At 43.5% G+C, this 67,680-nt stretch overlaps 4 protein-coding genes and 1 pseudogene across 4 annotated transcripts; 4 read left to right on the top strand and 1 right to left on the bottom strand.

Annotated features, from left to right (window-relative positions):
* The first annotated feature begins 18,078 nt into the window (after positions 1–18,078).
* On the top strand, positions 18,079–24,183 carry LOC133916653 (ATP synthase subunit gamma, mitochondrial-like; annotated as a pseudogene).
* A 721-nt stretch (positions 24,184–24,904) lies between these two features.
* On the top strand, positions 24,905–30,070 carry LOC133916652 (protein RIK). Its single transcript, XM_062360424.1, has 12 exons — positions 24,905–25,197; positions 25,381–25,585; positions 25,732–25,830; positions 25,953–25,987; positions 26,086–26,161; positions 26,303–26,425; positions 26,579–26,665; positions 26,865–26,958; positions 27,037–27,151; positions 27,544–28,039; positions 29,291–29,669; positions 29,756–30,070. The coding sequence occupies exons 1-12, from the start codon at positions 25,130–25,132 to the stop codon at positions 29,803–29,805; spliced, it is 1,827 nt and encodes a 608-aa protein (XP_062216408.1). The 5' UTR covers positions 24,905–25,129; the 3' UTR covers positions 29,806–30,070.
* Positions 30,071–30,647: 577 nt separating this feature from the next.
* LOC133916651 (probable inactive purple acid phosphatase 1) lies at positions 30,648–35,949 on the top strand. The gene is made up of 12 exons (XM_062360423.1): positions 30,648–31,066; positions 31,307–31,398; positions 31,500–31,566; positions 31,658–31,780; positions 32,484–32,576; positions 32,960–33,089; positions 33,311–33,392; positions 33,502–33,634; positions 34,104–34,309; positions 34,408–34,533; positions 35,085–35,394; positions 35,485–35,949. Exons 1-12 carry the CDS (start codon positions 30,872–30,874, stop codon positions 35,788–35,790), a joined length of 1,863 nt encoding a protein of 620 aa, XP_062216407.1. The 5' UTR covers positions 30,648–30,871; the 3' UTR covers positions 35,791–35,949.
* Positions 35,950–36,918: 969 nt separating this feature from the next.
* LOC133916649 (replication protein A 70 kDa DNA-binding subunit B-like) lies at positions 36,919–40,372 on the top strand. The gene is made up of 12 exons (XM_062360421.1): positions 36,919–37,200; positions 37,406–37,552; positions 37,662–37,874; positions 37,964–38,141; positions 38,250–38,517; positions 38,610–38,712; positions 38,813–38,937; positions 39,050–39,128; positions 39,208–39,352; positions 39,454–39,614; positions 39,699–39,819; positions 39,954–40,372. Exons 1-12 carry the CDS (start codon positions 37,067–37,069, stop codon positions 40,146–40,148), a joined length of 1,869 nt encoding a protein of 622 aa, XP_062216405.1. The 5' UTR covers positions 36,919–37,066; the 3' UTR covers positions 40,149–40,372.
* A 423-nt stretch (positions 40,373–40,795) lies between these two features.
* Positions 40,796–44,396, bottom strand: LOC133916650 (ninja-family protein MODD-like). Its single transcript, XM_062360422.1, has 4 exons — positions 44,246–44,396; positions 43,686–44,134; positions 42,020–42,358; positions 40,796–41,404 (listed from the first exon to the last, which is right to left on the bottom strand). The coding sequence occupies exons 2-4, from the start codon at positions 44,086–44,088 to the stop codon at positions 40,980–40,982; spliced, it is 1,167 nt and encodes a 388-aa protein (XP_062216406.1). The 5' UTR covers positions 44,089–44,134; positions 44,246–44,396; the 3' UTR covers positions 40,796–40,979.
* Between the last annotated feature and the right edge of the window lie 23,284 nt (positions 44,397–67,680).

Genomic DNA, 67,680 nt, shown 5'->3' with positions numbered 1-67,680 from the left:
AATGTTGTGCCGGGGAAACCACTAGACACATAATTGAAGAACTTAGTGATGACTACTATGCAATTCTAGCTGATGAGTCTAGTGATATATCACATAAAGAACAACTAGCTCTTTGTTTGTGTTATGTTGATAAATTTGGAAGGGTGTGTGAGAGGTTTCTTGGAGTAGTTCATGTAGCCAATACCAGTTCTTTGTCACTTAAGACAGCAATTCAGTCTTTACTTGTTGGTCACCATTTGACTCTTACTCAAATTCATGGGCAAGGATATGATGGGCTAGTAACATGAAAGGATAGATTAATGGGATAAAAACATTGATCATGAAAGAGTCTCCTTCTGCTTATTACATTCAATGTTTTGCACATCAACTCCAATTAGTTCTTGTTGCTGTTGCCAAGGGAAATGTTGGTTGTGCTACTCTCTTTGGACAAGTTTCTCGCTTGCTGAATATTATTGGAGTTTCTTGTAAGCGCCATGACATGCTTCGAGATGTTAGAGCTCAAAAACTTAAGACTACACTTGAGTTGGGTGAAATAGACAGTGGGAGTGGATTAAATCAAGATATGGTGATAACTAGGCCCGGTGACACTCGGTGGGGCTCTCATTACAAAACTATTTTGCACATTATTGATATGTATTCTACAATTCGAGAAGTACTTATAACTCTTGGAAAAGATCCTAAACAAAGGGATAATTGGCCGAACATACATGCTATGGTTGATGTTTTGGAGTCATTTGAATTTGTTTTCAATGCACACTTGATGCTTATTATTCTTGGATACACAAATGAATTGTCTCAATCTTTGCAAAAGAGGGACCAAGATATTGTTAATGCAATGTCACTTGTTACTTTGGCAAAGGGAAGACTGAAACAAATAAGGTCTCATGGGTGGAAAGAATTCTTTGAAGGAAACGTTACACCATTTTGCATTAAACATGGCATTGATTTTCCTGCATTGGATGGTAGATATGTGCCTCATGCAAGATCCCCACGATTTTATCCGGTTCAAACAATTGATGATCATTATAGAAGAGAAGTGTATATTGGTGTTATTGATCAAATTCGGCAAGAACTTGACAATCGGTTTGATGAGGTAAATATGGAGTTACTTATTTGTATGTCGGCCTTGAATCCCTTCAATTCTTTTGATTCTTATGATGCACATAAAGTCCTTAGGCTTGCTAAGTTTTATCCGAAGGACTTTTCAAGTGTGGAATTGATAAGACTTGAACTTCAACTTGATAACTTCATTGATGACATGAGGAAAGATGATAGATTCAAAGGCCTAAACAATCTTGGTGAGCTCTCTATTAGGCTTGTTGAAACAAATAAGCATGTTGTTTATGACTCGGTATACTTGCTTCTTAAATTGGTATTGATCCTACCGGTGGCGACGGCAAGTATTGAAAGAGTATTTTCGGCATTGAGTTTAGTGAAAGATAAGTTGAGAAATAGAATGGGTGATGAGTTGTTGAATGATTGTTTAGTCACATATATCGAGCGAGATATCTTCTCCAAAGTAAGTGAGGATGACATAATTGAGTCTTTCATGACCATGAGAAAAGCGCAAAGTGAAGAATCTAGAATAGTATCGTAACGGTGTAATCTTCCACTTATGTAAGACCTTATGTCATGTTTGGACTATTTATATTGCGGTTTTACAAATTTGGGATTTGTTGTTGAATTTACGATATTATACCGAATTACCGAATTTGCATTGTCTTTTGTCAAATTTTATAGTCTTTTACCAAATTTGTGATCTTAAAAATTTGGATGCCTACCCTACGAAAAAATCCTAGGTCCACCAATGATTCGTTCCATCAGTCGACAACCACTTGAGTAATCACCTCATGGGACGAGAGGTAAGGGGGAGCTCCTTCGTTCCACTTCCAGGTGGGGTTGGCTGGTTGCTTGGTTGCTAAGCTCCTAAGTGAACAATTTAACTCGCTAAATGCCCGTGTTGTAATGCAAACATAAATATTAGATGCGTGTTGGTACAAAGAATAATGAGGTTCTTATTAAGAGGGGCCATATCGGTAGATGTCATCTTGTAGTTGATATTTTTTAAAGTATGACCCCACTGTCTTACCAGGCGAGGCTTCAAGTGACTAGTCCCCTGATCGTAGATGAAAACCTCACGACTAGTTTTTGCTGGTGGTGGGGCAGGTACACACATAATCAGTCTAATCGTATTTAATAACATCCACTCATACGTTTTCCTTTCCCATACACTTTTTCGACGGGCAAAGTCGTGGGTCAGCCTAGAGACGGTGTGACCCGTCTCGTAGCATTTAAGGCTACGGGATGGTCTGATAGGCGAGTGTAATGGTCTAGCAGGCGAGCGGGATGGGCTTACAAGTGGGCATAATAGCGTTTTACGGATGGGATAGGGTGTGCAGGGCGACCGGAGTAGGTTGAGCGTGTGCACCTCCTATAATGATGACCTAGGTAATGGTTTTCGTCAGGTGTAGGGTGGCCATCTTTTTTTGCACGATTTGCTTATATGTGTATCTCGCCTCCTGCTATATAAAGGAGGAAGGACCGGGCTTGTAAGGACATTCTCACTTTGGATAAGTTTATCCAATTTATAAGAAAATACACATGATGTAGGACTATTATTCTATGGGAGGCTTGAACCTGGATAAATCTTGGTGTTTTTGAGTTCCTTCGACACACACTCGCATACATCCACCGGACAATCGACCCGACACTAAACAAAGAGGCACTCCAATACATCCCCGTCAACTACAACGCCACCTAGAGGAGCTCCCGCATAGGGCGTGGTACTTGGTGGCATCGTCATCGAGGTTGTCACACCGCACGAACGTCAGGGGCTCCCCCTTCAAGATATGACACCGCTCCATGCCCAACAGCTCGACTACGAGGCTATGACGCCTGTACAAAATCTACAGACCACGCGAATGCTTCTTAGCCACCCGCAGGTAGTAATACCAGAAGATTCACCAGTAGCGCTATGACTACATGACCTCGCCCTCTAAGTTGAGACCGTTCAATACCAAATCATGGCGGCAAACTCCGAGTCCGTCACTAGGACTGGTGAAGGTTACGATCTCTAGGAATTGTAGCAGGCCCTGCGATGGGAGAGATCGCGTGCCCCCTTCGTGGCGGAGTGTGCTCGGAGACCCCTACCGCGTTGGGATAGCCAACATACCAATCTGCGCGACTCTCTTCGCCAACGCGAGCTCCATGGTGTGATCCAAAGCTACAGGGTCAGCCGAGAATAGGAAGGTCGCGTCCGACGAGAGCAGGACAATGGCAAACAGTACTACCACTCGCCTCCTAGGGAGGCGTCGGACTCCTTCATCCCATCATCAGGACCACGAGATCGTCGTCTCTCTCCCCATGCACATGCAGTGGCTCATAAACGAGCAGTTCCCCGTTACGAGACGGGGTGCAACGCCTTATCAACCCAGCTAAGAAAGGAGCGTTTGTTGAATAAGTTTCGACCGATCCTAGCCAAAAAAATATGATGACTCGACCAACCCTGCGGAGTTCCTGCAGATTTATACTACCATGGTGCAGGTCGCAAGAGGCCACAGGAAATTCATGGCTAGCTATTTCCTAACCGCCTTGGCTGGTTCAACCCGATCCTAGTTTATGAACCTCCCCGCGGGTCGGTTCACTCCTTGGAGGATTCATGCGACTAGTTTATCGCCAACTTATAGGGGACCTACGCTTGACCAGGTCGAAGAGAACCTGCACCAGGTCAGATAGCGACAGGACGAGTCACTGTGAGACTACATCTGGCGTTTCACCCAACGTCGGAATACAATTAGAACCATATCGTCACAGTGAGGCAGCTGAAGTGCGAGTCACAACATTTATCTTTTGGATGAATTTTCGAAAGACTTTGTTCGGGATCCGTATCACGGGCAGTTCTAAGTGGTGGAGTTAAGACTCGTGTGATGGGGCATAGTTTTCTTTTGTGAACCTTATGACGCCAAAAATTATCTATATTATGCTCTATGTATGAGACTTATATTGTGTACCTTTATGTTTTGTATGAGTATTATGATTGTCTCGCGTGTTTTTCATTCTGTCGATTGCTTTTTATTATGCTATTTTTATTATATATGATGCATCGACGCAATCAACAAAAAAGGTAAGAAGGTAAGAGACATATTTCGATAGCGGTCAATATCGGGGGCTCAACTAGTGCGAGATAGGGGCCTGGTGTGTTCCGTACCGTAATGGTACGAAAAGTGAATACGTTAGTAATAACGTGTGCACATCCACCATATGATAGTAGTTATAGTCGTCTACCCATGTGACGGTTACATGGGGTGTTCCATAAGGTGAAGGTACAAGAAGTGAATACGTTGGCATTAACGTATGAAACATCGCTTGTGAGATGAGTTGCACAAGCACCGTTCGTGTGAGAACTTTTTTTCTCGTGCGAAGGGTGATGATTGTGATTTGATGTTTATTTGGGGAGTGATGCACTCGAGAAAGAAACATATAGATAAGGATCGAGCATACCTTCTTTTTTCATTGCTCATTTTACACACATTACATATCATGGGCTTTAAGGAGTCCGACTGTATTCATGTTGAATTATCTTTTCCTTGTCATCTTATTTCCTACTCGTATCTCCCTTGTCAATATCTTGTCATCACTAATCTTGGAAAAATGATGACAAGATGAGTACTCGCGATAATTTGGGTGATCTTCCTGAAGGGTCCAATGAGAACAATCTCGTGCCACCTCCGCCACCGAGCATGACAGATGTGCTCTTGCAAATCGAGCAAAATCGCCAAGCGCATACCACTTTGCTCTAGGCACTCGTGCGCAAAACGGGACCTCAAGGAGGAGGAGCTAGGCATTGTGACGACTACTCAAATTTTCTCTGCACTAGTCCTCTCACCTTCACGCGCGCTGTCACGTCCCAAATTCCATAATCACATCATTAAGCATAATTATGCTTCTTAAGTATTATGTTTAATTTTGTGTAATTCGTTCGGTGACACTAGTGCAATTCGTTCCTAATCATTTGGATGAGAGAAAGAAATGTGGAGTTTTCTTGGACTTGCGGGATACTACCGTCGGTTTATTAAGAACTTTTCAAGAATTGGCAAGCACATGACTGAGCTCTTGCAGAAGGGCATGAAGTTTATATGGTCTAATGCTTGTGAGCAAGCCTTCCAAACCTTGAAGAATATTCTCACCACCGCACTCATCCTTGCTCGACAAGATGTGGATAAGAGTTTCGATGTTTATTGTGACGCTTCTCATATAGGCCTCGGTTGTGTTCTCATGCAAGAGGGTCGGGTCGTCACCTATGCTTCTCGCCAGTTAAAACGCCATGAGGAAAACTATCCTACTCATAATTTAGATCTTGCAACCGTTGTGCATGCTCTAAAAATCTAGCACCACTATCTCCTTAGAAATCTTTGCAATATCTATACCGATCACAAGAGTCTCAAGTATATCTTCACTCAATCCGACCTCAACATCAGACAGAGGAGATGACTTGAGTTGATCAAGGACTATAAATTGGAGGTTCATTATCATCCCGGCAAAATGAACATCGTTTCCGATGCCCTGAGCTGAAAGTCTCGGTGCAATTGTCTTGTGGTCAAGCCCGAAAATACCACACTTTGTGATGATTTTTGGAGACTTAGATTCAATATGGTCTCGGAGAGATTTCTTGCAAATATAGAGGTCCAACCCACACTCCTTCATCAAATTAAGGAAACACAGAACAATGATAAGGGTATGGCCCAAATTCGTGGCAAGATGAAGGAGGGCAAGGTTGTGGACTTTTCGGAGGATAGTCAAGGCATCTTGTGATTTAGGAAGCAACTTGTGGTCCCTAAGGTCCATGAGTTGAGAAAGAAGATCTTGGGTGAAGCTCATGACTCGTTGTCTATTTATCCCGAGAGCACCAAAATGTATCAAGATCTCAAGCAAAGATTTTGGTGGACCTGCACGAAGCGTGAAATCACTCGATATGTCACCGAGTGTGATGTTTGTAGGAGAGTGAAAGCCGAACATCTCAAGCAGGCTAATACACTCCAACCCTTGACTATTCCCTCTTGGAAGTGGGAGAAAATCGGTATGTATTTTATTACTAGACTACCTAAGTCCTCTCGTTATGACTCAACTCATTGTGGGCCGAGTCGGTTGACCAAAGCTACTTATTTTCTTTTCGTCAAAATCACGTTGTCGGTGGATGAACACCGCAAGCGGGGATCCTGAGAGACCCCCTTTGAGATTCGACCGGGGGGCTGGTCCTGGATCTATCTCGTACGTGGGGTTAATGCGTGTGGGACTTAGACGGGATGAATCGTCGTTGGCTAGTAGTAATAAATGCACCAAGGATTTAGACAGATTCGGACCGCACGGAGGCGTAATACCCTACTCCTGTGTGTCTAGTATATTATCAATGATCTTCGAATGCCTTTCTCTGGATCTCAAGCATCTCATTTTTCTCTGTGTTACAAGGAGCTGTTGTTCTATCGGCTGTGTGAAGTCTTGAGCTTCCTCTTTCTCCGTCCTCTTCTACGAAGTGCCCCCCCCCGTTTATCTACCGGGGGGAGGCCCTCCAGGGAGTGCCCAGAACGAAGGCACAAGTTTCCGTAAACAATAAATGGAAAACAACCATCATGGGTCTACAATTGATGTTACAGAGGGTTGAAAATGCATCCTTCGGACGGTCCCATCGGTCTTCACGTCCCAACTTTAGCAGGCGCAGGGGCACCCACCGGCCAGCCTCTGAGTACTCTCTAGTGCCCGTCTGATCAGAGTAGGTCTAACACGGTCTGATGCAACAGGGCGATAGGCGATAAGCCTCCAGCCCATCGAAAGATATCTTCAAGCCGTCTTTCTTTATGGGCCTTGCGAGGGGACATGCGATGGGACCTGCCGCATTAATTGTGCCCACGCCTTCCTGCCAGGCTATGGCAGGGACTGATGTATTCAGTACGACAGGTGTGGGGGAGAGTGGTTGGATGTGACCATCCACGCTCCCCATTAAATGCAGCATCGGGTCTCCCACCAACTGACACCTCATTGTGGGTCCCTGCGGGGTCCACTGGCATGGGGCTTGCTAGGTGCTCGGGGCTCTCTGAGTGCTCAGGGACCAACTACACTTGGCCCCGAGCGCCCACTCCCAGATCTGGCTCTTTTTGGGTCCTCGGGGTACTTTGGGTACTCGGGGGCCAACTGTTCCTGGCCCCGAGCACCCCCTCTCGGACCTGGCCTCCCCTGGGCCCTCGGGGAGGTGGTCCCCGAGGGAAGGCGCCATGTGGCACTGCGCTGTTCTGGCCTCGGGACTCAGGGACCCCCGGATCCCATATCACCGACAGTAGCCCCCGGGCCCATCCGCAGGCGACGGTCCAGAGACTGCGGGTGAGGCCCTATTTCTTCGAGACCGATCACAGCATTGGTGCCACGTGGCTCTCTATCGTCTGGTGCCGAAACGTACTCTGCTTTGTACTTCTCCTTCCTCGATCTTGTTTGTACTGACGTCCTGGGAGGCACTGACCAGGCCAAGCACCGGCAGTTCACCCCCGAAAACATAGGTTGCCCCGGCCACTCACACTCGAGCAGCAGGACCACTCGAGAATCCAGCCCCCGAGCCTGCGCATAGGATCCCGTGCTCAGGGCGCGCAGCCCCCGGGCGCTTGCGAGTACGCGGCTGCTGAGTCAAATAGACACAAATGGACATAAAATTCTTTTGCTCGGGAAGTGAGTCCACCTGGCATGGTACCCGCCGCGACATGTAAATGCTTTTTGCCTTGCGACCTCTGAGTACTCTCTCGTGCCCGTCTGGTCAGAGTAGGTCTGACACAGTTTGATGCAACAGTGCAATAGGCGATAAGCCTCCAGCCCATCGAAGATATCTTCAAGCCGCCTTTCTTTATGGGCCCCGTGAGGGGACATGCGATGGGACCCGCCGTATTAATTGTGCCCACGCCTTCCTACCAGGCAGTGGCAGGGACTGACGTATTCAGTACGACAGGCGTGGGGGAGAGTGGTTGGATGTGACCATCCACGCTCCCCATTAAATGCAGTATCGGGCCTCCCACCGATCGACACCTCTTCATAGAGTCCCTGCGAGGTCCACCGGCATGGGGCTTGTTGGGTGCTCGGGGCTCTCTGAGTGCTCGGGGACCAACTGCACTTGGCCCCAAGTGCTCACTTTCGGACCTAGCTCTTCTCGGGTTCTCGGGGCACTCTGAGTACTTGGGGACCAACCGCTCTTGGCCCCGAGCGCCCACTCCTGGATCTGGCTCGTCTCGGGTTCTCAGGGTACTCTGGGTACTAGGGGGCCAACTGTTCCTGGCCCTGAGCACCCCCTCCCGGACCTGACCTCCCTCGGGCCCTCGGGGAGGTGGTCCCCAAGGGAAGGCGCCATGTGGCACTGCACTGTCCTAGCCTCGGGACTCGGAGACCCCCGGATCCCATATCACCGACACACGTATTCTTCCAAGCAATACACGAAGATATACATCGCTAGAATATTTTGTCTCCATGGTATTCCTATGAAGATAGTCTCCGACCGTGGATCCATCTTTGTCTCTCATTTCTGGAAGAGCCTTCACAAAGCTATGAGAACTGAACTGTTCCATAGCACTGCCTACCATCCTTAGACCGATAGTCAAACGGAGAGAGTGAATCAAATACTTGAAGATATGTTGCAAGCTTGTGCTCTCACATATGGAAAGCCGTGATAGATTTGCTTGCCATTTGCCCAATTCTCCTACAATAATGGTTTCCAATAAAGCATCGAGATGTCCTCGTTCAAAGCGCTTTGTGGAAGGTGTCAAACGCCTCTAAATTGGTTCGAGTCCAGCAAAAGGGCGTTTCTAGGTCCAGATTTGGTCAAAGAGTCAGAAGAATATGTCCTGACCATTTGCAAGTATCTTCTCACAGCTCAATCTAGTCAGAAGAGTTATGTGGATCATCGTCGACGTGAGCTTGTGTATAAGATTAGAGACTTCGTTTATCTCAAGGTCTCTCCCCTTAGAGGAGCGCGATATTTCCAAATAAAAGGAAAGTTGGCTCCATGATATGTTGGCTCTTTCCAAATTGTTGTCCGACGTGGTGAGGTGGCCTATCAGCTGGAGCTACCTACATCCCTCTCCGTCGTGCACTATATATTCTATGTCTCGCAATTGAAGAAATATCTCCACATCCCAATCGAAGTTGTGACAGTGAGACTAAGAACTTCAACCCGATCTTTCTTATTGTGAGCATCCCGTTCGCATTCTTGATTAAGCCGAACAGAAGACACGGCGCAAATCAACTAAGTTCCTCAAGGTTCAATGGAGCAATCATACCGAAGATGAAGCGACATGGGAGCGTGGAGATCGACTTCGTGCTGATTATTTCGAGTTTTTCTCCAACCTGTGAGTGATGCATTTGTTTCCATTCTCACAGCATGGTATTTTTCCTTTACCACAAAAGACTTGAAGCTCTTAGTTTCCCCTTACTCTCCCTTAAACTCACCTGAATCTCGGGACAAGATTCTTTTAGGGGGGAGGTATGTCACATCTCAATTCTTTAATCATGTCAAATATCTCTCCAATGCGTGGGACCCATCTGGCCGGCCTCACCATCTTTTCCCTCTCTTGGGAAGCTGCAGCCCACCCCTACCTCTCTCTCTCACCCCCACTCTCTCCCTCACTCACCCAACCAAGCAGCAAGAGCAGAACTGCTCTCTCCTCTCCCTCTCTTAACACTCTCTCATTCTCCCTCAAATCTCTCCTTCAAGTATTGATATTTGAGGTACGCATATATTACCATTATATTCCCCACCTCTCTAGCTCTCTATCCATCCAAAAGTTTCTCACATGCATGAAGGTTTGCAGGTTTTGCAAATCAAATTCGTCACCTTGCTTCATTGCATTTTTAGCAGCTCTATTATCCTCTCCGTCGAGCTTTTCATTTGGTGTCTCCTTCCCCAACGGTCACCAACTTGGGCAAGGGACTTTGGGTAAGTATTATAGGATTCTATGGTAGCAATGCACAATTTTATCTCGGTTTTGGATAGGTTTGGAGTTGTGTTGCGAGTGGCAAAGCGCATTTTCGTTCTTGAGGTTATGGAGCTAGAAGAGATATTTGAATGAGTTTGAACTAGTGAATCGAGCTTGTGGAGTGAGTAAGGTAGGTTTAGAACCAATGATTTAGTGCCCTTGCATGTTTATGTGGTTAGATTTCGACATGCAAGATGAATAGATAAAGAAATCATCGCAAAACCCCTTTCTACAGGAACCTAGAGGTTTCGGGTGAAACCCGAAAATTCCAAGTGAGCCCAGTCTTTTCTGCCCCAAGATCCTTGTTGTTTAGCGTGTAATTTAAGTTTAGAACCTTGGTACTAGTGCTTATATATGTTTAGGTGGGTTAGGTTTTGCATCCACATTGAATTGACCGCGAGAATCATCGCGAATTTCATATCTGCCATAACCCGAAAGTTCCGGGTATACCTGGAGGTTTTGGGCAATTCATTTTAGAATTAACCAAGCATCATCGCTCAGAGTAATACTCGGAAAATCCGACCCAACCTGGAAGTTCTGGCCTGGCCCAGAAGATCCAGATTGGTTTGAGTTAGGATTTGATCGAGAACCCCCACTCGGAACCCCACCTGGAGGTTCCAGCCTGACTTGAAACTTCCGGATGCCTGTCAGTTTTTCCAATGAAGTTTAGTTCATGAACTTTCTTTATTCCTTCGCGTGTCTTGTACTCTTAGCTTGTTCTATGATGCATCATTTATGGTTATGCATCATGTAGCATATTTCATGGCATCTCGTTTATGCTCAACATTATACGCGTTCTTTTTAGTGAACGAAGGACCAGAGGGTAACGCAACGTGATCGAGGGCGAACCAGATTTTGTTGCTGTTGATTGTGATTAAGCTGAGCACAAAGGCAAGTATCTAAGCATACTTTACCCATTACTTTGGATCATATATTATCTTTAATTTGATAAAATATGCTATATGTATGTTATGCATGATAGTTAGTCGAAGTCAGGTTTTTGGGAGTAGATCCTAATTGTTGTATTACTCTTCCTTGGTCTTGTTGTCCTTTGATCCACCGTAACCTGGGTATAGCACTCAATGGCCTAACTTAAGAATGAATACGTTATGGTTAGCAAAGTTTAGGTCATCGGTAGAAGTCGAGTAGCAGACACAATACCCAGTATTACAACATTACTTTATTACATCAATGACCCAAGGTTATAAAAGAAGATTACGAAGCAGCGAAAATAAACTTAGCACGACGCCTAACCTCACAGGCAAATGACCGAAAAGTCGCATGCCTAGAACTCAGCTCCATCTTTTGGGAAATCCTCGTAGTCTTCGCCTTCTGAGAAGCAATAAGATTACAGGAGAGAGAGAGAGAGAGAGAGAGAGAGAGAGAGAGAGAGAGAGAGAGAGAGCAGGCGTAAGTATATGGAATACTCAGCAAGTGTGGGAAAAATATGACATGTGGGCCAAAAGTCAAGATAGGCTCAACTCAATGGTTTATTTGCATAAATATTATTTTAGTAGTAAAATAGTTATAAAAGCAATCTATTTTCTATGTGAATGATTCTTTAAGACATGAGCCAAGGTTCCAACCATCTTGCTCCCCAACCGAGGTTCCAACCACATTTAAATAAAGCTAACTTGAATCACAGTTCCCGCCACTGTGATCTACCAGATCCAACTCAAAACCAACTCAGGAACCACCCGACTAATCATATGAGGAGTACATGCTGCTCATGACCGTGATCATGACTGATATATTAGTTTTCACTCTACAGAGATCATACACTTTACCCACAAGACGTGTCCTTCTTCTTGCCCGTGTCGATCAAACACTTGCACACTTTCAAGGTGTGCAGCCAGAATTCCACTGTAAAACCTTTCCAATGCCTCTCTCAGCACGTAACAATCCGCTGATGTTTCCCCGTCGTACATAAGTGGAGTATACCCTCTACCCCAGAAGCCCCCTCTTGCACCTTACGGTTTCAGAAAGTACACCCTCCCATCATCGTACCACCAGATGACCTTCACAATGCCGAGAGGATAGCGAATTACTCGACTAGGCCCGTCCATACCAAGCTTATGGTTGTACTATTTTTATTGGTGGTCGCTCTATGAACCGGTTCTTAATATGGTCTAGGCAAGACCGACATCAACCCAATAACAGAGTAATAACCAATTATCCAAAAACCAACAATTCTGCATGGAATACATCCATAGGCCAATCAACATGCCAACTTGCCCAAACCCTACTTTCCAAGTCAAAACACTTTTCAATCAAAGTTCATCATTATTAACCAAAACATATTTTTCCTATGCTACCCATGCATAAGAACAACTAAGCATTTTCTACCCAGAACATGACAATTAGACTATGGCTACAAATAAAGTTATGGAAAACTAGTAAACACTAACAATAGGATATCATGTTTGTCGAGCATGCAATTTGTAAAACAAAACTTTATAAAAATAGGCGTAAAATATTCAAGAACACTTGTCTTCTCCGTTGAGTTGCTCGAAATCCCTGAAGTCTTGATCCTTGATGTTCTTGAACGCCTCCGGAACAAACTCCTCTACAAGCGAGCAAACAAGCACTACTAAGAACAAACACTAAACAAGTTAAACACATAAAATAAATACTAGAACAAGCTAATTTTAAAAAGATTTAGGCACAAGAACCACCCAAATTGGAGCAACGATGCGAATACTATGGTTAAACGAATTTCTAAACGACTAAAAATGACAAAAACTATTTTTTTGGAATTAAACCTAATTTTTAAAAGTCCTAAAAAAATATTTAAAATTATTTTATAGCATAAAACTGATTAAAACAATTTTATGAAATTTATTTGCATTTTTCTGGAAATAAAACAAATTTTTATATGCATCAAAACAAAGTAAAAGCATTTATTTTATCAAAGAATACATTTTAAACATTATCAGAATTAATATATATTTTCTAAACTATTTTCCAGAACAAAAACATTTATTCTAACCTTAAACTATTTTTTTGAAATAAAACAAAATCAAGAACCTATTAAAAACATATTAAAACATTTATATAAACTATTTTCTATTTTCTAGAATTTTTCTAATAAACAAAACCTAATTTTGGAATATTTGAATTATCCTAAATTATTTTCTAAAGGAAAATTGAGTTTATTGTGGAATCACTGACGTCACTACTGACGCGTATGGTTGACTGGGCTTGGGCTAGCTGACTGGACTGCCACGTAGGGCAAGGATGCCTACGTGGCCGCACACGTAGCACACTGACGTGGCCAAAAGAGCGGATGAGGCATGCATTAAATCTGAGCCGCACGATTCTAAACGGACGACCGAGATATACTTGAGGCGAAGGGGTATCTACCCTCTAATCCTAAGCACACGAAAGCGATCGGACGATGGAGGAGCGACCTACGTCGGCTCCGGCGAAACAAGCAATGATGACGAGCTCGGAACGACGGAGAACGACCGACGAAAGGTGGTGACGGCGCTGCGACGCTCGGACGATGATGGCAAACGGCGGAGGAGCTCGAGCCAGTGATGACGAAACACATTTGAGGGCTTGGACGAAGTCGAGGAAGAACGCGCAGACTCGGCGATGACGGGGCTTCAACAGCAAAGGTTCGTTGACCTCGGGAGCTCGACTACGGCGGCGGAACTCGACGATGGTTGGTCGTGGAGGACAAGATACGGACGGAAAACAACGATGCGCACTCGAACAGCATCGGGGAGGCTTGGAGAGGTCCGGCGATGACAGCAGGGTGCAATGAAACTTCGGCAACGGCGCAGGAGCTCGCGGGTGTAGGAAACTCATTAAGGTTTGAGGGCTTAGGCGCGGTGGAGTGCAAAGAAGCTCGGCTGAAGGTTTGATTTGGGTTTTATAGTGGGAGGAGGGCGAATTGAATCGACCGACAGGGTCTTAATGCGGCGTTGAGAAATGTGGCTCGGTTTCCTTTTCTCCCGTCGATTTCCTTCACCAAATTGATGACATGCTGCAGTTAGAGGCCGGGAGATTCCATGGGTGTCTTCGATCGGCATTGAAATGACTTGAAAGCACGCGGGATCGACGGAAATCAAACAAGCGGGTGACGCAGCTCACAACAAAGGAAGGAGGTAAATCGGGGAGAGGAGAGGGATGACTAGCAAGACCCACATGACAGAGAGAGAAATCAGAGGAAGGAATAAACAGGCGTGACAAACCTACCCCCTTAGGATGAATCTCGTCCTCAGGATTTGGGATGATCTCCAAACAGCTGGGAAAATTCTGCCTTAAAATCTTCTTCTCTTTCCCAAGTAGCTTCCTCCTCAGAATGATGTCTCCACTGCACTTTGCACATACGAATCACTTTCCTTCTAGTAACACTCTCGACTGTTTCAAGAATCTTGATCGGGTGCTCTGAGTATGTGGGATCTTCTCGAACATCTAATTCCTCCATAGGCAACTATTCTTCAGGAACTCGTTGTCATTTCTTCAACTGAGAGATATGAAAGAAATTATGTACATAAGATAGTTGAGATGGTAACTCCAGTTGATATGCCACTTCACCTCTTCTATTCAACACCTTGGACAGAACAATATATTTGGGTGCTAGTTCTCCCTTGACTTTGAACCTTCAAAGTCCTTTGATAGGTGAGACTCTGAGATACACGAGATATCCAACTTCAACAGTCAATTCTCTACGTTTGTTATCGGCGTAGCTCTTCTGCCTTGACTGTGCAATTCTTAGATTATCCCGAATCATTTGAACTTGCTTTTTTGCATTCTGCAATACTTCCAATCCAAACACTTGACTTTCTTTGGTTTCATTCCAATATAACGGAGTTCTGCACTTTCTACCGTACAGGGATTCAAATGGAGACATCTTGAGACTGGCTTGATAACTATTCTTATAAGAGAATTCTGCATATGGAAGACTCTTATCCCAACTGCGTCTATATTTCAGGGCTCATGCCCTCAACATATCTTCTAAGATCTGATTTCTCCTTTTTGTCTGACCATCGGTTTTAGGATGGTATGCTAAGCTAAAGTTTAGCTTTGTATCCATGGACTCATGAAGTTTCTACCAGAATCGCGAAGTGAACTGAGTGCCTCGATCTGACACAATCTTCTTGGGTATGCCATGAAGACAAACAATCTGTGACATATACAGTTCTGCAAGCTATGCACTTATATACGTGGTCTTTACTGAGATGAAGTGAGCAACCTTTGTCAAACGATCTACTACCACCCACATTGAATCATAGCCAGACTGGGTGCAAGGTAACCCAACAATGAAATCCATACCAATATCTTCCCATTCCATTCGGGAACCTTCAAGGGTTGAAGTAATCCAGTAAGTCTCTAATGTTCCGTCTTTACTTTTTGACTGGTGTCACATAGAGCTACATATTCTGCGACATCACGCTTCATGCCATACCACCAATAGCATGCTTTCAAATCTTGGTACATCTTGGTACTGCCTGGATGTATGGAGTAGGCTGACTCATGGGCCTCCTTCAGAATTACATCCTTAAGCTCTTTTTGATCCGGTACGCAAATGCGCTTTCCAAACCATATGATACCTTGATCATCCTCGGAAAATCCAAGGGCTTTGCCTTCCTTTATATTATGCTTGATCTCTTTGATTTTCTCATGTTCCAGTTGTCCTTTACGGATATCTTCATTTAAGGTAGGCTCGATTTCCATGACCATAGGTCCTTTATACATGACAAATCCCAAGTTGAGTCATCAAAATTCCTCATACAGAGCTGGTTGAGATTTTTGTACCATGATAGTGTTGCAATACACCTTCCGACTCAAAGCATCTGTGACTACGTTGGCTTTAAAATAAAGATTAGGAACAATAAAGGGTTATATAACTAAAATTCTGAAAAGGGATAGAGTTGAACCTCACACCTTAAAGTAAGGATCCCACTTTGGATTCCCTACTATTTTTGATAGAGTCTCCAATGAAGGTGGCCTAATAAGTTCACCTCGTAGCTCACTAATAGCGTGAAGTACTTTGTTGAAATAACAACTAACAGTTTCACCGAATCTATCATAATTAGTGCCAATTAACCTATTCTTAAGATTGTGTCCCACTATATTTAGAAACATAGCTAATTGTTGTTCCACACATATATGTCTAGTGTCTTCAAGCAAACCATGACCCCTAAAAAGCTTACAAAACCGGAAAAACCGATCTCTACTAAGTCTAAGCATGTTTATACAAGTTGTCTCATTCTTCAATATTTTTGTGTTCAGGTACTCAATTCTCATCCTATCCCGTTTACCCATCGGCCCATAGGTGATTCCTACTCTCATTGCACCCTTTTTTTTCTTTTTCTAGACTCAATGATCATAGCCATTATTGATAGCAACATATGTGTTGCAGCCCCATAAATCAAAAGCTTGGTCCTTCTGTTCATCTACAATATAACAAGCATGTGGTCGGAATAAATGAAGAAATAGCATGATAGTCGGAGAGATATAGCTAGAAGGTGCAAAACAATCCCCCCACCCTACTCTGAAAGAAAAACACATACAAACCACGCATGCCCTGCAGTATGCTACACAAATGGCAAATAATTTGCAAGTTTTGATTCTTTCTCTCTTGAATTTCTTTCTCTTATCCTATTGATTCAAAACGAAGTGTTCTAGTGCTCTAGAACAAAATATCTCAAAATTAAGCATGACACCTATGAAACATAATTATACTTAATTACGTGATTACGGGTTTTAGATGTGACAATGGGACTGGACGAGATGATTCTGGATGAGGTGGTACAAATAGGTTATTTGGTTAGGTGTATGGGATGATACAAGAATGTGTTTGGTTGGCTGTATGTAATGCAACGACTTGTTATAATATTCTGTTTGCTCGCTTGAATGGGTTGATACTGGATGAGTTGTATATTATGATAAAAATACATAGAAATAAACACATTGCAAATGAACTTACTTTTTTTTATCATATAACCTAGAACTAAAAATAATTTTAGAAATTAGTCCATTACATAAGAAGAATTTTAGTTAATTTTTTCTAGATTTTTGAGAATTTATTTAAGGATCTAACAATTGTTAGAAATTATAAAAGTAGCGTTTTTTTATAAAAAAAATTGGGTTCAATTCTACGCAAACTTTTTGAGTGAATCCAATTATAATAAATTGCACATAAATTATGGAATATCTAAAAAAAATTAGAATTTTTAGAGAAACATAAAATGACGTGTGGTACTGTTTATACACGAATGGTACTGTTGACATGGGACAAGCTATCCTGCACAGTCGTTCGACCCATTCCGTCGTATAGAGCAGTGCAACATATTTGGAGAATATTACAGGAATCGAGATCGACTCCTCCAGGATAAGCTGGTCCAGTTCACGGAACCAAACACGCGCTCTCTCCACTACAGGATCAACTTATCTAGGAACAGACTCGTACAAGTAACCAAACACAACAGCTTGGTGTCATACAACTGAAGGTATGGTGTTGTTTCTACCTTAGAGATGTTTGATTGCGACTAAATTTGCCTTTCTCAGATCCTTGTTTGGCTACCAAAGGTTTGGACTTGAAATCATTAGAAATTCATTCAAATAAATTCCAAAAGCTCTCAAAGCAGTCCTCTCGTTGAAGAAGCCGCTCAAGGCTCAAGATGTATATGCTAAAAAAATGACAATACTTGAATTTCACAGTGAAATTGGCCGTCAACAATTTCTCTACCAACACTTCCCTCTCACCCCCCCATTTTTCTCGGGCTCGATCCAGGGGCATGGGGTTTGTTTCGCACATTCGGGAGCCTTCTCGAAACAATATGATGCGCACGATTGGTCTCTTCATAGCTGATCGGTGCAAGCTCGCAATGTGTTTGATATGGGACATTTTTCCACCCTATTTAGGCTGTGATGTTTAATTGTTTATTGTTTAACGCACATCCGTCGGCAGGGAACCTTAGATGCGTGGAATTATCCAGTCTTGCCATAGCATCTATCCCTTGTCATGCATGTGTTGAGTAGTCCTGCTACACTGCATCATTTGTTCATATGGAAATGGAGCCTATATGGATATGTGCTGACTGCATATTGAACAGGCAGGGAGATGGCTCCACTTGGTGTGCGGTCTATTTCAACTCAAATTGGTATGGGGTCTTTTCACTCTGATCATTGCTTCATTGTTTGTACCCCTGAAATTAAAAAGTGTTCCTATTTACTAGTATTTGTTTGATAGCGAGGAATCGGATGAAGAGCGTTAAGAACATTCAAAAGATCACAAAGGCTATGAAGATGGTTGCAGCATCAAAGCTTCGAGCTGTTCAGACCAGGACTGAAAATTCGCGTGGCCTGTGGCAGCCGTTCACTGCCCTTCTTGGGGATGCTCCCAGTATCTATATGGATGTAATTTTCGGACCATAGGATCGAAACAATAGCCTATTTTCTATTTTCTTTCATCTGTCCCATCCTTCTGTGTGTATTTGGTATGATGCTATGCTTCTTTGGTGGGGTTTGATCTGTCAGTCTATTACCCTTAATTCTCACTAGCATATTGAAAGATTCAAGCTAAATTTCTTTAATGGGTTTGGTCTATATCCTAATTCCTAAGGATTACTGAAAGGACAATGATGTCACCTAGAGGGGTGAATATGCGTTTTTACAAAAATTCGTTCCATTTTACCATTGGTCTAAACTTGCAGCGGAATATAAACTAACGGGTTTTTCACTTGTGAAAAACCTAAATATGCTAGGCTCAACTAGTGCACAATCACCCTAAATAAGTGTGGAAATTATAATCCTAAGGTGACAAAAATTACTCTAATCTAGCGAGAGATATGCAATAAAACTTAAATTGAAAAAGGCTAAAAACACTGTTCATATGCCTAAAATTACTGTTTATTCGGATACTCCGGTGAAGACTGGATTCTCTGGGTTGTACAGGTCTGGAAACTCCGGTAAAGTTCGGATTCTCCGGTTTCTGTACAGAACTGAGCCCGAAACTGAATATAAAGGATGGGCAGGGAGTTCTAGCTCAAACCAAATGATATCGTGTATTTCCGGAGATGATTCCAAGTAGATTCACAGAGAACCTACACTCAAATACACACAAAGAAGTAGATCGAGCAATATGCACAAAGATTTGAACAAGAACTTAAAAGTAAAGAAACAAGAGAGGAGACACAAGATTTATTTCCCGAAGTTCGGATTCACCACCGTGAATCCTACGTCTCCGTTGAGGAAGCTCCAACAAGCCGGGTCTCTTTCAACCGCTTTCCTTGGTCCACTCTTGATTTCTTCCCTTGCGGAGGCGAAATCGAGCCCTTCACAAACTTCCGCGGCAACCCATAACCTTGGGTGATCGTCGGCGACGCCTAGCCGCCTAGGAGGCTTCACCTCCAAGAGTAACAAACACGATGACGAACTTCTTGCCGAGAACTCAAGTGCTCAAGATTGGATTTTAGCTCACTTGCACTCAATCTTTCAATCTCTCAACCCAACTCACTTTTCTTCTCAAATCACACACTAGAATGGAGTGAGAGAGGTTCTTTTGGCTCTAAAAATATGTTCTTTCGTGCCCCTTGCAGCAGCCCCAAAGGATGGGGTGAGTGGGGTATAAATAGCCCACTTCAAACAACTAGCTGTTACTGTTCTGACACACCTACCCCGGAGTATCCGATGAACACCGGAGTATCCGGTGAACACCGGAGTATCCGGTGAACACCGGAGTATCCGGTCTCAATTCCAAAAACGGCGTCAGAACGGTCACAGAACGTGTCAGAACTAGCAGTTATGCTCTTTTCTGGACTACACCGGAGTATCCGGCCTACACCGGAGTCTCCGGTCGGCACTTAACACAGAAAATAGCCCCGGAGACTTCTCGGGGTCTCCGGCCACTCCAGGTACCAGAGTATCCGGACTTCACCGGAGTCTCCGGCCACTCGAGGTACCGGAGAATCCGGTTTTCACCAGAGTCTCCGAGTACAGCACAGCTGACCTCCGAAAAACGGTGATAACTTTTGATCCTGGAGTCCGATTTCGATGATTTTGGACTCTATGAAAAGCTTATTCAGAGGGCTACACATACCAACTGAATTCATAACCTAAAACATATAGGATCAAACTAAGAACACTTCAAAACCTATTTTGGACACTTCCACACTTTCTGCTCCGGACTCTTAACAACAAACTCTCACTTTGGGTTTGGTTGGGAACTCTTGAGCACTGATACGCGACAATTAGCTCACGTTGCATCCCTCTTAATAGTGTGGTATACCTATACTCAAATTCAAAGATAAAACACATTTGAACCAATTTGAGCCTTTTGAAAACTTTCAAGTACCGCTTCTTACTTTCAAACCTTTGAGGGTTGTCAACTTCCATAAAATCTTCACTCCATCTATTCTTGATTCCTCATGTGATTGATGTGAATCATCCATAGCTTCCCATGGCCTCGCATGGTCCATCGGCGCAAAGCCTTCACTCACTCTTCACCACCGCCTTGGTCCTTCGGCGTCAAGCCATTTGCTTGCCCTTTACCACGGATGGTCCATCGCAGCCGAGTCTTGCTTGCCCTTCACCGTCTTGCCATAAAAAACTATTTTGTATTCGACATCTTCAGAGAATTCACTTTTTCATATATGGAGTCCACTTTTATTCTTCACTCTTGGCATATGTGATTTCAATTCAACTTATGCCTTCTTATAGATCCTAACCCCAACTCACTCTCAATCACAAAACATATGGGTTAGTCCATAAAACTAAATTAATAATTTATACCTTTAGTCACTTAGTCTCCACAAGTGACTTAGCCTTCATGCTTATTGTCATTCCTCAAGCTTCTTCTTCTTTTTATGAGCATCACCAAGAGCTTATTTATCTAGATGCATATTTCTCCTCCATGCATCACATCCGAGCATCACCTATAGCTCATTCATCTTGATGTACTTTCAATCTTCCCATTCACCTAGAGTTCATGCATGTCTCTTCTCCATGCATCACCTATTGAACAACCTACTAACAATCTCAACAATATTGTTAGTCCATAGGTATTATCATTAATTACCAAAACCACACATAGGGGTTAGACGCACTTTCAATTACTGGTATCCTGAACGTTCAAGCCATGCTTCTTTGATGAGGTTTATACTACCTCAAGGTGGCATCTTTCCTGCAATAGTGTGTCCCTGACAGTCTATGCTAAGTTGATCAGTTGAAATCTCGATGGCATCAGCCTCAGAAGTAACTGAAATTCAGTATCATGTAGCATGCGTGCTTATAGTAAAAAAAAAAAAAATCAAACATGTGATGCTATGCTTCTTTAGAGCTTATATCTTTTTAAACTTCCTTTGATGGGGATGCACTATTTCATCAAACATGGTAAATATACTAGTATATTTTTTCATGTTTCTGCGATGAACATTTATTCTCGCTGATAGCAAATTTGCTCTCTTTCTCTTCCAAAAGAATGCGTAGCTTTTTTTGGGACTTCTTTTGATTATCTTAGGCTGCATTACTCTGTAGACACATGCAGTTTAGTTAATTTCCTCGTGGAATAACTGTTCAACTTGTCGTGTGCGTGCAGGACAACGGGTTGACAAGCAACTCCAAAAGGGCCTTAATACTCTCATTATTTTGGTGGCATGGGAGTTGTGGAAGCATCGCAACAACTGTGTTTTCAACGGTGCAACTCCGAGTGTAAGACTGGTGGTGCGCACGGTGGCTGATGAAAGCTTGCTTTGGATCGCCGCCGGGGCGCGAGACCTTCGAAACTTGCCAGCTGGATAGTTTTAGGAGGTCCTCTTTTCTTATAGTTGGTCGTTTTGTTTCAGTGTTTTTCATGGCACAAATGTGTTTTCCTCGTTTGGGGGTTGGTTGAGTGCTGTTATAGTGCGGCGCTCTTTGTACTCTTTCTTCTTTAATGAAATGACACATAGCTCTTCTGTACGTTCGAGGAAAAAAAACTTGTCATGTGCTACTGTAGTCATATGTTTGTCATTTTAATTAATTTAAGAAGGAGTTATATATTACCATAAGTTTACATCTAGATATAAATTATCTATTTTTTGTCATATGTTTATATGGCCAAAACTTTGCAATTGCCGTGATCTCTTATGACTATAGGAACCTGCATGTACGGTTTGTTAACTGCTTTGACTTAACAGGTGTCGATCTCAAGAAGAATGTCATTGTGGCCATCACCCCTGACAAGGGGCTTTGTGGCGGTATTAATTCAACATCCGTGAAAATTAGTAGGGCTCTTCACAAATTGACATCTGGTAATTTATTCACGTGGCTGACATATAAATATAATCATTTGCTGAGGGTTTAAGCTTTCAAACTTCATGCCTGTACTCCTGCTAACCAGGTCCGGATAAAGAAAGTAAGTATGTCGTATTAGGAGAAAAAGGCAAAGTTCAGCTGGTGCGTGACTCAAGAAACAACATTGAGTTGACCATAACTGAGTTACAGAAGAACCCTATCAACTATACACATGTATGTATTCCACTTTGCCTAATTAAACTCCATTTTTATTGTGCAGTGCTCTCTTCCTGTTATACAAGTATAAAACAGGTTATAGCCTTATATGGCTTAGATTTCAGTTTAAGTGTTTGGATTGTTTATTTTCTTCATGGCTTATGGTTTTCGTAGAATGATGTTTTCAGCTTTTGGGTTGTGGGGTATAGAACTTAATGAACTCTCCTGCTCAATAAATTTGGTTGTGTGCTAAAAAGGATGTCTGCTCTAGTTACTGGTTAACTCATTTAATGCAATTCTCGGCTCTTCCGAATGAATTTTTGTATGAGTTGCCTGCTGTAACAGTGATGACCACAAATCATCTTATGGATGTACTAGTTAAACCGTGTAAACTATCATATACCTAACAAATATGTTACCTAATTTATTGTTTGTTTTGCTCACGTGGAAGAGTTGTGAGTTAGACCCTTCTACTTTTCTACTTTGTGTGCCTTCATTTTCAAGTATTAAAGAACGCAACATAATCATCTTCTGCATTAAGCAGTTGGTTCTTTGTGACATCAAATTATTGACTATTACTTATGTTAATACTAGGAAAAGCTATCTATTTGGATGCTCTCGCTTGTTATTTTGTGGAATTTGAATTATGACAAGCATGTCTTGCCTTGGCATGCTATAAGGCTCACATTGTCTAGCTTCTTACAAGTTGGGGATAATCCTGTTTTCTGTGAAAATATTTTCCTACTATGAAGAAATTGCAGAAATAGTTTCACATTAGTAGACTAAAAATAGAAAATTGTTGTTTTCTTGTTGCCCCCAACTTGATTGCTATCTCTTCTACAATTTTTCAGATTGCTGTGCTGGCTGATGACATATTGAAAAATGTGGAATATGATGCTCTGAGGGTTGTTTTCAACAAGTTCCATTCTGTCATATCATTTAAGCCTATAATTGCAAATTTGCAACAATACTATCCCCTGAGATAAGTACAAGTCAGGCTTGTTAATTTGTGCTCCAATCACCAAAACCATCCATAATACCACATTTTGTGTTCTTTATTGCTGACTTCTTTCTTCCTTTGGCAGGTTGCGGGAAATGAATCAGAAGCTAATGGGAAGGTTGGTGATCTGGATTCTTATGAAATTGAAGGTGGTGAGACAAAATCAGAGATACTGCAGAATCTTGCTGAGTTTCAGTTTTCTTGTGTAAGTATTTTGTGATCACTAAGGAGCTAATCATTTCCTTTATTCTTCAAAGCAACATATTTTCTGATGACTTAGCACTTTTTGTTGTGTAGATTCTTTGAATATACATGGAAGCATGTAAAATACTTTCATGGATTTATTTGTGTTTGAGACTAGATAACTTCCTCGCTCATGGTAATGTATCACGCTACCTGACTTATGGCAGGTCCTGTATAACGGTGCCCTAGAGAATGCATGCAGTAAGCTTAGAGCCTGTATGTCTGCCATGGACAGCTCTAGCAAAAATGCTGGTGATATGCTTGACCGTCTCACTCTCACTTACAACAGGTTTATTTTCACCGATTTCTTTTCATACAAGCATATTGCAGACCTACATGTCCACCAGAAATGCATACGTAAGCCATAGCAAAATGCACAGCAGGATGTGAGAAGATAGACTGATTGCTTTGTTTTCCATATCTAGGACACGCCAAGCATCCATTACTACAGAGCTCATTGAGATTATATCTGGTGCATCCGCGCTTGAAGGATAGTGAAGAAACTATACGGACCTTTTCTTTTCCCCCATTTTACTTCTCCCAAGAAGGCTTCTTTTCATCTGGAGCCTCAGTTTTAACCCCTTTTTATTTCACTTTTCCGTGGCAAACAAACTGCTATGCAAAGTTGCAATAATTAATCCGACAATGATGGTGCTGTGCGCCCATGACACATACAGAAAGAATATTCAACAGTGACACATGCTAATCTGTGGAGGATTTTCTCAAGAATTTGGGGAAAATCAGAGGCACGAAGATGAATGAGAGGAAGAACGGGCGAGCTCCATCAGCCTTTTCCCCAAGCAAACACATTGTTCAGATTGCAACCGAACCATGTCAAACAGCTAGGGGCGGCTAGTTTGTATAAATGGTGACGATCAATTTTTGTATTGCTATACATGATAGCCACCAAGTTCATGTCGTATTAGAGTGATGATTGATGTTGTGGCTCCAGCCAATTTGAGATATGATGTCGCTACTACATCTTATTACTGTTGCAAAGTGACGTTAAAATTATACCTTTCTAAAAATAATTCTGTATCTATATTTGTAGCACAGATTCACGATGTGAAGTTTGACGGAAAAAAAACATAAAAAGAGGCCAAAACTAAAACCGTCCAAAAGAAATCTAAAATTTATATTTTCGTAACAAAAATTCTCCTTCGAATCGAACCATCCAAGTTCATATGAATCTTCTCATCCTAACATGAAAAGGGAAATCATACGACTCGCTAAGAGCTATCCGCATCCGGTTAGCACACCGGCAACGCACGGACGGAACAGTTACCAGTCCATCCAAAGCCGCCACCACCGCGGCCCGCGGGCACCACCTACCCGGACCCAGCTCTCCTCGGCCGCATCCAAGCCTCGCCTCCGTCTCCGCCTCCGCCTCCGCTGCCCCCGTGCCCGTCTCCTCCCCTAAGCGGCCCGCCGGCGAGCGCCCATGACGGAGGAACGCGCCCCCAAGGTCGCCGAAGAGCCCGCCGCGGCGGCCAGGCAGAGGCCCGAGAGGTACCCAGCTCGCTCGCTCTCCGATCCCCGAATCCCTCGGAATATTGAGATCCGGCGGTCGACGCCGTCACTGTTTTGCCATTGATTGCGAAAACTACTGCTCTGCGCATCTGGTTTCCGTCCTCGCGGTTGAGTGGGGGTTGGGGACGCTGGGCCTCTGAAACATGCGCGCTTATTCTGTAGGAAGAAGAGGAAGTGGGATCAGCCCGCCGAGCACTTGGTCTCCGCGGCTGCTGCTGTGGCGGGCCTGCCCGTGATGAACATCGGGGCTCTTCCTGGCGTTGCACTTACATTGCCCAGTGTAGGCCCTGCTCCTTATGGTTTGCAGGCCCAGATTGCACCGTCAGTGCTCCAGAATGCCGCTGCCGCAGTTCAGAAATTGAGTCAGGTACTAGTTGCATGAATCATGATATAGTTCTTACGTGATGTAGTTTCTTTAACTCCAAAAATATTGCTATATGGACAATTTTGTGTAGATGTAGGGTTGTCTGGCTAGTATCTGTATCACTACATATGTGTTTGCTATTCTGTCAGGCAAAGCTACCAGATGAAATTATTGCTCGAGAAATCGTTATAAACGATGCCGATCCATCTGTGCGATATAAACTTACGAAACGGCAAACACAGGAAGAGGTAAATCCTTAATGAGACAAGTCCGATGCACTTCTTTGGGAAACTTTGTTTCTTTTGAAACATTAAATTGCTTATATTACAGAGGCAGAAACATAATAAATAATTTTCCTGATACCTTACAGATTCAGAGATGCACAAGCACTGTCATCATTACCAGGTATTTCTGACCCGAATGTTTGGTTGTGAGCCGTGACGGTTCATCATTACCAGATTCATTTCTGATGCACAAGTACTAACTTGGTTTGACCTGGTCAGAGGAAGATATCATCCTCCAAACGGACAGCCTGATGGTGAGAAGCCTCTCTATCTACATATTTCTGCTGGATCTCAGGTAAATATTCTTATTTTAATCTAATTCAATTGCCATAAATAGCAGCATGTAACTCTTGCTTCTATTCTATTTTCGATCCAGTATAAATATTCCTTATATCAGTATTAAGATAATAATATACTGCATTTGCCCCCTCATTAGTTGAAAGATACTGCTGAGCGCATTAAGGCAGTTGATTGCGCAGCTTCAATGATTGAGGAAATATTGAAACGAGGAACAATCTCAGAAACTACATCAGCTCCTTTCTCTTCTAGCATCGGACAGGTAATCCTCCATATCTCCACATCATGAGTATATGTAACCATTTTGAGGGGGGGGGGGGGGGGGGATGGGGACCAGTGTAATATGTTTGCTATACGTAACATAAGAAAGTCTACCTGAGAAAGTTAACTTCATTTATCTGTTCCTATTTCGCAGGCAGTTCATCCTTTTAGTGCCTCGATATTTTTGGGTTTTGATGCAGATCCATCATTAAACATTGCAGCTCGAATCCGTGGTCCAAATGTATGTCCTTGTAGAACTATATGTGATGTTGGTTTGATTTGATCAGTGCATTATTAACATCTCTCAGTTTTGTTTTGTCAATTATGTTCTGTTTTTACATTCTTTTGAAAGAACTAATCTTGAAGCTTTCTCTGACATCCCAACTTGGATGGGAGAAACTATTTTGGTGCTGCTGGTGCTTGTGATTTTTTTTATGCAGGATCAGTACATAAATCACATCATGAATGAAACAGGTGTCACTGTTGCACTAAGAGGAAGAGATTTAGGGAATCTTGGCAGTTGTCATGGCGAAGGTTGATAGCTTATTTCAACAGCTTTTGGAAACTTATGATCTTGAAAGCTTGTATTTTATTCTGTATCGTCTATTGCAGCTTCACAACCTCTACACCTATACCTCACAAGTTTACATTTGAAGAGCCTAGAAGCTGCAAAAGTTTTGGCAGAGAACCTCCTGGATACTATAGCAGCTGAATTTGGTGCTTCCAGGTCTGTAAATTTGCTAAGCTTCCTTTTGTTGAATTAAATGATGCGATATTTTGCTTTGATGTCTTCTGTTTTATGAGAATACAACCTTTGCATTCGAATGCAAACCATCTTGAACCTGTAAAAATGCGCACCATCTTTGATTACTCTGTAACTCATCTTGCTGTTATCAGATTTATCCTTCTAATACTTGTTTTTAAGCAAATGATTGTACCAAGCTTACTTCATATTAGGGTCTGGTGTTCAACCAAGTTTCAACCCGTTGACTCGACGTCCTTCTGTGTCTTTTTTTTTTCTGACCCAACAGTGAAGCATGTACAGATTCTTCTGTGGATATTGGATCATACTAGAAAAGTCTTACCATTCTCATTTATTATATCTTTTTTGCATGACAGAATTTCTTCTTCAAAAGTATATGGTGCCGTTCCACCTCCTCAGCAGTTGTTAGCTGGTGTCCACACCTCAGGGACAAGATTGGATGTACATTCTACTTTAGGGCCTAATGTGTTAACAGGGGCATCACATTCCTTTGCATCTAGTGGAGTTACTGCTCCCACCGTTGCTCCTTCAGTGATACTGCAATCTGGGGCTCCAACTAATTCTGGGGTTCCACCACCCAGTAACATGACCTGTCCTGTTCCACCAGTAAATGGTGGGGCATGTTACAGTGGTTATGGGGACATTTATCCCCAAGCAACTCCATTGCAGCAAGTGGCATTCACACTCAAGCATGCTTCATCGTCGACATCTCAGGTTGTTCAAGCGACGCCCGCATTAACAGGCACGGTGACAAAGGTGAACTCGGGCTCAGATGTGGAGACAGATAAACGTTCCCAAAGGAGGAAATTCCAGGAATTACCAGTTTCCAAGGGACCGACAGCAGAAAGTCAGGTACGATTAGTTGTATTGATTTGGCTGATATAGTCTTGACTTAATTCTTAATTACAGGAGCTACTACAGTACTTTCTAAGCCCATCTCTTACACTTCTTTTGATTATTAAGGAGCTCTGATGCAACACAGCAAATGTTCCCCATGGAGTTCATGATCATATATGTTTTACACATATATACTTGAAAGAAATAATGGTCTCACATATATACTTGAAAGAAATAATGGTCTGATTATTTAGTCTTTGTTCAGAGCCTTAGAAGTAAAATTACTACTTTATAATTTATCTGACTTGCTTTAAACTAACCCTAAAAAAATATGCAAAATGGTCCTGTGAACTTTGCTTTCTCCTGAAGTTAATTGCAGTTCCCTCAATGGAGAGGAGAAATCCAAATTTCACAACAATACTATAAACAATAGTTGACTGCCAGATTGACATGTTCATTTTTTTTTATCGGATTCTTTTATCTGCTTCTGACATTTAATTTCATTCCAGGTATTTTCTCTGACCTTGTCTGAAGCTCACAGGTGGTAATAGATATATATGTGGATTTTTCACAGGCTTTGTTACAAGTTGGCGTTTGCATTAGCGATGGAGTTTAACTGACAAGATGCCGACTTCTTCGAATATCTTGTTACTTGTTTACACTTTACAGCAATAGAAATTTTTAACCTTTGCATTTGATCTGTTCATGTTCACTTGCAGATTTCGTTAATGTTGATTAACATTGCTAACATGCCTTAGATTTGAAATTGGTTGGTTGGTATAGTCTTGTCAGTAGATTTTTGTATAGTCTGGTTATGCTTTATTTCTTTCCTCTCTTTGGAGAAAGTTTTGCACTTAGAAAATTTCCTATTTTTGTGGAAGTTCCAAGTAGTATAAACATGCAAAGTGCGATAAACCTTTCATACGGAACGTCTTGGCTTAGTTAAGCAGACTCAAGACGATGTTTATTTTTTGCGTTATCATAAATATTGAGTAAGTTTTTTGTTATGTTCTTCATTATACAAACTTCGCCTCAGATTGAAAATTTTCTCTACAACGTATCTGCTTCTATCTTTGAAAATGAAGCTCTGAACCTGCTACGAGTCATGCTAACTAGTATTTGTGTCCCTACGAAAGATGTTTATATTTGCGCTGTTTATGCAAAATTGTTGCTGATTTCATTCTTCTTCTGCATTTCGTTGTGTACTACATACTCTAATGCAAAGGAATTTGATGGATAAATGCTTGTTTTGTTTCATCTTTCCAGAACTTACAACAGGGGTCCAAATTTGTTAAGACAGGTTTAAATAGTTTAGGTAGCATTAGCAGTTCATCAATTGCTGCACCTCCAAAGAATGTTCAGCCTGGATCAAATGGAGTGCTTCCACCAGACCAAGTGGATATGCCATCACATCTATCCAAAAACATGCCACCTCCACCGCCCAGGAGCATGCCTCCGCCACCACCCAAGTTTCCTTCAAATGAGATATTGTCCAGAAATGAGAAAAAGGTTTTCGCTTCACAGGAGCCGATGGCACCTCCAAGGTCCTTGGATGCAAGATCAATCTCGCCACCAAAATTTTGGTTGGCTCAATTACCTCCAAAGGAGCCCAAGGAGGAAGAACCAAAAGGCACACTTGTGTCTGGTAATATTGGCACATTTATAATATAGTTTGTGCATAGTATCGATCTAATGTTGCTAAGTTGCATATTATCTGTCATTCATTTCCAGATACTTTGCTGAAGCTTATGGATTATGGAGATGACGACGACGATGATTAATGCAACTTACAGTATACCTCGAGGCAATCCAACCCCCAAGTTGAGGACAGAGACCATTTTGGGCTTTGTGAAGAGTCTGTTAATGTAGTCTAGTGTGAAATTGGAATGGCAGATAAGGATGTTCCCTGGCCTGGTGCATCTTCTTAGTGCAAGAGGTCGTCGGACTTGTTATTTAGTACTATGTTAACAGGCCAACAGATTTCCATGTACCTTGTATGAATCTGAAGTTGTCAAAATGAACTGTGGGTTGTTTTTTCTTACACAATACTGAGTTCGTTTAGATCTCAGGGGGGTTGCTGAATTGTCCCCATTTTAATTTGGACCTTAGAGTAACCGTTCCAACTTCTTGTAACCAAGTCATACTTAGGTCATTTTCGGTTCTGCTATCACGCAAACTTAGTGCTCTGTAATCAGTCTAAGATCGCATGTGGGCTCTTTTTTTGTTTTTGTTTTACCGGAATACATGGAGAGCTGCTACTGGTATTTTCATGGAAGCATAGGGGTCAAAAGATCTGTTTCTCCTTAACCAGTTCAGATGCAAGTTAGTAATATAGGAAGTTCCTATAAAAAAAAGGAAGTCAAAGGTACAGATCAAAGTTTATATACATCAGATCCTAAGGAAATCACCAGATGGCCTAGATTAAATCCAAATACTGCACCAGATACCTCTGACTTGTAGTTTGGAATAGGATTTTCTTTTGTCGATTCTTACCAGAATTGGCTTGTTTCCTTGTGAAATTTCAGTTTCATCCAAGTTTTGATGCACAGCCGCTCATATGCTTCCAATAAAAGCAGGGTGATCCTTTTGTCCAAAAGTTTCCAACACAACTCCTACGAGATTCTTTTGTTGCAAACAGGCCATCGGCTAACTCGCATTTCTGAAAGCTGCCTTGGCAAATTGGCCTTTGTTTAAACTCTCAAAGATTCGCCATTTTTGTGTAGTATTTTTGCAGGTTGCACGTCAGGCTCTCCTCTATTTGTAGCTTAGAAGCCACTCTTTGGTCGGGCCATCACTGCAAAATCTATTTGCCTCGCTTTATTTCGCAACTGGAGCAAAGCGAGCATCATGGTCATGGAACCGCCGCCCAGAACGACGACGATTGCGGCGGTGGTCTATGCGCTGGTCGCCTTCAGCGTCGCCAGCGCCGTGGCGGCGGGAGGCTGCGAGCAGCCGCTATCGATGATTGCCATCCACCGGGCCACCGTCGCGCCCCGGCCGGGCGCCTTCGTCGACGCCGCGCCGGCCCTTCTCGGCCTGGAGGTGAGCAATCTCGAACTCTCGCGCCTTTGACGTCACTTGAGCACATCGTATCGTGATGAGTCAATGGCTAGTAAGCGTGAGCTGTTTTAAGCTCCTGAGTACGCGTGCGCACCATGGGTTGAGGGTTTCTGTCGCTGTTCGGACTGAATTTTGCAAATCGCTAGCAGTCTAGGTGTCCAATGACCAAAGAGGACTGAATTTTGTAAGTAATCATACTGTCGGCTGCCTTATTTGTTACAGGGTCAGGACAAAGAATGGGTGACCCTCAGATATAGCAACCCCAAGCCATCAAAGGATGACTGGATTGGAGTCTTCTCTCCAGCTAATTTCAAGTACATAGACTGATACACATATCGGACACTTGCTTTGGTAAACTACATGCTTCATCTTGCTGAATTGAAAGCTGGACTGAAACTTTTTTATGATTTGCCAGTGATTCCATTTGTCCATCAGAGAACCAATGGGTGGAGCCTCCTCTTTTGTGCACAGCTCCTATTAAGGTTGGTTTATCTCCTGTGAACTCCTCCTCTATGTGAACTTCAGAACCCTTATCCAAAAACATACGCTGAAGGAGGTTTCATGTTCTGGCAGTTCCAGTTTGCAAACTACTCGAATCTTGACTATGAAAACACCGGAATGGGATCCTTGAGGCTTCAGCTGATAAATCAGAGAGAGGACTTCTCATTTGCACTGTTCTCTGGAGGCCTCTCGAATGTATGTCTCAAATGCTCTTTGTTTTGGAAGTTTAATCTATTGAACTGTAGGGCGTGGAAACTTGACCTTTTCATTTTGTGCAAAGTGTTAGTGCCATAGATCCTATCAGTTTTATCTTTAATCCTGACAACCAAATGTAGCCCACCTGAAATACAACTTTTAACTAAGCCAAAGGACGACATGTGCATTTCCACTGCTAGGCATCACCTTTGCTAAGGTGCTTTTGTTAAGAAAGAGCATAATAGTTCTCCTGTTGATTGTCTTGAAGATATATTGGCCATGTTGCATGCTGAAATCGTAACAGTCATCCTCACCATAGTATTACTAGGTAAATTGGAGGGCACAAAAAGCTTGAAATTGCCTCCCTTTTGATAAATGTGTTGCTAAAGAAGCTACTATTGACATTTGCACCCTATGTACTGTGAAATTCCAACTATATAATTTTTTTATGTCACACAACACTAAACTACTGATGATATAAACTCTAAATATGGTGCTGTAATAGTCAATGATTTAGCAATAGGGCACCTTCTTGTCTCTTCAACAAACTTGCTTTAGAGTTCAGATTTTGGTTACCATATGTGAGTCGCTAATTATGCTGCTATTTTTATTTTAACATTTCTCAGTTTCCTCTGTATACCCAGAACGAATAATTATTGTGTGCTTTAACTTGGCTATGTGCATTTTTCGTGTGATACAACAGCCAAAACTCATTGCGCACTCAAAGAGTGTAACTTTCATAAACCCAAAAGCTCCTGTGTACCCACGCCTAGCGCAAGGAAAATCCTGGAATGAAGTAAGTATCATTTTCATAAGTATATTATAAGTAATGAAGTGAACATCAGCTGGACATTATATTTGTATATTATGTGACCTGCAGTGAAAAGATATCAAATATAAATAGATGACAGATTTTGCTTATTTCCCTTATGCACCTTTTTCATAGCTGTAAGAGAACATAATCTTTTGACCAAATCATAGTTCGCAAATAACTTTAAAGTAATAGAAACAAGAACTTAGGGTATTTCAGATAATTCTCATTTGGATGAGTACTTCTAAGTTTCTACCTTCATAATTGGTTCTTATTTGTCCGAGTTTCTTTAGGAGAGTGTACTAAAGTGCTTCCATGAATTAAATTGCACCATATCTTCAATATTGTGACTGTTTTAGTGACTCTAGATGACAGTGACATGGACAAGTGGCTACGGTACCAATGAGGCCACACCGTTTGTTAAATGGGGCATACAAGGGCAGATCCACATTCTTTCTCCTGCAGGCACCCTTACTTTCAGTCGCAACACCATGTGTGGTTAGTAATTTTCATACTATGCTTACATGCAAAAATAAAGGGCTATATCCTCAATTTTCGGGATCTATTGTAGGAAAGATCATAATGTTCGTCAATTCTTATCTTGTGCATTTGGATTTAGTGTTTCACTGTTCTAAAGCAAAGTATGGCTGATGTCTTTACTCTTCATGAAACCCAATCAGGCATTAACATAGCTATGCTTCATGATGGCTTTATGTCAGGTCCTCCTGCAAGGACCGTTGGTTGGCGTGATCCTGGTTTCATACACACAAGTTTTCTCAAGGATTTATGGCCTAATTTCATGTAATTATATTTCACATAACCTTTTTTATCTGCATCTCGCTCCCATTATTAGCTAATCATTGCGCTAATGCAAGGGCCGACAAGTTTTACATATGAGTTTGAATTTCAGGTATACATACCAAATTGGACATCGGCTATTTAATGGTTCTATTGTTTGGGGACATCAGTATAGCTTCAAAGCACCTCCTTATCCTGGGGAAGACTCTTTGCAACGTGTTGTAATTTTTGGAGATATGGGAAAGGTTTGATTCCAAATCAGCAAGATGCTTGTGTTACTTTTTTTTATCCTATGAAAACATGCAATAGAATTATTAGATCAATGTCTACTGCATAGCTATGGAACTATTGGCAGAAGGCCAATTTAGCATCTCTCGACCTTTAGTATCTACTGTTATCTGCTTTCTTGTTACCTTGGAATTATCCACCAAAATCTGGTATGTTAATTGCTAATTTTGTTGGTGTTGGAAATATTAGTCATTTTCTCTTGGTAATAATATTCCTTTGCTAATATTCAGTTAGTCTTAACAAAAAACCAGTGTTATGTATAAGTTTTATCATCTCAAATCAAACTAACAAACAAAAGCAAAAAAAGGAGACTCAATGGCCTGCTCCTGTGTTTAATTTTGTTTGCCAGAAGAAGTATATAAAAGAAATATATGAGGTTTCTTTTCCTGCTTGACACAAAAATTGGCACTTGAACTCTTTGATCAGGCTGAGGTTGATGGTTCAAATGAGTTCAATGACTTTGAGCCTGGTTCACTCAACACAACGAACCAGCTAATTAAAGACTTGAAGAATATTGACATGATTTTCCATATTGGAGACATCTCGTATGCCAATGGCTATCTGTCACAGTGGGATCAATTTACTGCACAGGTTGAACCCATTGCTTCTACTGTGCCTTACATGGTTGGGAGGTTGGTCCAGTAGTCCAACTTGACAATAGAAACAAAATGAAAATGAGACGAGACAAGGTTCCAGCTATGTTTCTGATGCTACTCATTGGTGCTTGCAGTGGTAACCACGAAAGAGATTGGCCTGGATCAGGATCCTTCTATGGGAATCTGGACTCGGGTGGCGAATGTGGAGTACCAGCTCAGAACATGTTCTATGTGCCAGCAGAAAACCGCGAGCAGTTCTGGTATGACATTTTTTTTTCTGAATTTTGAAGAATAACGGAGGGGCAAACCCTTCTAATTGTTTGGAAACACCTGGGATTAAACCCGGAGGTGAACGCCTAGGTTGTGACCCCAAGGATCGAACCCAGCCAGGCTGGGTAAACAACCTAGCTCCAAACCACCCGAGCTACGCTTGGTCTTCTCTCGCTCTTTTTTTTCTTCTGAATTTGGTCCAGACACAACATGAAACAGCTCATACATGATCAATTATACAATCTTTTTGGTTAATGAAATACCATATAGAACACCCGTTCTGAACATAGAACAAATGGGCAACAGAATAGTAACAACCTGTTATGCTCTTTTTAGCTGAAATAATTGAATTTTCATTACTCAGTCACCAATTTATTAAAAACAAACGGCTCCTTCATTGGCCAAAACTACCCAATGTGGTATCGAAGCTGTTAGTCCATGGCACTTTATTGCCATACCGTCAAATTTTTTTGCAGAAAGTTAGAGCATTTCTAATTTTGTCTCCAAGAAGCTCTCATCAAACATCACTTCATCCTTATAGGTACTCGATGGATTATGGGATGTTCCGTTTCTGCATAGCCAACACCGAGTACGACTGGAGGCCAGGCACGGAGCAGTACAAGTTCATCGAGCACTGCTTGTCCTCTGTCGATCGGCAGAAACAGCCATGGCTCATCTTCCTCGCGCACCGCGTTCTCGGCTACTCCTCTGCCACTTTCTACGCCGACGAAGGAACAACCGAAGAGCCCATGGGAAGGGAGAGCCTCCAGTCACTCTGGCAGAAGTACAAGGTCGACATTGCTATGTACGGCCATGTCCACGGCTACGAACGAACTTGCCCAGTTTATGAGGTGTGCTTCACATCTTCTGTCTTCTGTACCTAGCTAGTTGGTGCTCATTTTTTGAAGACTTGACACTCTTTTTTGCCGTGTGGACTGCAGAATGTGTGCGTGGCCAAGGGGTCGGACCGCTACACCGGCGCCTTCACGGCGACGACGCACGTCGTGGTCGGCGGCGGCGGCGCGAGCCTCGCCGACTACACTAGCGTCCGGGCGCGCTGGAGCCACGCGCAAGACCGCGACTACGGGTTCGCGAAGCTGACGGCGTTCAACCACACGACGCTCCTGTTCGAGTACAAGAGGAGCCGGGACGGCAGCGTGCACGACCACTTCACCGTCTCCCGCGACTACCGCGACGTCCTGGCCTGCGGCGTCGACAACTGCCCGAGCACCACCTTGGCGTCTTGAGCCTTGGCGCCACAGAGTTCATGTCAATTCGATTTGGTGTCCTTGTTGTTTGAACTTTGATCGATACACTGACACGCTGTTCATTGAGAACCTGATGACTCCAATGTAAGAATTTTGTGACGTTTCCATAGCTTGGCACAAGAAGAAACTGAAAGGAAAGCATGTGCATAGAATGTCACTCTGATGAGTTTGTGGTTGAGTGCGGGACCGCGGGGGTACTTGGACCGTGAGCAGATTTATTGTTCAGACGAGAGGTGCCCATTAGTCCTGTTGATATGCGATCCGCGAGCCGAAGCCTGCGCCCGTGGCCGGCGACCGGAGGGGAACACCAGCCGCGGCAACCGGCAGCAGATTGGGGAGGGAGGGAGCAGTGTTGCGAAGAGCGAGCCGAAGGTCCGGTGCGCACAGCGGCAGCAGCTGTCCGCGTGCGCGGGCCCGCTATCCGCGTGTCGCAGGTGGCAGTGCGGGCCCACGAAGCTCCTAACCGCCGCACTGGAAAGAAGCCCACCTCACCTTTCCGGCCCATCCCTTAAGAACACTGTATACTAGCCCATCCCACCGGCCCATCTGGCTGCTCGCCCGCCGCCTTCGTCCTGGCTGATTTTTTTAAATAAAAAATTATAAATATATATGTCTGTTTTAAAAAATGCAGATCTGGATTCTAGCTGTCATCATTCCAACGGTTGAAGGTTTAAAAATTAAAAAATGTTATATTTCAATACTATCAAAATTCAAAACGCTATCAAAATTATCATGAAAATTTTTGAATTTTTTTATATAGAATATACTATCATCCGACTCTCTAAAAATATTCAAATAAAAATATGACTTGTACAATGAAAAAAAATAAATTATAGATCTTAAAATTTGACTTTTTTTCTTCTCATTGCACAAGTAATCCTGAAATTTATTTTTAAACCTGTCAGTTTTCTCACGGATGACCCAAGTCTAAATCGGTAAATTTTTAAAATAAACATATATATTTTTATTTACAAAATATAAAAACAAAAAAGTTCGTCCTGCCCCGGCGCCAACGCCTCCCGAATTTCTCCCGCGCGAGCGCAAAAGCAAAGCGAAAAACCAAACCAGCCGCAAACCCCGCGGCGGCAAGCGCCCAAACCAACCAAAAACCCCCGAAGCGCTGCGCCTCCAGCCACCTTATAAGCGCGCGCCTCCGCCCCTCGCCTCGGCAGCTCGACGCATTCCCGCCGCCGCCCGCACGAAACCTTTCACCGAGAGAATCGACAGGGAGGGAAGGGGAGAGGAGAGCGCTGAAATGGAGGCTGCCAAGTCGGTGACGCCGGGCGCCGTGTCCCTCATCCTGGCGAACCCGTCGCCGGACTCCGCCGCCGACGTGCCGGAGATCGTTGTCCAGGTCGTCGACCTCAAGTCCATCGGTACCCGTTTCACGTGAGCCCTCCCCCTGCCCCCCCCCCCCCCCCCCCCCGGCGGCTGGATCTAGTCTCTCTAGTCCGTGTAGAAGTAGTCTTACTACTCGTAGTAGCAATCCTTGCGATTTTGGTCCACGAATTGGCGGATCTGTTGTTAGCGCGGTTCGTTTGGAATTGGTCGTCGAGTATGACGAGCCTTGCCTTGGATCTGGTGTTCCTTGCAGTTTCATGGCGAGTGACGGGAAAGCGAAGATCAAGGCGATGCTTCCCACCCACTTCGCGCAGGAGGTCCGCTCCGGCAACCTCCAGAACCTCGGGCTCATACGCATCCTTGATTACACCTGCAACGCCATCGCCAGCCAACTCGAGAAGTAAATCCTCACGCGTCCTTCATCACCCCGATTGCCTAATCTTGCGAATTGTTTGTGTTCAATATTCGCCTAAGTTCCTGAGTCCTTGTGCTATGCTTGTATGCGACAGAGTCTTGATTATCACCAAATGCGAGGTTGTGTCCAAAGCGCTCGACGCCGATATCAAGAGCGAGATCAAGGAAGAAGAGGAGCATACGATTGTCCTGAAGCCCAGGGAAGAAGGTGTGGTTGTGTCCAAACCCATAAGTGCTCCCCCGGTTGTGCTGAAGCCGAAGCAGGAGGTGAAATCCGCGTCCCAGATCGTGAACGAGCAGCGTGGAAAGTAAGCTTTTTGAAGCCCCTTTGTTATCCTGTTCTTCTGCCGAATCCTTGTGAAGAGTTACACTTAATTGCTATCCTTTGTGCTTGCAGTGCTGCTCCTGCGGCGCGCCTGGCCACGACAAGAAGGGTCCATCCTTTGATCTCCCTGAACCCCTACCAGGGTAACTGGATCATCAAGGTGCGGGTCACAAGCAAAGGCAACCTCAGAACTTACAGGAATGCCCGTGGAGGAGGTTGTGTCTTCAATGTTGAGCTCACTGATGAGGATGTAAGTGCCATCTGATGGCAAACGTTCTTATATATGCAATTGTAGATTGTGCGTTGAGCTGTTGTTGTAAGTGGGTTGGTAAGCTGAAGTTTCTGAATTTGTTTACAGGGCACCCAGATCCAGGCCACCATGTTCAATGAGGCTGCGAAGAAGTTCTATCCGATGTTTGAGCTGGGGAAGGTCTACTATGTCTCCAAAGGATCACTTAGAATCGCCAACAAGCAGTTCAAGACTGTCCAGAATGACTATGAGATGACCCTAAATGAGAGTGCTGTTGTTGAAGAAGCTGAAGGGGAAACTTTTATTCCACAGGTGCAATATAACTTTGTCAAGATTGATCAACTAGGATCATATGTCAATGACAGGGAGCTAGTAGGTAAGTCAGCTATTGAAGTTCAGGTGGATACTTTGTTTATTCAGGCTGATTGTTCTTACTAATTTAAGTCTACTCTCTATGCACTATTTCAGATATTATTGGTGTTGTTCAGAGTGTGTCGCCCACACTGAGTGTTAGGAGAAAGATCGACAATGAGACAATTCCAAAGCGTGATATTGTTGTAGCAGATGACTCGTAAGTATCAATTCATCTTTTTTTTACAGTTCTGTTGATAGCCTGGAGTACAAATATTCCTGACATTGCATTTGATGGTTTATTTTTAATTTGATGGCAGTGGCAAAACTGTTACTGTTTCTCTTTGGAATGATCTTGCTACCACTACTGGTCAAGAGCTCTTAGACATGGTTGACAGTTCGCCTGTCATTGCAATAAAGAGCCTAAAAGTATCTGACTTCCAAGGTATATCCGCAAATCCCTATTCAGTCAACTTTGGATAATCAGCATAGTAACTAATGAAAACATAGTTTGCCAAATGTATAGTAACAGCTGTGTTATTAAAATTTTCTTCCAGGTGTGTCTCTTTCAACTATAGGCAAAAGTACACTTGTGATTAACCCAGACATGCCTGAGGCACAGGAGCTTAGATCATGGTATTATTCGCTTCTAAACACTACGCTTGCATTAGGCTTCGAATCAATATCCTGAGAATCCCTCCATATTTTGTAACAGGTACGACACTGAAGGCCAGGGTACTTCAATGGCACCAGTTGGTGCAGATATGGGTGCAGCACGGGCTGGTGGCTTGAGATCCATGTATTCTGATAGAGTTTTTCTGACCCACATCACCAGTGATCCTACTTTGGGTCAGGATAAGGTATTATCTTGGATGTTTGCCAAAATATGAAATCATTACTATCCCGAATGTGTGATTACAATTTGGCAGTCGTCCCAAATGTAACTTGTTTTTTTTGGCAGCCTATGTTCTTCAGTTTGAATGCCTTCATAAGCCACATCAAGCCTGACCAGAACATGTGGTACCGTGCTTGCAAGACATGCAACAAGAAGGTGACTGAAGCTGTTGGATCTGGATACTGGTGTGAAGGATGCCAAAAGAATGATGCTGAGTGCTCGCTGAGGTAAAATCATGGCGAGAACACATCCTTACCTGCTAAGTATTGGCTGTTGGGTGCCAAATCTGAATGTTTCCCTGCCTCCTTTAGGTACATCATGGTCATCAAGGTTTCTGATCCCACTGGTGAGGCATGGGTCTCCGTCTTCAACGAGCATGCAGAGAGGATCATTGGCTGCAGCGCGGACGAGCTTGATCGGATCAGGAAAGAGGTAACTTCTGCAGTCTGAATATCTGACAGAGTAGGGCCTTGAGAACACTGAACATTTTGTAGGCTCCAGTCTTTCAAATGCAACAGCTCTTTCCGTCGCCTGTGCCTGATAGTGTGTGCTCACCATTGTTGCAGGAGGGCGACGACAGTTACATTCTCAAGCTCAAAGCAGCCACCTGGGTTCCTCATCTGTTTCGTGTCAGTGTCGCGCAGCACGAATACATGGGCGAGAGAAGGCAACGGATCAACGTGAAGAGTGAATCACCGGTTGACTACGCAGCTGAATCCAAGTACCTGCTCGAGGAGATCGCAAAACTTACTGCTTGCTAGATGCAGTGTTTTTAGTGAAGGATGAAGGAATGGCTCGAGATGTTTTGCTATCTCAAGGCATTGAGATGTAACTTTATATTGTGTCAAGTAGGTGCTCATTGGATTTAGGGTTTTTAACCCCTCTGTAATATATGTAGATGTTTGCTTTGCGTGATTTCAAGCAACCAGATGTGTTGGGCAGTGTAGTATGATTCCTTGACAGTTCCAATTCCATATTATCGACATTTTGTTGAGAAAATAGCCAGGTTTATTTAGTGATTGATGAAAGGTTGTTGCGATTCATTTGCTCCAGTTTTGTATCTATCATCAGTCAGATGTAAAAGCAAAATTCCCCTATTCATCAGTGCTGCACTGTTCGGCATTATCGCGCGGTTCGCGCCATCCCTTCAATCTTTCTGGATCCAGGATGCATTTGTGTTTTCACGAGCCTTGACAAGGTTCCCGAAAACTGCCAATTTCATAAGTTTCGTGCATTTTTTTTAAGATCTAAGCATCCATTCTATCTCTAGTGACTGGGGGATATGTGAAACCGTGACCAGTAACCACTAGCTATAGCGATTTTTTTGTCATAAACTTTGCACATTTTTTTTTCTGGAACACCTACTTGAAAAAGAAGTTGCAGGATTAAATCATTCTCAGAAAAAAAAAATCAGCAATGATAAAGTGGTCATGTTACTATCAAGATGTTGGAAGAACTGAGAGCAATGTCCCAACAATTTCTTCAGAGTAATAAGCACTGTACCACAGATACTATCTGACGATGAGATTCTACTCTGAAGCTAAGCTGAAGGCTGATGCTACATAACACTTGCAAGGTCCGTTGGCGAAGGTTCAATGGAACGATAGCGGGATAGGGTTGACGACAATGTGCCTCAGCGGGTTGGCAACATCGCCACCTCCTGCATGCTTCACGAACTCTGCTGGCGTCAGGAAGCTACCATGGCACACACAGACGATCCTCACTTCCTCGCCTTTCCTGTACTTGTAGAGGAAGCCTTCCACCCTGTTGCCGTTGGGGAGTCCCTTGGTGGATACGGATGGCATCTCCTGCATCATGATCCTCTCCGCATCCCCCATGCTCTTAGCCCTTGCTGCAACTCTGCCTGAAATATGTTGTTGATCTCCACTGGAACCAAGGCCCGCTGCTCTGGCAGCCGAAGATGAAAATGATAGGGTTGCTGCTGTTGCGCCATTTGCAACCTCACTGGGGGGTGGAACAGCTGATGATGGGCAGTGCTCCTCAGCACCAGCCGTTCCTGAAAGAGCAGACATAACTGTTACATAGGCCTTAATGAGAAACAAAGTAAAACAGATGAACGGTAGAACCACTAGAATAACACTAAGTGTCACAAACCTATGCATCAAACAAAGAGCTCACATCTACAAGAGCTGAATGTTTCATTAGTCGCTAGGCGCTAGGCGGGCGGTTGGCTGCCACTTAGCACCTAGCCTGGCCAGGTGGCCAAACGTTTTCCAGGCAGCAGGGAGGGGGACGACAATTGTGACTATTTTCCATGTAATGGCATGTTAAAAATAGTAAATTTGGACCGCCTAGGTGCCGCCTAGGCAGGAGACCACCTAGAGATGCCGAATACCCCATAAATTGGGGGCGTTAAAGCACTGCCTAAGACGTTTTTTGAAACACTGAGCTTGACAATCTTGAGCCAGAGTCAACGAGGAGGATTATGGCAGTCAACACCAAAATTTGGTTCAACTGGTAGTACCAGGCAAGATTCATGTTGTCGGAAACATGGGAAGTCAATATCCATTCAACTTCTTGGCATCATGCTTACTACACAAAGACATACGCTTTAAACTTGCATTATCTAGCTTAAATGCTTAATGATGCAACAAATAGAAAAAAAAAGTACCTTTGAAGGCTGAATTCGGCTTCTTTCGCATTGCTGACAAACTGCAATCTCGTGATGTAAATGTAGCCTGATGCATCGGAGAAAGCCTATTCATATTCTGCTTATTCCTTGTAACAACTTCAACACAACTCTCCAATTTCTCGGTGCTTGCATTCATCTCTTCTAGAATTTGCCCAGCTGCTTCTTTTGACATGTTGGAAGTGAGACAGTTCCTCCTCTCGATCCTCTTCTTCTTCAATTCGAGCCTCTTCAGACTCTGGGCCGCCTTTCTCTTCCTACACTCATCGTCAATGCCAGCAGGGAGTGAAGTAGTCCTCATGAGGGGGTCTGCAATATTCACTAAACAAGGGAAAAACAATTTGGGTTAGTATATTATCTAACTTAGTGCATGCGTTAAACAGAAGATAGCAAAACAAGTAGGCCGTATGATGGATCAGTCTACATCTGCTCAGTGATCTTTCATCAATACTCTTGCATGTGCCATCTTGCTTTAAAAAGTTTTGAAAATAAGACTAGTGCTGTTTACTTACTGAGATATTTGATTTGTCCAACATGTGATTGATACCATAAAACATGTGTGTATTCTCTCCAGTCACTGTCGCCAAAATGAAACTTTGACTAATTTATATTATATTATATCTAGAAACCAAATAACAAAACAATAATGTTGTGAAAGCACTTTTCGAAACACATCTATGAGTGCCATTTCCATATGTATAATCTAAATATTGACGGAAATATCAATTCCAAACTTCAGACCGTTGGACCGCACAAATCGCTATTTTTTTATTGGAGAGATTAGATGAGGAAATAACACAAGAAATTGGATATGATGGAATGACTGAATTTACAAGTCACATTTGTTAATGGTAGGCGGAATTACAAGCGAGTAATGTTAAAATTTCTAGCTAAGATCCACCAACGAGAATTGCTGTTTTCAAACCATACTACTCGACTTCCCAGTGGCAGCTGTGGTAGGCCACCTTGATCAAATGTTACATTCTTAATCAGCAAAGAGTATTTCTTTTTTCTTCTGCAATTTTAATTTAGTACGCTGTTCATGAATGGATGACATTTGTGCTTTGAACTCCCTATATCATTCATCTACGCGTAACCTCAAAGTAACACTCAATCTTCTGAAACTTGCATTTTATTCTTGTGAAAACGCGTGACATGCTTTGCTATCAAGGCCTTCCATTTCAAGTTAAATACACCACTTAAAAACAGTACAGGATATATATTAGAAAAAGTACACACCACAATGAAACATCGGCAATAACAGATCTTAGATAACAGATCTCATTAGCTTGTCAAAGCTCAATACCTGACCTCGGCCTCCACGCACAAGTAGTCTACTTCATACTTCACTAAGAATACGCAATTGGCAGGCTAATTTCATATTGTCCCGGTGTGCATTACACCTGAATATTGCAAATCACAAACCAAGTCTGCCAAAAGGTCCTATCTAGCTATCATGTTTTTTCTTTGCAACAAATATTATCCCCAATTATCGCAGTTTTACCAAAGCAATCACAGTTAGTACCATCTACCAAAGCAATTGCAGTTGACATTGCTAAGCATGAAATCTAAAAGCAAAGGTTACCTCCTTGGGGTATCAAAATACTAAAGATAGCATAAACCCCCCATGGAGAACAGCCACACGCACCTTGCAATCTCTGCCCTTCGCCGTCCGACGAGCCCGAGGACTGGCTCCCGCTCGCCGTCAGCCTCACCGGAGCCTGCACGCCGAGGCCACAGTTCTCACGGAAAGAACCCCAGCCGTTCAGCCCCAGCTTCTTCCCCACCTCCGCCGCCTCTGCCTTGGCCGGCAGCGAGCTCGTCCTCGCTAGCACGGGCGGCACCGCCTCCGGCGGCATCAAGATGGCCGCCACGGACGACGAGCGGGAGAGCTTCTCCCCCCTCCTCTCCAGCCCGAACCGGCCGCCGAGCGACAGCCCGAGACTGAGCTCCACCTCCATCTCCACACGCGGCGGCCTCGACCTCTGCTCCCGTGGCGGCGCGTCTCCCCTGCCGATCCCGCACAGCAGGTCCCTCGAATAGCCCTCCATCGCGCGCGCGAGCTTGTTACAGGAAGCCCCTGCATCCAAGAAGAGCCTGCCAAGGACAGGACGCAAGAGCTGAGCGCCGGAGAAACCATTCCCGGTGCAACGAGAGCCGGGCAGGCGAGTGGGGGAGGCGCGGGGAGAGGGGCTCGAGGCGACTTACGTGGATTGCCCGGGGGGAGCGGCGGAGGAGGAGGGGGAGGGAGGAGGCCGCCATTGGTGACGCGACGCGCAGCTTCTCCTCGCCTCTCGCGGAGGAGGCGCTTCGCTGCAAAATTGTTTGCTCTTTTTTGGCCTCTTGGTTTTGCTTTTGGGGCGTGCGTTTCGGTTAGAATTGCGGAGACGGGCGGGCCTGCCACGCGCGACGCGTGTCGACAGGGCGGCCGACGCGTGGTGCGAACGGAGCCGAGCGGGGCAGCCGGCAGCAAGGGCTCGGCTGGAGCTGAGCCCGAGGGGGTCGGGCGCAGGGTTCATAAAACGTTGAAAACCAATAGATACATGAGAAAACAGATTAATTCGGTCCACATCGTATTTTAAATTTGATCAGTTTTGGATTTAAATATAAAAATTAAAAAATCATAAATTTTTTTAAAATACTAAACACAATTCTAAGATATTTATGAAAAAAGTTCAAAAAAATGTCATTTACATCATATTTTAGGGACAGGAAGTTTTAAAAAAGAAAAATATTGAAATGGGTTGTATAAACAAGATGATTTGTCCCATCATCTTAAGAAAAATCTTAACATGTAAACATATAATTTTTTTGCCGTATCTTAAGATCTTTAAAATTAGTTTCACTTTATTTAGAGTTTTATTAATTTTTTCATAATTTTTACAAAGTTTAGAAGCATAAAGTGAACATGTTAAGAAACAATATTATAATTAACTTTTTCATGTCTACCATTATTTTTTCTACATAAAGTATAGTATAAGTAAACTAATAAACATCGTTTTACTAATTTTGGAGGTGTGATAAGTTAGTTATGAATTAATCTAGTTACAAAATATTTACACAATCATGCATGTTACAATAACTATGTTATGAGTTCATATATTTTTAAAAGATATAGGATCGTGTAAGAAGACTAATAAAATTGGTTTCATGATTTTTGGATTAGCAAAAAATTAACTAGGCATTTAACTGGGTTTAGTAAATACATTTTCGTACAGAAAATATTCAACTTTTTTATGAGTATAATCCTTTATCATATAGATCATGTTAAAAGAAAAACAACAAATTCGTGTCATTTGATTTGAAACTCGGATGAATTAGTTATTGATTTTACAAGGTCGAGCTATTTTTTTAAAGTTCACTGCAATTCAGGAAATACGCTCGATAAATCGATAAATTCGACGGTTTTCAACAAATGCGTTAGAAATGTGTTCAATGAGGAAAATTCGGTCGGATTTTGATGTAATTTGATCGGTTTTTGGTTGGATTCGAACGGTTACCAAATAGTCAATTCGGCCGGTTTTTACAAATTTAACCGAATGAATTTGACCAAATTCTTATCAAATTTTGAACGGTTTTTTCGATATTTACGAATTTCTATTCTCCAAACAATTTTGTAAACTCGATGGGGGCGTACAGAATCAATATGGTGGATGACTGGACGGATGTTGTGACTAGTGGATGCCAACGGGACAAGCGACCGGTTGGTTCCTCTCCCTTCCTCCCTCTTCCCCTCTCTCTCTGTAACACATTTTTTTTTATTTGGTTCTATCACTTAATCTCATCCAACTGTAACCTTAATCTGAAACCATTTTTACAAGGGATCCTAAGTCTAAGCCTAACCGTCTATTATTTACATAATCGAGAGGCAGGGCCGTATCTAAGAAATTAGAAACTGAAATTCTAAATTAGGCCACATATATAAGAAAAGATACATTCAAAATCAAGTTAGGAAGAACATGTCACGCCGCCACGAGGTGTGAGATATGGGAAACGACTCAAATGAGAAGGAAAAAACCCAATAAATAGAGGAGAGATTTAGGTGGACTGTGGAGGATTGGAGGCAGCATACCTCTTCAATGCAAGCAACAGATTTATTCTCAAAAATTTGCAAAGAAATACCGCGAGGAAAATCGAGATGGGATTAATACTACCTCCTATGATTGGGTGAGGGACTCGCCGTGTAAGGGAGCCGAGTGGTTGTCCCAGGCACGCCATTGATGGCTCGGTGCTACCATGTGCTCAGACTGCTTGGTGCTTACCTGGTGTTGCAGCTCTCCATTCTCCATGGTCATGTGCAGGTGCATAGCAACACCGTGCTCCTCTCTGCCATCAAGATTCGAGAGCACCACGCGCGGAGGAGGTGGGGGACCCGAGACTTGGGAGGCATGATGCCACGATTAGAGATGTTAATAGGGAATTCTCCGTCGGGGAATGACTCTCCATCCTTGTCCACGCATGAAGGGAAATTCCCCGTCTCCGTCCTAGTTCTCGTCCCCGCTCGTGGGAACTATTTTCTCCGCATCTCCGTCTCCGCGCGGGGAATGAAGACCTGACGGGGAACCCATCGTCGCCCACCTGGATCGAGGCAGCCCACTAGGCCGAGACCACCCACTGGGCCAACCCGCACCATGCCATGGCGCCAGGCCGTGCCTGGCTGGGCTGCGCACTAGCGCCCGCCTGGGCCGCGCATCTGGCTCCCGCCTAGGTCGGTCGCGTACGCCTGGGCCACCACCGTTGGGCCGAAACGGGTCCCCACGGGAAAACGGGGACGGGGAATGTTTCCCCATACCCATCCCCGCTAGACCCGATGGGGATATGATTTGTACCATTTATATTCTCGCGGGTGATGAAATCTCCCCATCCCATCCCCTAATAAGGGAATTCCCCGCGGAGAATCGGGGATCGGGTCCCCATTGACATCCCTAGCCACGATGGCCGATGGGTGGGTGATGGTGCCAGTCTTCAACTCTTGCCGTCTCCATCTTGGCCTCTTAGGAAATTGGTCTTAGGGAGATGAGAGAGGGAGAGGGGGGAGTCACTGAGTCAGAGCTAATGATGCATATGTGACACAACTTATTTACTCGGTGCATGGCAATCATGCCGGCTTCCCAAAACTAAGTCAATCGTGGGCATCAAACAGCTGTATTTTTTCTTTTATTTTTCCCCTTTGGGTTGTCCTTAGGTCTGTAAAACGAACAATCAAATGGCCTAATATTTCCAGGAAGATATGGGATTGGGGGCCCTGAAATTTTGGGGCCCTGTGCAGCCTCACTGGCTGCACCGGCCTCCGGTACGGGCCTGCGAAGAGGCGTTCACCTATTAGCTATCTAGTGAAAATTCATAGATGTCTATATGATGATTATTGCCCCTCATTCCTCCCTGCGACAACGATGAGTGTGGTCACCATCATCTCGCCCTACTACCCAATGGCAGACTAAACATTTTAACAATGGATGTATGTAGCTAAAAAATTATTCGATGACAATAACAAGATCCAAAGTACAAATTGTTCATAACAATGATAACATCTCAACTAACAAAAAGAAACTACAAAACAAAACTTGAAATTACAATACAACTTACGGTTCTTTATCTTTTGGATTTAATAGTCTTTCTCTTGATTTTTGAGTTATATATAATTTGCATAGCATTCATTTTCCAAATTAAAACAAGCATTCAAGATACTTAAATAATGAGCAAGCAGACTATGCGTCAAGAAATGGATGCTCACTGTGGTTGCCTAGCCCTTACCCATCGTGGTTGTGTTGCCATGCCCCACCTCAGTTGCAATGCCCCACCCTATGCTCGGTCGTGCTTGCGGTGCTCATGTTGTCATGTCCGCCTTGATCCTACAACCTCTCGTTGTCATGGTCGCGACATCACCCTCTGCCCCCACCATTAAGTGCCGCCTCCACTCCACTAAGCCTCGTGACTCTTGCGTGTGCCTCCAGGTCTCCATGAATATAGGTTTAGGCATTGGTCCACTGGGAGCTAGTTGCACAGGTGTTGGGTTGGGCCACAAGGAGTGTTACACATTTGTGTGTTAGACTTAGGCCACTGCGTCCTACCATATTGAGAAAAGGGAAGAATGTCCCAGAGACAAGGACTCTAGGGGAGTATGACAAATAATCAATTTCTTGCAAAAATATTTGGGTGTACATCTATACACCTTTGCCCCTATGTAGGCTCACCCCTGGTACTACCACCACCTCACAACCGCACTAGTCGCTGATGTCGGCCTCCCTCTAATCTTGTTGGGCCCTAGTAAGGTTTTCAGTTTTAAATGCTAACTCCAACCCTTGTTCTCATTACAAATCTAAAACTAGGGCTATATTCTGTGAGTACGTTATCTTGTTAGCAAAAGGTTTCACATATTGCATATTTTATGTTGAGAAAGTCATTTTGTGAAGACGTTTTACCCAAAGAGTATATTATTAACTTCAATAACAAAGAAGCGGCACAATTGAATCTTGAAAATCACAGATAAACTCATAGTTAGTGTGCCTTGAACTGTGATCATTAAGCAGAAACCAGGCCTATCGATGTAAAGAATAAGGGGGTCCCCTGTTAGAACAGCCCGCATAGGCAAATGCCAGCTGGCAGCTGATATTTCAGAACCATTGCCCCCTCCCATGCGACTAGGCGGGGATCGCGCGATCAGTCCCCTGGTCGCAAATGGAAACCCTGCGATCAATCCTTGCTGGTCATGGGGAAAGTACTCACCTAACCAATCTAATCACATTTAATGCTATCCACTCATGCGTTTTTCTTCCCCTGATACCCTTTCAACGAGCAAAGTCATGGGCCACGCAGAGACAGTGTGATCCGTCCCATAACATTTACTGCTATAGGATGACCTGTCAGGTGAGCGTGATGGCCTGGCAGACAAGCGCGCAGTGGACGTGACGATGTTTGGCGGATATGATAGGGCGTGCAGGACGACCAGGACAGGTCAGGCATGCCCACCCCCCGTAGTGATGACCTAGGAGTGGCTGTTTTTGTTAGGTATAGGGTAGGCATCGTATTTAGGCACAGTCTGCTTGTATGTACACCTCACCTCCTACTATATAAAGGGGGATGACCGGGCCTGTAAAGGGGACATGTTCATCATCCAACTCATAAGAAAATAAACATGATGTAGGGCTATTATCCTGAGCGAGGCCTGAACCTGAATAAACTTTGGTGTTCTTGAGTTTCTTCGACATACACATACTCACGAACAACCACTGGAAACGCTGATCACACACCCATCGTCCAGCATACCGCAGATACATTATCAGAGACTAACCTTTGACAGTTGGCACGCTAGATAGGGGGCGTGTTTTCACGTTTCAATAAGTGTTGATAACTCGATTTGGCTACCCATGGTCGGATCCACGGCAACCGCTGAGTCATGTTCCAAGGACCCTGATCGACGTGAGGTATTCGTCATAGGATATGACCCAGATAAGGCCGATGTGCTCCAAGTCTGGGACACCGAATCAGAGCCCGAAAGCTCCGAGACTCAACGTGAAGTGTGCATGACAGACCATGCAGCAGGGGGCAGCGGAGGCCCTCATGTCCCGGACACCGTTAGTGAGCCCCAGGCCTTGTGCCTAGGGGGAAATCAGCCTGACACAAGGATGCGCTCCGATAAATCCCACGCATAGGGAACAACCCTCGGTGGTGTCGCCGTCTAAACCATCACACGATGTGAGCATTAGGGGTTCCCCTCTTTGCGATATATCACCGCTCTGTGCTCAGTAGCTCAACTACGAGGCCATGATGCTGGCGCAGAATCTGTAGACTATGCGAATGCTTCTCAGCCACCCATCGATGGCCGTGCCAGAGGATCCACTAGTAGCACCGTGGCTATGTGACCTCACCTTCTTGGTAGAGATCGCACGACACCAAACCATGACGGCGAACACCACGTTCGTCTCAGGGACAGTTGAAGGCCGCGATCGCCAAGAATCGTAACAGGTCATGTGGCAAGAAAGATCTCATGCTCCCTCCATTATGGGAAGTACTCGGAGACACCCACCACATCGGACAGCCGACCCACTGATCTGCGCCACTCTCTTCCCTAACACGACCTCCGCGGTGTAATCCAGGGCCAGAGGGTTGGCTGAGAGCAGGAAAATCAGGCTCGACGGGAGCAGGAAAAGGGCAAGCAGCCCTATAACTCACCTTCCGATCGCAGGGAGGCGTTGGACTCCACCCAATCGCCAGGACCATGAGACCGTTGTCTCTCTCCCCAAGCATGCGTTGCCGCCCATCAATAAGCGACTCCCCATTTTGGGATGGGGTGCAACACCTTGTCCACTTGGCTGCGAGGGGTGCGTTGGTCGGACAAGTTTCGAACAGTCCTAGCCAAAAAAATATGATGGTTCAACCAATTCTGAGGAGTTCCTGCAGATTTACACCATCATGGTGCAGGCCACGGGAGGCCACATAAAAGTCATAGCCAACTATTTTCGATCATCATGGCGTATGAACCTGCCCCACGTGTCAGTTCACTCCTGGGAGGACCTGTGCGACCAGTTTGTCACAAACTTCTGCGGGACCTACGCCCACCCAAGGGACGAGGACAATCTGTACTAGGTTAGGCAACAACAGGGTGAGTCACTGTGGGAATACAATTACGAGGATCACAGGTGAGTCCGTGGTCATAACATTCAAGAGGGGGTCAGAGACTAGAAGATAGTCGAAACACAGGCCATCAAGGAAGTCCGAAGTACCACCTAGCTCTTCAAGCTCGTGGACAAGTGCGCGCAAGCTATTGAGGTTTGACTGTGCCAGAGCGGCCCAAAGTCGCAACCAACCTTTGACCAGCCCACATCTTTCAAAGGGGTTGACCGGAAGGAGAAAAAGAGCAAACCCAAGGCAGGACTGCCTGATGTCATGGCGCTCGAGTAGACCAGCCAACCGTGCTGGCGCTTTGAGAAAAAGGACGGAAAGAAGGGTCAAGGCTACTTCCCGATCCACCGTATAGATGCCCATGACCTGATCGAATGCAAGGTCGTGCAAAAGGCATCATCGACAAGGAGCTCGGGGAGTGTAAACCCATGCACGACAATAATGGTGAGGATGGGGTTGATCCCAACTAGTTGGCGTTGGATTTCCAGCAAGCCGATCACATGGTCCACCATATCCTTAGGGGCACCATAACATATTTCTCGAACAGGGAATACAAGTCGGTGGTCCATGTATGTATGGGCGACCACACTAGGCCTAACCTCACGTTTGAAGTGGTCGGAGGTGCCCCTCACCTTCAGCCTGGTAAACCACTCGTGTGTGTTAGATGCCCAGGTCATTATCATATCATGGTCGAACCCATGGTACAAAACATCCAACTAGGTCACGTACTAGTCGATGGAGCGAGTTCTATCAACCTCCTCTTCTCTGACGCGCTGGACGCCCTGCAGATTCTGAGGAGCACGTTGAAACCATCTCCACTCTTCTTTAGAATTACCCCTGGCTCCTCGACTAAGCCATTGGGGAAAATAGAGCTGCTTGTCAACTTCGTCTCACTGAGTAACTTCAGGACCAAAAGGGTCCTGTTGGATGTGGTGGACTTCGGGACCGCTAATAATGCAATCCTGGGATGATGAGCTCTAGCCCAATTCATAGCCATCGCCCACTATGCTTACTAGGCAATCAAGACCCCTAGCCCGGCAGGGGTGAAAGTGCATCTGGCCCCTATGTGTTGTTTTGGTAATTAATGATAATACCTATACACTAACATTGATGTTTAGTGTGTTAGTAGGTTGTTCCATATGTAATGTATTGAGATATATGCATGAGCTATAAGTGAATGGAAAGATTGAAAATGCATCAAGATAAATGAGCTCTAGGTTATTTCATAGGAGATACATAAGTGATGAATCATGGATTTACTGAGATATGCTATGAGAACAAAAGAAATGCATCGTTGTCATTGAGCTTTTAGTAATACTCATAAGAAGAAGAATAAGCTAAATAAGATTAGCAATAAGTTTGAAGGCTAAGTTACTTGTGGAGATCAAGTAACTAAAGGTATGACTTGTTAATAGAGTTTTATGGACTAACTCGTGTTCTATGTGTTTAAAAATGAGTGGGGTTAGGTTCTATATGAAGATTGACAATATGCATGAAGGCTAATAAATTACTTGTGGAGATCAAGTAACTTGAGGTATAAATGTTGTCATTTAGGTTTTATGGACTAACCCATGTGCTTTGTTCTTGAGAGTGAGTTGGGTTAGGATCCATAAGAAGGTATAAGTTGAATTGAAATCATATGTGCCAAGAGTGAAGAACAAGAGTGGACTCTATATTTAATAAAATGAATTCCTTTAAGATGTCAAATACAAAGTAGTTTTCTATGGCAAGACGGTGAAGGGTAACCAAGACTCGACTGCGATGGACCATCCGTGGTGAAGGACAAGCAAATGGCTTGGCGTCGAAGGACCAAGGCGGTGGTGAAGAGCGAGTGAAGGCTTTGCGTCGATGGACCGTGCGAGGCCATGGGAAGCTATGGATGATTCACATCAATCATATGAAGAATATATGGAAGTTGATAACCCTCAAGGTTTGAAAGAAAGAAGCGGTACCTGAAAGTTTTCAAATGCTCAAAGTGGTTCAAACGAGTTTTATCTTTGAATTTGAGTATAGGTATGCTGCACTATTAAGAGGGATACAACGTGAGCTAATTATCGTGTCTCAGTGCTCAAGAGTTTCTAATCAAACCCATGTAAGAGTTTCTTTTTAGAAATCTTGGTGTGGAAAGTGTGGAAGTGTCTGAATTGGGTTTCGGAGTGTTCCTAATTTTATCCTATATTTTTTAGGTCATGAAATTAGTTGGTATATGTAGCCATCTGAATCAGCTTTCCATAGAGTCCAAAATCGTCAAAATCGGACTCCGGGATCAAAAGTTATCGCCGTTTTTCAGAGGTCAGTTGTGCTGAATCCGGATACTCCGGGTTAGGCCGGATACTCCGGGTTGTCCGGAGTCTCTGGGTGAGGCTCCGCCAGAGAGTCTCGGGTCGGGCTATTTCAGTTGACCCGGATACTCCGGATCAGATCAGAAAAGTCTCCAACGGCTAGTTTTTTAGAGGTGGGTATTTATACCCACCCAACCCCCCTTCTTTAGGGATGGCTGGAGCACAAAAAAGAACACTTCTTAGAGCAAAAAAACTCATTCCCACTCCATTTTAGTGAGAGATTTGAGAAGAAAAGTGAGTTGGAATGAGAGATTAAAAGATTGAGAGCAAGTGAGCATAAATCCCATCTTGAACACTCGAGTTCATTGGCAAGAAGTTCGATTGCGTTTGTTACTTTTGGAGGTGAAGCCTCCTAGGCGGCTAGGTGTTGCCGGCGAGCACCCAAGGTTGTGGTGTGTAGCATAAGTTTGTGAAGGCTTTGATTTTGCCTCCGCAAGGAAAGAAATCAAGAGTGGATCGAGAAAAGCGATTGAAAGAGATCCGGCTCGTTGGAGCTTCCTCAACGGAGACATAGGATTCACAGTGGTGAATCCAAACTTCGGGAAATAATTTTTGTGTCTCCTATTTTGTTCCTCTACTTTTAAGATCTTGCTCAATATTTGTGCATATTGCTCGATCTACTTGTTCGTGTGCATTTGCTTGTAGGTTCTCCGTGGATCTACGTGGAATCATCACTTGGAACACACAACATCATTTGGTTTGAGGTAGAACTCTTTACCCGTACTTTAAATTCAGTTTTGAGCTCAGTTCTGTACAGAACCCGGAGAATCCAGATTTGCCCGGAGGTTCTGGAACTGTACAACCCGAAGTATCTGGATTAGCCCGAATACTCTAACGAACAGTGTTTTTAGACTAGTGAACAGTGTTTTCAGCCTTTTTCAATTTATGTTTTCTTGCATATCTTTTGCTAGAATTGAATAATTGTTGTCACCTTAGGATTGTAATTTCCACACTTATTTAGGGTGATTGTGCACTAGTTGAGCCTAGCATATTTAGGTTTTTCACTTGTGAAAAATCCGTTAATTTATATTCCACTGCAAATTTAGGCCAAAGATAAAAGGGGATAAATTTTTGTAATAACGCCTATTCACCACTCCGCTAGGCGACATCATTGTCCTTTCAATTGGTATCAAAGCCAAGTCTCTCTTTTTGGGCTTTACCGCCTAGAGAGTAAAGATGTCGACTAGCGAATTAGTGCACGTAGAGCCACTCCTATTAAATGATTCAAATTACTTTGAGTGGAGTACTCGGATGCTTAATATCTTTAGGGCCATGGGTCCTCATATAGAGCGAGTTGTAGATGTGAGCATTTCTCCTCCTACTGATAATCTCTTATCATTTGAAGAGGAAGAGAAATGCATACATCTCAATGCTCAAGCTACTAATATTTTATTTAATGCTATGAGCATAGATGTTGTTGAATCGATCTTGCCCCTTGAAGACGCTCATATCATTTGTACTACTCTTAAAGAAAGATATGACAAGCCCAAATGTAATGAAGAAGAACTTCTTCCGGAGACGTCATTTGAGAATTACTCTACTTCATCATCACACCATGAAGAACATCAAATGAATGTCTCATTTGTCAAAGAGGATGTCACTCCGTCATCCACTTCACCAACATTTAACAACGAGCAAGGTAATGAAATGGTGAGTGTGATAAGTGGGTGTCCAATCTCTCTTTTGGACTTTAACAATATTTGCAATTAGCTTTCTATTTCTAGTAGTGTTGTTAACTCTTGCACATCATCTAGTGCAAGAATGCCTATTTATCATGATGATATAGTTAATTCTCCTTATTATAATAAATCTATTTCCATTAGTATTTGTGAAGCTAACCTTTTGAAGGAAATAAAAGTCTATGAGAGACAAAGCCTAGGTGGAGAATCATCCACCTCTCCAAGATGCTCGTTCCTTTACACCGATTCTCCATTATGCCTTATGGAAAAAGGTAAAAAGAGAGCGGTAAGTGAGGTTAATAATGCTAATGCTAGTTCTAGTGCTAGTGATAATGATGAGCTTGGATTTGACCTTTTGAGTAAAAATGATCAAACTCATGCACATAATACAAGGCCATGAGGAAATCCTCGAGAGACGAGGAATTTCCTATTGAGAAAATTGAAGAGCTTAAGGTCTTAAATGTGAAATATGAAAAACTTCAAGAATCCCATAATTCTTTACTAATCTTCATGGGGATCTTAAAGTTAAGCATATTTCTTTGCTTGATAAATTAGATGCTATGCCTCTAGTGGATTTAGAAAAATCTTGTCCTAATTGTAATATTTTATCTAAGGATAAATTCACTATTTCTCTTAATGATGATGATGCTTGTACTACCAACTCTAATTCTTATGTAGCATCTTTGGAGAAAGAAAATAGCGAGCTAAAGGCTCAACTTGAAGAGCTCACTGGCAAGCATGTGGCTTTGCAAAAAAATCATGATGAGTTTGTGTGTTCTCATGAAAATCTTGTGGACACACATGCCATGCTAGAAATAGCTCATGAGGTTGTGGTAACAGCGGTAAAATCCTACCAACCTTATATGCACAAGTACACATGCTCACTAGTTCATAGTAAATTGCCTTGTGCTAACCCTTGTTGCTCCCAAAAAAATATTTCCCCGAGCACTACATGTGACTTGGATTATGTAGGTAAAAATGAGAATCACAAGGATCATGGACTTGAAGCAAAGTCCAACAATGCCAAGATCAAGGGGCAAAAACAAAAGAAGAAAAAGGCTTTCATCACTTGCTTCAAGTGCAAGATGGAGGGTCATCATGTGAGAGATTGCTCCTTGAAGAAAGAAGAGAAGGACATAAGCAAGAGCCAAGATAAGAAGTGTCTCATGTCAAGTGCTTCAAGTGCTCAAGCATGGGACACTATGCCTCTATGTGTTCCAATAAGGTTGATGACAAGACCACACTTCTAAAGAAGAAAACAAGAAGAAGCAAGAGGAAGTGTTATGAATGCAATGAGAAGATATATGAAATTGCATCATGCCTCTACATGAAGAATGAAGGCCTTATGTTATCAAGGAAGAGGCTCACTGGCAAGAAAGCAAGATGAGAAAGCATCTTACAAGTATATGCACCATATCTGCTACACTTGCCGGGCCAAGGGACATATTGATAAGAATTATCCTATTGGTAACATTCCTAAGCCCAACTCTTCAATTGACAATGATTTATCGCTTAGGAAGGCTAAAAAGGAACTTGTGCTACTAAGGTGATTAGTTCATCATTTGCTAGTACAAAGGCCATTTGGGTACCTAAATCTCTTGTGACTAGCCTTAAAGGACCTAACATGGTTTGGGTACCACAAAATGCTTAATTTACTAAATAGGTACTTGGAGATGTATTGAAGACTTGGCTTACTTGAGAAGAACTATATTGAATATTTCATCTCAAGACTCTTTCAAATTGGGCTTTCTCATGATATTTGGAAAGAAATGCCAAGAGTGTGGATTATTGCTTTATTTCAATCTTCAATGACATCTTGGTAACAAGTATCTAACTTGAGCCATCTAGCCACTTAGCTTAGCATAGGTACAAATGTTCACAATTTTTCATGGTTGTGAGCACTTGAATGTGGTTAGGTAAAATTTGAGCAAAATTTATATTTTGTGTAATATGATGCTTTTAATGGCTCTTTAGTAGAGCAAGATTTTGTTAATAATATAGGTGATGGATACTTGGTGATGACTATGAAAAATAAACTTAATCACATCACAAGAAATGAAGTGTGAAGAATCAAGCTCAAGTCAAATAAATACACACTTCATTCAAATACAAGAGCTTATACCCAATAAAGCTTCTCACATAATAGATTGCTAAGGAAATTCACATCTTGTGGTAATCTACATTATCTTATGGTTGTAAGTTCATTCTAGGCACAAGTATTTTCTTTTGTAAATTCCTTTTGTGCCTTAACTCAAAATATAGGGTAAACTCCTCTAGATTCTTAAATAAACTAAGTGCATGTTACAAGTAATTCAAATACTTGGATGCACATATATATGAGAAGCTCATCCTATGTTTTCTGTTTTGAGACTAATATTTCTTCAAGTAAAATTTGTCTTTAGTCTCTTGGTAAAGTGGAGGGCATTGGAGACTTGGTAAATTATTTGAAGATTTATATAATTGATTAAAGAGTAAAGTTTTGTGGAATCATATTTATTATCACCCAATGTCATTCTATGAAGGTAACTCTCTATCACAATGTCTTAAATTTATATTCTTGTTTCTTGTGATAGATTCTTTGTTCTACGCTTTTTTTTTGAATCCTCCAGAACCCGGATATTCTGGGTTAGGCCGGAAACTCTGAGTGCTCCAGAACCCGGAGTATCCGGGTCAGTCTGGAGTATCCGGGTTTGACAGAAACCAGAAGCTCCGGGTTGTATTCGGAAGTTCTGGATTCTGGAAGTTTTGAGCTCTTTGTATGTATAGGTTGTGTATCTATACTTGTTTAGAGCTTGTGCTTATCCTAGCACGTGTAGACTTTATTGCAATCTTGTCATGCCTATATTTCATATTCTTATATGTCTTGATTGCTTGCTAAGTGTGCTATGAATTTGTTTCTAATGCATCTAGCTTTTCTTACTAACTAGTATGTGTATGATGCATTGCACTTTCATGTGTTGATAGTGGTTTTGGAGCCTTATTTGATTTTATTCGTCTTATTGAATTCTATTTGGCTCTCTTTTGGAGATATTAATGGATTATCACATTATGGGGGAATTATGCTTTATGCATCTTAAATATCCATAATTTTTTAATATTTGAGCAATACCATTTAGAATTGATATTATTGTTTATTTAGCATCTATGTGGTATGTCAAGCTCATATAAAGCTTATTTTTGCAAGAATCCATTAATTGATCCGTTTTTGGTTCAAATTGAAACTTGAGTTTCGTGGTACTTATCTAGTGATCTTTTCTATCTCAAGATTTTAATTTGAATCATTTCTCTTTCGGATCAAATCAACAATTATTTTTATTTGTGTTTTCTTGTAATAGTTGACTTTGTGGAGAATGTGTTCGAAGCATGTGTTTAATTTCTAAAATCCTTCTTTCATGCTTCTTGAAAGAAAGTTGATCCATGCCTTATTGCAATTACCGACTTGTGCTATCTTCATATACCATTGTCTTCTTACAATTGGTAATAATACAAGTGATAATCATTGTTGATCATCTTTGTTTCAATTCTTGCTTCCAAGTGACTTCCTTCTATGTGAAAGATTTCATTTAACTCCTGTGTTAGGAATATTGGTTTCTTCTAGGAAACTTTCCTCTTGGAGTTCATAGAAGCTTGTTATCTCAATACTTGAATTATTTTCAATATACTGCTTGAGATAAATTTTTGAGTACGAATGCAATTATATTCTTTACATGCTCAAATCTTACTTAGTTCATTTGTTGAACTTTGTGAGTGATCATTTGTTGATCTTTTTGTCTTAGATGTAATTTGGACATCATTTTTGGTATTTTGTCTTTCATTTGGTATTTTTAAGTCTCATATGCTATTTTTGTCCAAATTATATCTTCATCGGATCTTGAAAGTGACGAGCATGCTTGTTTGACTTTAATGTTAATATCTATAGCATGTTTGCTTTCTTTGATCCTATATTTAGAGTAAGCCTCTCTTAAGTGTTTTTATTGTCTAAAAGGTGCATAGAGCTTTCATTTGATTTCAATTGGTATATACCTTCATTTGGTATATATGTTCAATTGGTATCTATCTATTAGTATGAACTTCAATTGTTATCATTTCCATGTTATATCAATATGCACAAGTTTATGGGAGAGTTTGCTCTATATGGTGTTTTTGCTAACCTCTTTGGACCCAATGAGTTTGGGGATCAAATTGTACTTGATTGAGTTTAGGTACAATAAAAATGCATTGGATGCTTGAATTAATCCTAATAAAGGTCCTTTCAAGTAGAAAATCATTTCAATTGAAATTCATGAAGATGACTTTTTCCTTTCAATTGATATCTACGAAGAAGACAATCCCCTTCAATTGCTCAAAGTGGTTCAAACGAGTTTTATCTTTGAATTTGAGTATAGCTATACCGCACTATTAAGAGGGCTGCAACGTGAGCTAATTATCGTGTCTCAGTGCTCAAGAGTTTCTAACCAAACCCATGTGAGAGTTTCTTTTTACAAATCCCGATGTGAAAAGTGTGGAAGTGTCCGAATTGGGTTTTGGAGTGTTCCTAATTTGATTCTATATGTTTTAGGTCATGAATTCAGTTTTGATGTGTAGCCCTCTGAATAAGCTTTCTATAGAGTTCAAAATCGTCAAAATCGAACTCCGAGATCAAAAGTTATCACCATTTTTTAGAGGTCAGTTGTGTTGAACCCGGATACTCCGGGTTAGGCCGGATACTCCGGGTTGTCCGGAGTCTCCGGGTGAGGCTCCGCCAGAGAGTCTCGGGTTGATTTCGCCTCTACAAGGGAAGAAATCAAGAGTGGATCGAGGAAAGAGGTTGAAAGAGATCCGGCTCGTTGGAGCTTCCTCAACGGAGACGTAGGATTCACGGTGGTGAATCCGAATTTCGTGAAATAATTTTTGTGTCTCCTCTTTTGTTCCTCTACTTTTTAGTTCTTGCTCAATATTTGTGCATATTGCTCGATCTACTTATTCGTGTGCATTTACTTGTAGGTTCTCCGTGGATCTACGTGAAATCATCACTTGGAACACACAACATCACTTGGTTTGAGCTAGAACTATTTACTCGTACTTTAAATTCAGTTTCGAGCTCAGTTCTGTATAGAACACGAAGAATTCAGATTTGCCCAAAGGTTCTGAAACTGTACAACCCGGAGTATCCTAATTAGCCCGGATACTCTGGTAAACAGTGTTTTTAGACTAGTGAACAATGTTTTCAGCCTTTTTCAATTTATATTTTTTTCTTATCTTTTGCTAGAATTAAATAATTGTTGTCACCTTAGGATTATAATTTCCACACTTATTTAGTGTGATTGTGTACTAGTTGAGCCTAGCATATTTAGATTTTTCACTTGTGAAAAATTTGTTAATTTATATAACGCTGCAAGTTTAGGCCAATGGAAAAAGGGGACAAATTTTTGTAATAACGCCTATTCACCCCCCTATAGGGGACATCATTGTCCTTTCAAGGGGGTCATCACCATTTTTAGCAACGCAAAGATGGCCCTGCACTGTGACAAGAGGAGCCTCGATACGATCAAGCTAACTTATGGGTCACAGCTTGAGAGCACACGACCTAGTGGTCGCTAGGTGAAAGTCCATATCATAGCTAGTCCAGACGATCGGCAAAAGGCGGTTTGCCTAAATGACTATGAGCCATCCAGGGGAGTCCAAATAAGGGCCGACCTGGACCCCAAATAGGGACTCGTGCTCATCACTTTCCTCTGGGCGAATGCAGATGTCTTTTCATGGAGTTTGTCTGATATGCTCGGAGTCCCTAGGGACATGATCAAGCACAAATTATCAATACAACCAGGTGCGCAACTAGTAAAACAGAAGGCGCATCAGTTCACAGCTGACCGTAAGGAAGAACTTCATGAGGAGATCGACAAACTCCTAGAAGCAGGCTTCATCTGGAAGGTGCAATACCTAGAGTGACTGGCTAACCCAGTCATGTTCGTAAACCTAGAGGCAAGTGGAGGATGTGCGTCGACTTGACCGACCTCAATAAGTCATGCTCAAAAGATCTCTTCTCTCTCCCTCGAATCGACCAGCTCATCGACTGAACCGCCGGTAGTGATCTGTTAAACTTCTTAGATGCTTGCTCAGGGAACCATTAGATTAGCATGTGTAGGGAAGATAAAGAGAAGACCACTTTTGTAACGTCCTTCGGGGTCTTTTTTTTATGTAAAAATGTCTTTTACTTTAAAGAACGTCGGTGCCACTTACCAGCGATGTGTTCAGCTTATTTTTTGATCACAGATCGGTAGAAATTTCGAGGCATATGTTGATGATGTGGTCATAAAAAGTAGGACCAAGGATGAAATGATCATGGACCTCCAGGAAATGTTCGACAACCTTCAAAAGTACTGCATGAAGCGAAACCCAGAGAAATGCATGTTCGGGGGTATCATTAGGGAAATTGCTCGGCTTGGTCGTATCTAGCTGAGGAATAGAAGCGAACGCCGATAAGATCAAGGCCGTCGACCAGATGAGATCCCCGACTAGGTGAAAGGAAGTCCAAATACTAACATGATGTGTGACAGCTTTGAGTAGGTTTATCTCGAGGCTAAGAGAAAAGGGGTTGTCGCTCTTCAAACTTCTAAAGAAAAATGATCACTTCCAATGGAAACCGAAGGCGGATGCCACATTCCAAGATTTCAAATGATACCTCTTGCCGCCTCCTGTACTGGCCGCTCCTCGACCAGACAAGGAGCTCTTGCTATATGTTGCTACTACCCCCCAGGTTGCGAGCGCGGTCCTGGTCGTCGAAGGAGAAGTTCTTTAGCGATCGATGTACTACGTCAGTGAAGTCCCACATGACGCGAAGGCTCGGTACCCATAAGCTCATAAGTTGATATACACTATACTAATGGCCTCTCGTAAACTCATATACTATTTCTAGGCCCACAAAATCAAGGTAACCTCATCGCTCCCCATTCGAGAAATTCTCTATAGCAGGGATGCAGCAGGAAGAACAACAAAATGGGTAGTAAAGCTCGAGGAGTTGATATTAAGTTCATCCCTTGAATGGTTATCAAGTCTCAGGCGCTAGTCGATTTTATGGCCAAGTGGTCATCCGTTGAGCCCGAGCAGGAAAAATGACTAGAGGTTTATGAGCACTGTACCATGCACTTCGACGAATCGTTCACACTAAAGGGAGCGGAGGCTTGAGTGACCTTAACTTTATCGACCAGCGACATCCTCAGGTACATAGTTAAATTATGTTTTTCGACCACTAACAATATTGCAGAGTATGAGGGCCTCCTTTTCGGAATGCGAGCAGCCTCCGCACTTGGGATAAAGCGCCTACTAGCGATAGGGGACTCGCTATTGGTCATGAACCAACTGCAAAAGGAGTTTCAGTGCTCTGATCTGACAATGGCGGCATACCTCACTGAAGTAAGAAGGCTAGAGTGATGCTTTATCGGTTTCGGGTTCAAGCATGTCCCTCGCAAGGATAACTTCTTAGCTGATGAGTTGGCCCGCCTAACTTCTTCTAACAAACATGCCCTGGTCAGAGTTTTTGATGAAAGACTCACATGACCATCCATCGTGGTCTTGAGCCAAGCTGAAGGGGATGCTCCTCTTGGAAATAGAGCATCAGAGGCAACACCTTTTGAGGCAACACCTTTTGAGGCAACTCCTTCTTTGGTGTCGTCGACCTTGGGTGGCCATCATGTGGTCGTCATACTCGATTCGTGTACGGCCTGTATGGATCAGATCTTGGACTACCTTTAGAATCAAGTAGTCCTTGACAATGATATGTCGATAAAAAAGGACACGCGGCAAGACTGCATATACTCCTTAGTAGAGGGACGCCTTTATCGCAAGGGGAGCAACAGACTTTTACTAAAACACATCTCCTAGGAAGAGAAGAGCACAATGCTCTCTAATATCCATGGAAGCATGTGCGGTAGTCAAACTTCAAACTGCACTCTGGTCGGAAAAACATTTTGGCAAGTATTCTGTTGGCCCACGACCCTTTAGGATGCTTACAAACTGGTAAAACAATGTGAGTCATGTCAGCACCATGGCCTACATACCGACCTACCATCCCAAGCACTGTAAACCATACCACTCTCTTGACCTTCGGTTTTCTAGGGCCTTGATATCATGGGACCGTTCCCTAAAGCCCCACGCAGTTTTGAATTTCTGTTTGTGGCAGTCGACAAATTCACTAAGTGGATCAAAGATGAGCTTGTCAGAAAATCACCATCACAGCAGGGATTAAGTTCATACATGGGCTGGTAGTGCAATTTGGCAGTCCAAACCACATAATTATAAACGACGGGGCTTAGTTCGCCAGTAGTGCTTTTCGGGACTTTGGGACCAAGGTTTACTTTGCATCAGCGGCACACCCCAAAAGCAACAAATAGGTTGAAAGGGCAAATGGGATGATACTGGAAGGGACCAAAACCTGGATCTTCGATCAGCTTGAGAGCCATTCAAGGCACTGGGTGGATGATCTCCCCATAATACTCTAGTTGCTATGAACAACCCCCAACAGGGCCATGACCGAAACTCCTTTTTTCCTAGTCTTTGGTGTAGAAGCAATGCTCCCCTCCGAAGTCGTTCTTCAGTCTCCTCGAATGACCAGTCACTCAGATGACAACCAGGTGGTGCAACGAGAGGATGGCGTAAACCTGATCGAAGAGTTTCGTGAGCATGCTCTAAATCGAGCAGCCCGATATTAGCAAAGCCTCAGACACTATCATGACCGCAAAGTGAGGGAGCGGACACTGGTCGTAGGCGACCTCATCCTTAGACATATCCAAAATAAGGTAGGCCAGATTAAGCTCTCCCCTGAATGAGAAGGGCTCTACAAGGTGGTCGATGTTACCCGACCTGTTGTGATCAAATTAGCCATGGAGGACAGCCGTGTATTGCATAACTCCTGGAACATAGCCTTGTTGCACAAGTTCTATGTGTAGGGTTACTCGAAAACGAGCATGTTTCTCTATTTTGCATGATCTTCTAGACGAACATGGAACATGGCTTGTAAGTTTTTCCGATTCAAAAACCAGACTCTCTGTTTTACAGGATTTCCCGGAAAGGAACAATCTCCCACCAACTTGTATGTTTTCTCGATTCAAAGGCTTGACCGCTTGGTCGGTAGTTTTTTTGCTAACTAGGAGGTCAGGGGCTAAAGCACTTTAGATTATATAGTCCTTTATTCTTGCTTTTCCATACCTCTAGTTATTTTGCCTATTCACTCATGTGGTGAGTACCAAACCGTTTGAGTGGTGATTAAGTTGCCACTCATGCAGTTTCAAGAATATGGAAGTCGCACAGTTTGAGTGGGGGTAACAACCACGAAGCCACAAGCACTAGCTCGGGTCGAGCGCTAGTCACCACCAAAGGCTTGTCGCATCAAGGGTTGTCCTAGGCGTCACGAACCAAACTAGCAAGCGGCACAAAAAGTCTTGGTCCCCCCTAAATGAAATAAGCACTCAGAACCTACTCATCATGTGAACATAGGGAAAGTTTACATAAAAGCAGATCCTTTCTTTACAAAATAACCACTCGAGTAATACCCTGGGGCTATTTCTAACTGTTTTTATTTAGTATCACTAGGATTTGAAGATGCCCCTCTCTGGGTCAAACCAGATGGACCAAAGCAGAGACCGAGATACAAAATAAAATAACTTTGTAAGGTTGTGAAGCTCCTCCATGGTCCTCCGGACACCAGCGAAGCCTTCGGAGATTGCCGGAATAAGGTCCAAATCGGGAAAGTGTCCATTGACACAAGCAAAATCAAGACATGCGCCGTGGAGTGCTGCCATAAACAAGTGGTCGCTAATGTTCCCGAGCAGCCTTTGCTCGAGCGCACTCGCCTCCTCGGAGGCTGCCAAGAACCAGTCGACATGACCAGTTACGGTGTCTCCAGGAGTGGGACGGATCTGAATGTTGACGGCCCAAAGCAATGAGTTGAAGGGGTTGAATGCCTGACTGATGTGATCATGGAAATGCGCCTGCCGCTGGTCGTTCACCCTCATCACTCGCTCTAGGCTTCTCTTCACTGTCAACAGCTCCTCTCGACAAGCTGGTCACAAAAACAGGTCGCAAACCACGCAGGAGTCAGATGGTCGAGTCTCACTTGGCTCGCCGGGGACTACACGTGGCTTAATGGGGGTAGGACCAACGCACCTTTACAATCACTTTGCAGGATCTCTCGCTTGATCGTAAACCTAAACTCGCACTCGGCCACCGCTTCTAGACTGCACTGGTCGTCGGAGTTGTCAACAGGTGTGGTCGGGGTCTTGGAGTGAGCAGGAGGGTTGGTAAATTCTGGGACTCTATGACCATAGCAGCGACACAAGATTATCAGAGAAATTAAAAGCTTCATTAATGCATAATACAATCCAAAATTATAGTTCAATGTTTACTCTTCTTCTATGGCCTCCTCAATGATCTCCACCTGGAAGATAGACCCCACGAAATCTGCCAACCCTTGACACTCCGCCTTGAGCCTCTCCATGGTTATAGGTTACGACCCCCTCCCGGACAGTCTCAAGGTACGCCACCGTGGCTTTCGTCGTCGTCATCATGTCCATCGAGGTCCTCACTGCCAGGATGCTTGGAAGCTGGGAAAACTTCTCCGTCAGGACGTGGATGCCATAGGCCCAGCCCAGGTTAGCCCTTTCATCCTTCAGGTCGGCGACGTCCAGCCCGATGTTCCTTAGGGGTCGTCAGATCGCCTTAAAGGCTTCCTCAATAATGTCGCGGGTCTTTCTCTCATCCTCCTTGAGCTAAGAACGTTCAACAGTGAGCACGGCATTTTCCTGTGAAAGCTTGGCCTTATCCCGCTGAAGTAAGCGTCTCTCCTCCTTCTCTTCAGTCACCAGCCTTTCCAGTTCGACACACTTGCTATCTGCCACCTCCTTCTAGGCGATCAGTTTTCGGATGGAGGTAGGAAGGCTGGTGACTAAGGAAAGTAGGTTAGAGGTTGGAGAGGGCTCCTCGACCAGCTCTGCAAACGCGAATGTCACGCCTAGTGCTCCCGGCATTGGAGCTACCAGAGGCTAGTGGGCTGGACATCTTGCTAAGGCACCGGAGGAGTCATGAACAGTGCCTGTGGTAGGATTGAGGACCTATAGCGATAACAAATCACAAAGTCAAAAAAGAAAGAAAAGTTCTAAAGCATCTACACCTAACCAGAAAACTTTTCACATGGGCGGAGGGTTGAGCACAAGCCTCGTCCTCATGCAGCCACCAGTGTCCGGTGTCCCACAGGTGCGTTTGGACGCTTCCGCGGAAGCCAAGCCCTCCGCCACTCTCTACCCTGATGGAGTGGAGCCTTGGTCAGCGGCATCCTGGTTGCTTCCAGCCTGGTTAGGGCGGCGTTGGTCAGAGAGGGTTTGGTCGGTGTGCGCCTGGTCAGAGCGGGACTGGTCAGTACCGGCTTGATCAAAGCGATTCTAGTCAGAGCAGGGTTGGTTAACCCTATGCTAACCAGCACCACTCGAAGGGCCTCCACCAGCGATCGGTATCCGTGTCTGAGCAGCTTGATCATCATTGCGACCAGATTGATCGCTGACTAGAGCAGTGACGAGCGATGGATGAGTTGGGTGGGCGCCAGAGCTGATCTCCCGGACGACCCTGTAGTGACGCGAACCATGGCATCCTCACCCAAGAGAAGACTTGGAGGTGAAAATTCTGAGAAAATGCTGAACATACCAGTTTGATCTGAGTCCTCGTCGATGAAGGGAGATCACATAATAGAGGGGTACTACATGGAGGGCCATCTTTCCTGGGGGGCCGTTGCCATTAGGAGTTTGACCCTCGAATCAATGGCCTCGTCAGGAAGATCTGGATAGTAAGGATACTTTAGATGGCACACGATCGACAACAAGAGCCAGGGAAACGACGGTGGGGTTACTTGTGGAACTCTCTCGAGTGTCATCGTCACCTCTGATGTACTGGTGTGCCAGGTGCGCTCTCCTCTGCAAGGGGCACAACCGGCGCTTGATGAAATCAAAGACAACATCTGATCCCCCAGCCTCTCCAGGCTGCTTGACCCATTTGGAGAGGATCATCAGCTCTATAGTTATTGTGGGGGCGTTCCACCAATTCTCGGTGACCTGTGCTGGTTTGCTCGGCACACGGATGTTATCCAAGGAATCTTCTACTGTGAGGTAGAACCAATACTCCCTACAACCCGACCACGACGACTTAAGGCCAGTCTCAAGGTAGGAGCCCATGGTACCGTCACAGAGATAAAACCCGTAGCTTCCGGTCACCGGCCCAGTCTGTAGTTTGGACGTATAGAAAAATCTGAAGAGGTCGAGGCACACCTCAACCCTGATGAAATTTTTGTACATGTGGGCAAAGACACTCAACATGATAATAGAATTAGGGTTGAGGTGGAGGTGGTAGATCTCGTAGAAGGAAATGACGGTGATGAAGAATTCAAAGAAGGGAGGCACGAGGCCAGCCAAGAAAAAAGAAAACAAACATCACGATCTCCCCCCGACAGGGGGTTGGCATACTCTCGTTGGCTCGGTACCCCGAGGACAGGCAGCGAGGGAATTGGTGGTTGTCGCGTATTTGCTTCATCCTCACCATCGAGCTTTTGGATTTGGGGAAGTCTGGCTCGTTGTCGATACGGGGCGCCATTACAGGTGCTAGAACAAGGAAGAAGAAGAAGAACTCTGAGCGCACATGCTTGAAGGCAATGGGAGGTGGTGATAGGATTTGTAGGAAACCTTTGGCCTTCTAATTTATAGGACCTACGCGATATCCCAACCGTCGCGGAGTCTAGCCGTCTCGAAATTCAAAAGGCCACATGTGGGGAACCAAAATTCTCTCAGGTCCACTGATAATCAATGTTTCTCTCTCACACGATTCTTTCCCACCACATTTTTCTCTCCCCAATGATCTCTCTCTCTTTCTCTCTCCCCGGATGTTTAAACCTTCACTCGGGATGAGGTTTCCTAAGTTGACCGCAAAATTGGGCCACATCGATGACCACTCCTTGGGCGAACTTATGTTTACACGGGGCCGAAGT

Source organism: Phragmites australis, chromosome 4, assembly GCF_958298935.1.
Source record: "Phragmites australis chromosome 4, lpPhrAust1.1, whole genome shotgun sequence".
Lineage (NCBI taxonomy): Eukaryota > Viridiplantae > Streptophyta > Magnoliopsida > Poales > Poaceae > Phragmites > Phragmites australis.
This window is presented reverse-complemented; position numbering and strand designations above follow the sequence as displayed.

Bases quoted from the DNA above. Each gene is read 5' to 3' on its own strand.
- LOC133916652 (XM_062360424.1), top strand. From the start codon at position 25,130: ATGACGGAGGAACGCGCCCCCAAGGTCGCCGAAGAGCCCGCCGCGGCG. The intron at 26,426-26,578 runs GTAATCCTCCAT...CCTATTTCGCAG, and splicing joins TCTCTTCTAGCATCGGACAG to GCAGTTCATCCTTTTAGTGC. The intron at 26,959-27,036 runs GTTGATAGCTTA...CGTCTATTGCAG, and splicing joins TGGCAGTTGTCATGGCGAAG to CTTCACAACCTCTACACCTA.
- LOC133916651 (XM_062360423.1), top strand. From the start codon at position 30,872: ATGGTCATGGAACCGCCGCCCAGAACGACGACGATTGCGGCGGTGGTC. The intron at 34,310-34,407 runs GTTGGTCCAGTA...TGGTGCTTGCAG, and splicing joins GTGCCTTACATGGTTGGGAG to TGGTAACCACGAAAGAGATT. The intron at 35,395-35,484 runs GTGTGCTTCACA...TGTGGACTGCAG, and splicing joins GAACTTGCCCAGTTTATGAG to AATGTGTGCGTGGCCAAGGG.
- LOC133916649 (XM_062360421.1), top strand. From the start codon at position 37,067: ATGGAGGCTGCCAAGTCGGTGACGCCGGGCGCCGTGTCCCTCATCCTG. The intron at 37,201-37,405 runs GTGAGCCCTCCC...TGTTCCTTGCAG, and splicing joins TCCATCGGTACCCGTTTCAC to TTTCATGGCGAGTGACGGGA. The intron at 38,518-38,609 runs GTAAGTCAGCTA...GCACTATTTCAG, and splicing joins CAATGACAGGGAGCTAGTAG to ATATTATTGGTGTTGTTCAG.
- LOC133916650 (XM_062360422.1), bottom strand. From the start codon at position 44,088: ATGGAGGGCTATTCGAGGGACCTGCTGTGCGGGATCGGCAGGGGAGAC. The intron at 42,359-43,685 runs GTGCGTGTGGCT...TCCCTTGTTTAG, and splicing joins CGAAGGGCAGAGATTGCAAG to TGAATATTGCAGACCCCCTC. The intron at 41,405-42,019 runs GTACTTTTTTTT...CTGCTCTTTCAG, and splicing joins GCCGAATTCAGCCTTCAAAG to GAACGGCTGGTGCTGAGGAG.